Below are 72,089 nucleotides of genomic sequence, written 5' to 3'. Positions count from 1 at the left end.
CTTCTCCGCTTTACTCTGCTGCTTTTATCGTCCCCCTAACTCAAACGTATCATTTTGGAATGACCTCGAAACTAATATTGACAAAGCCTTGGATATGAACCAAAATGTTATCATGCTTGGCGATATAAACGAAGACCAACTCAAAAACTATACACGTCTTAAACAGTCATTGGCAATATTTAATTTAAGGAACGTTATAACTGAAGCAACAAGAGTCACTTCCAATACTTCTACATCAATTGACCCCATACTTGTCTCAGACAATTTAATTGTATTGAACAGTGAGGTTATACCAATTGATAGTTCTGTAAGTGATCACCATGCCACGGCTGCGCACATTAAAGTCCCATCAGTCATAAGTAAACCAATGCAGAGGCATGTTTGGTTGTACAAACGAGCTGATTTTCAACGTCTCAACAATTTAATTAACACCGAAAATTGGAATTTTATAACAATGATGAGTGTAGAAGATGCTACCACTTTATTTACTGCCAAACTTTTAGAACTTATGAAAGTATGTATTCCATTTAAATTAGTTACAGTCCGTCCTTATGATAAACCTTGGTACGACTCTATGATACGTACATTTGCCCGTAAACGCGACCGACTTAAAGTTACCGCGATAAAACAACCTTCTGAAAACAACTGGGCTAAATTTAAACGCGCTCGTAACAAAGTCAATAATATGATTAAACATGCAAAGGAACAATTTTACTCCAATATTGAAACTACACTTACTGATTTAAAATCAAGCAATTCCAGGCAATACTGGAAGATGTTAAAACATCTCATTAACTCACATTCACATTCTGATGTGATACCACCCCTAAAATCGGTCGATATACATGGCCATGTAACTATATATACTTCTGAAGAAGAAAAGGCAACGTGCTTAAACAATTATTTTGTTTCCATTTCAACTTTAGATTCATCTTCGGGAGTTCTTCCCGTCCCTACTCAGTTTCCATTTGCCAGTTTGCAAAATGTGTCCATAACAGAAACTGAAATTATCGATTTAATCAAAATTTTAATAACTAACAAAGCTGTTGGGGAAGATTTAATAAGTCATCTTGTTCTTAAGCGTACTAGCGAGTCAATTTCAAAACCGCTATGCCTTTTGTTTAATAAATCACTACAAGAATGCACATTTCCTTCATCATGGAAAAATGCAATTGTGATGCCCTTATTCAAAAAGGGTGACTCGAACATACCTTCAAACTATCGCCCAATCTCTCTTTTAAGCTGCATAGGAAAACTTATGGAGCGTGCAGTTTATAAACACTTATATAACCATTTTATTGCACACAATTTAATTTACTGCAAACAATCAGGATTTCTTAGAGGACACTCAACAGTTTATCAACTCATTGATATATTTGATCAAATAGCTCGATCTATTGACGACAAGAAACTTAATTGCATGATATTCTGTGATATATCCAAGGCGTTCGACCGTGTTTGGCACCGAGGTCTTTTATTTAAACTTAAACAAAATGGCATAAGTGGAAATATATTACAATGGATAGAGAGTTACTTGTCTAACCGTACCCAAAAAGTTTTTGTCGGCTCAGCAAAGTCGCAGTCATTAGAAGTAAATGCCGGTGTCCCCCAGGGCTCAGTATTAGGGCCGTTGTTTTTCTTGATTTACGTTAATGATATTGTAGAAAACCTTTTAAGTATTACCCGACTGTTTGCTGATGATACTTCATTATCATGTACCACATCTGTATTAGCCGATCTCGAGGGTATTTTAAACCATGACCTATGCCTAATTAACGTATGGGCAAAGCGTTGGCTTGTTGATTTTAATCCCCAAAAAACTGAAGCTATTCTATTCACAACACAAAAGAATATTCCTTTTCCCAAGTTAATGTTTGGTAATGTACCCGTAACATTTGTTGATGAACACAAACATCTCGGTCTTACGCTTAGCAGCGATGGTAAATGGAACAACCACATCAATAATATTATGACTTCCGCGTCGAAAATCCTTGGCGTTATGCGAAAAGTTAAGTACAAACTATCAAGAAAATGTCTAAACCAAATATATTTCACACATTTGCGACCATTATTAGAATACGCGTGTGTTGTATGGGACGGTTGTACATTGTACGACAAAGAATTACTTGAAAAAATCCAAAATGAAGCCGCGCGTATTGTCTCAGGCCTAACCAGATCCGTCTCACTTAGAAACCTTTACACTGAAGTTAAATGGCCAAGTCTAGAAAAACGACGAAGTTATCTAAAACTAATTAATATCTACAAAATGCATAACGGTCAGTGCCCCAATTACCTTAATAATCTTCTCCCACCAACAGTTCATGAACAATCTTCTCGTAATCTTAGAAACGCGGAAGACTATACTATTTTATCAAGACGAACTTCACTTTATTCACGCTCGTTTTTACCATCTGCCATTAATCTATGGAATTCGTTACCTATTGAAATAAGAAACATTGACACTATTTCGAAATTTAAAACTTCATTGAAACAATTATATAATTTATGCGAAGATAATCCCCCATACTTTTACATTGGGGATAGACACTCATCAATTCTACACGCGCGCTTAAGAAATAATTGCAGCAACCTAAACTCAGACTTATTCATTAATCATTTAAAAAACACTCCCCTGTGTGCGTGCGGAAATGATGCTGAAAATGCGGAGCATTACTTCTTTCATTGCCATACATACCATTTGCAGCGAATAGCTCTATTCACTGCGCTAAGATCGTTTCATCCGCTTAATTGTGAGGTGCTCCTCTATGGTAAGCCTTCACTAAATAATGAAAACAACACCATCATTTTTAACGAAGTTAAAAAATATATTATTACGACAAAGCGATTCATTGCTTAGCTACTTTTTTCCATTTTGCTGGACAGGACTTATTACTATCTTTATTAATATCTTTATTACTATATGTATTATTATCATTATTAATATCCTTTTTTGTATAAGTTATATGTATATTTTCTTAACACTCATTATTATATTTTTGATTAATTATTATTATTACTATTTGTATTACTATTTTTGGTAACAACTGTTATTATTAGTAGTACTGATGTCATCATATAATAAATATAATTATTGAGATTTATGTTCCCAAGTGTATATACTGTGTAAATGACATGATTAATATTTTATGTAAATTTGTCACCATTTCAACATGTTAAAACTATCGCAAGGGAAGGACCCCCGATAATGTTGAAGAACTTCAGGTCTAACCCTTTTTCCATTTTGTATGTATGGACCAATGTATATATTTGTATAATGTCATTATCTGGAAATAAAATATGTTTAAAGTAAAGTAAAGTAAAGTAAAGTAGGTTCCTGAGTTTGTCAATAGTCTCATAATAATTTCCTAGCTCGAGCACGTTCTGCGCGTACGGGAGACCACTCTTCTTTTTCCTTTTTTGGTAGGCCGGGTCTTCAGTAACACTAAGGTTTGACCAGTCGCCAACTCCGCCCACATTTTGTCGATCAGCCAATCAGATATCGATTTTTTCACACACCCCTCAGCAACGCTTATCTGGCCGCCATTTTGTCCGACAAACAAAGCGTGTTGTACATATGGAATGGACGCAATTTTTAAGAGTTTACACAGATTTTATATCAAATGCATGATCATTACTGTTCGATCATTATTCAAAATTGTAGGTGCTATACATACTTTATAAAAGGTTATTATTTTATCTTTATTTCTTGAACATATGAACGAGTAATGAGAAAACAAACACAATAAATAGTTTAACCACACCAGGTGTGTGTTCTATAAAACGTGTTATACCGTTTGATGCACAATATTATAAAGCAGTTTGGGCAACATAATAATTGCCACACGTGCTTATTAATCTCAGCGTAATTGTCGATGATTAATAAATAACAGTATGTTGCGTGGATCTCAGAATGAAGGAACATTAAGGCATTGTTAGGTACTGTACACAAGAAAAGGAAACTATTTAATTACTTAAATGATTTCCAATTATATATTTATTTTCTGTGGATCATAAACAAGGGAAATCATTATAAATTGTTAACTTAAATATTGTTTTAACTAAAGTAAAAACAACAAAAAGGTGATTTCAACGCGGCTTAGCCAGCTTAAAGCGACTTCAAGTGTAAAATGTACGGCTTATATTACAACAAAAACATTTCTAATACAACATATATTGATACGGGGAGAAATGTGAAAATTACAATTAACATATAAGGGCCATCTTTTTATAAATAAGCAAATGCAAATGTAACAGGTTCGCATTAAACATAAATGTAATAAAATGCATATTAGACTATCTGTTAATGAAACCACGAAATCAGGCCTGTAATAAATTATGGTTACAATAAAAATTTAATTTATATCTAAATAAAAAAAAATCGGTGTCTTTTTAAAAATAACACAATAAAACAAAGATCTAAACATTTTTAATAAACAAAAAACCCATCATGATATGGATATGTCATTTGAATTTAATTAAAAAAAATCAAAATTATATATGAATAGCCACCGGGTTCATTGTCAGACGGTTGAATACAAGTTCAAAATCAATATGAAATAAATGCTCATTTTGACAACGGATTTTTCATCACCTCCCTATATAATATGTATAAGAAACGTTTCTGATAGTCTGTCTGCCGTTAACTCATTTATTTTGATTACGCCATTTCTCTCTAAAGTTTTTATGATTGTATTAACGTTTTACAAAGCAGTTTAGTTTAGTGTGCGGCTTTAATAATTTATTTTTTAGAAAAGAGCATAATACATCATTACAAATATAGAATCTCCCTCGCGTAATCCGCTATAATTGCGATCTGCTTGTCGGAGTTTTCTAATCACTAGGCCACGTGACTATGTGGGCGGAGCGATAGATAATTTGGCGACTGGTCAATTGGGAGGTGTGGTCCCATAGATAGCGTGCGCGCGCGGTATTTTAGTTGGTTAATTTGCCTTTGTTGACCCAGTTCTATCATTCCACATTCAGCGTGCAGCAGAACGGTGCTTGTAGATTTACGTGTACCAGTTATAATTTTAAGTGCCGTATTTTGGATTACTTGTAATTTATTGAGTAATGTTTCACTGGCTGAATTGTACGCAATGCTTCCGTAGTTTATTTTTGCCCAGATAGTGGCTTTATAGATACGCATAAGGGCTTTTTTTCCGTACCCCAGTTGTTTCTTTGGATGCATTTTAGAAAGTTGAGGTCCTTTTGGCAGCGTACAACTAGTTTAAGGATGTGGTCTTTCCATGTTAAATATTTGTCAAATGTCATACCCAAAAAAGTAATGTTGTCAAGAAGCGGAAGAGGAGCACCACATAGAGTAAGTTGTGGGGGGTTAGGGGTTTTCTTAGATCGAGTTGCTTTACGTGCATTGGCCGCTACTTTTTGTGCACTGGCAGGGAATAAGATTGCTTGGGTTTTTGTGGGATTTATTTGGAAGCCATACGATGCGCTCCAGTTTTCTATTGCAGTTAGGGCTTTTTGGATTTTAGTAATTGCTAGATTCGGTGATTTAGATGTGGTCCATATTGCACTATCGTCTACAAAAAGTGATAAATTGATTAGATCAGTGTTATTTTGTGAATTATGTGCCTTAATTTCTCTGTCTAGGGTGTTCATAGTCACGGAAAATAATATTGGAGATAGGACACTACCTTGGGGACAGCCGTTTATAGTCTCAACTGATTCTGATGTCTCGTCATGCAGTCTCACTTTAATTTTACGCGTTGTAAGAAAAGCTGCAAGCCAGTTGAGCATTTTACCCTCTATTCCTAACGTATTAAGTGTTTTAATGGCGTTTTCGTTCCATAGTTTATCGAATGCGGCTGTGAGGTCTAAAAATACGGCTGCTACGGTTTGACCAAGATTTTGGGCTCTTTTAATATCAGCTTCAAGGCGTACTAAATGATCTTAGCAAGAGTGGTTAGATCTACAGCCCGATTGGACTTCTGAAATTTTGTTATGTTTTTCTAGATACGCGCAGAGTCTCGGTTTTATCATTTTCTGCATTAGTTTGGTGAACGTAGAGGTTGAAGAGATCGGCCGATATGAGGCTGGAGAGTCTTTAGGCTTATTGATTTTAAGGATCGGAATTATTGTGGCCTCGTGCCATTCATCAGGAAGAGTACCTTCAGACCATGATTTATTATAAAGGGCAAGTAATTCTTGTTTCCCCGAGAGTGGAAGTTGTTTAAGTATCTTATAATGGATGTAATCGTCGCCCGGCGCGCCGTTTTTGCATGTAAGGAAAGCTGATTCGAGCTCGAACAGGCTAAAAGGAGCATTGTACTTGTGAGTTTTTAACTCGGTAAGAGATTGTAACCAGACAGGAAATTCATTTTTTGTTTTTATTTTCTTTGCAATAAACGTTTCAGAGTATCCTTCGTCACTGCTTACTTTTTGATAATGTTGTACCAGGGCAGAAGCTTTATCAGCGTTAGATACAAGAACTTCGTTGTTAACCCGAAAGATAGGTGTATTAGTAGGGGGTCTGCCTTGCATGCGCTTAACTTGATCCCATAGTTCTTTGCTAGTTGTTTTATGTGAGAGATTATTACAGAATTCGTTCCAGCTTTCTAATTTTGCCTTTTTTAATACTTGTTTAGCACTTTTGCGGGCTTCCCTATATTTGTCATACTTAGGTCCGGTTCTGATTCGGATACATTTTCTCCTACATTTTTCACGATATTTAATGGCGTCTGTGCATTCTTGATTCCACCATGGTACAGACCGTGTGAGTTTTTTAGGTGTTTTGCTTACAGGGATTGAGTTATCAAGCGCAGTTTTAAGTTTTGTTATATAGGATTTAAAGTAAGAGTTGGTGTCAGTATTATCTACATTAGGAAGGAACTCATTATTACACTGAGTTTTAAAGTTGTTCCATTGTTCAGGTGTGGCTTTGTGTATTTTCCATTTGTGTTGTGTGGACGGAAGGGTATTCTCTATTCTTGTCTTAATGTTTATTATGATTGGAAGATGGTCACTTCCAAACGAGTCGTCAATGACATTAAAATCGCTTATAGCTTGAAGATGGGCTGAGGTAAGAGCTAGATCGATCGCGCTGTCGGGTTGGTCTTCGCGATCAGACAATCTCGTTATTTGACCGTCGTTAAGGAAGTTTATGCTGTTATTGTTAATTAATTTTAGGAGATTTTCAGAGTTATCGTCGCATCGTGGATCACCCTCGGGGTTCCAGCAGGGGTGTTTTAGATAGAAATCGCCAACAATAATATTATTCTTTCTATGTTCAACTGAATGGAATATTTTTGCATAATTTTTACACGTATTATCTTTAGTTTGAGCATATACGCATTGAATGCGGAATGATTGGTGCTTAGTCAAGTACAGTGTGAGGGCACACGATTCAATAGGGCAATCTTGATCAATGTTTATTTTAGTAAATGAAATGCCCGATTTTACATATATTGCTACCCCAGTGCCTATAAGTTTTTCTCTTTGTTCACCTCTTACAGGTTCTTGATATCCTTTTAAATGAACTTGTCTGTGATTACTTTTGTAGTTCGTTTCCTGGAGACATACTACATGCACTTCGTTGTTATTAACATAATTTTGAAGCTCGTACATTTTTGCATTTGAGTTATGAGTAACCCCTCGGGCGTTCCACGACATAATTGTGAGACTGTTTATATTATGAGTATGAACTGTCGCAGACATTTGGGGTTTGGTGTGTTAAATTGACCTAACGTACGGGCTTAAGGCTACTGGATTAACTTAATGTATTCCGTACGCGTGGCGAAAGAAGACCGGAAACGGCGGTGCAATCGCGTGTCCTTTGCGGAGGCTATGGCGCATGATCGGGGTCGAGCTGTTACGGGCCATGCGTAGCCGGTTTCTATGTATAATGAAGGGAGAATACGCGGGGTGGTCTGATATCCTGTGTCGTTGTTGATGATGGCGTTGTTGCCTAGGTTGTTGTTGTTGCCTTGTTTGTTGCGGTGATGGTATAGGATTGAGCATTTTTTTAGGGTGATCTGAAGTTTGTGAGCTGGAGGGTAGCTTATGCTGTTGTTGTTGCTGATGGCGGAATGTATGTTCAACATTGTTTGTGGCTACATTATTTGTGGTTGATGTTGATGCCGGTTGTTCGGGCGGAGTAGGAGTGGTATGCTCAATATTATATTGCGCCTCATTTTCGGGGAATTTGTTTTTGAGTATGGACAAAATTTCTGTTTCAGATTTACCAACTAACTGTTTAGCTATTTGGGCAAGATTGGGTCGCTTATTTATAGCTTGACGGTTATTGATGTATTGATTGGTAACCTTTAAGTTTTTGCTGTTGATAGTAGATTGGTATTTGAGATAGATCGGACACCCCTTATACGCCGCGCTGTGCCCGCCGCCACAGTTTGCGCATTTCCTAGCGTGCCTGGTAGTGCACGACGCGTGCGAATGATTCCCCGCGCAATGTGGGCACTTCGCGTTATTGTTACAAACATTGGACGCATGGCCGAACATCTGGCATTTAAAGCATCGAAGAGTTGCTAGGAGCGCGGGCGTAACATTGTGGCCTAGTATATTTGTTGGGGCGTTTTCCGTCTTGAACGTGACCGTAATGACATTGTTTTTAAGACCACTATGGACTGCTTCTACATTGGATTTGTTTTTTAGAACGTTTTTTAATTTGTCTATATCCGCGTTTTTGGGAACCTGGATGACACCCCTTGCAAGTTTAGTTTGAGCAATTAGCTTGAAGTCAAATCTATCAAAGGAGAAATGTTTAGCTTGGTTGAGTGCGTCGTCCCTAATTTTGAAGAGGAGACCAGCTTTGGACTCTTTTAGGGGTCTTACTCTCTCAGAGCCTAGCAGTTTTATAAAGGCTTCCCCTATTGCCTTAGCCTTTTCTCGCGGGAAGATCACCGCGACAGTGGTAAGGCAAAAGGTAAGCCATATTGCCGGGGCATGTTTATGGGTTTGGGAGCATGATGGCCCGTTGGCAGGGGGAGTAGTCTGCTTCGTGGTCGATGGGGTTTTGGTCATATTGTCATTAATTGTCTGGGGAGTCACGGTTACAGGGACGACTGGGGTTATTGAGGTGTCATCGGTAATACGCGTCGCTGAATACGGAGCGCCAGACTCGGAGTCAATTGAGATGTCCCCGGGGCGGAACATTGCGCGCTTGATTTTAGGGGTTTCCGTCATTGAGGTTTCCTTACTGGAGAACGACCTCTTCATTTTCCTGAGAACTTTCTTAAATGGCCCGGACATAGTAATGATAGGAAGTGCGGTAAGGTTTGATTTAGAATAATACGTGTACGGTAGTCGTTTTTCTTAAGTTTATCTTAATTATTATTTCCCTTGTAAAATCTCAGTCTTGTTTTCCTTAAGCTGTTTGTATGTAATGGAAAGAAGCAATTGGGTACTTATGTTTGCGATTTCGCCGCTCGCGCAGTGTTTGGATTTAAGTTGATTGAGGGAAATTCTTTGGTCTTTACTTGCGAGTAGTTAATTATCTATCAATTATTTGCGGTTCGATAGGGACTTCGCGAGTAGTCTAATAGGTCTTAATTGAGAACTAAATAGGGCCCTTTTGATCTGTTACTTAGTACAGCGGTAATTAGTAGTAAACAGATGGTCCCTGTTTTCGCGTTCTAGTTAGTTTATTTTCAGTTATTAGCGGTTTGATGAATGATTCGCGAGTAGTCGAATAGTAAATGGTATCTACTTCTAATTGGTCTTAGCCTAATAGGAGTCTTTGGGCGCTTAATTGGTAGTCCGATAATTGGTAGTAAACAGAGGGTCCCTGTTTTCGCGACAATTGCAAATTGCAAGTGCTAATTGTTACGCGATCTCTAATCTTAATGAGCGTAGGTTTTTATACTGTAAAGGGTCTTTTTGCATTACACTTAAAGCGCTTATTCTGTATCTTATTTTCTTATCAAATAGCTTTTCTTGGAAAAATATTGTATGTTGATTAACTGAAAACAATATTGAATTGATATAAAACCATGTATTATACTGTTTTCTTTTGTTTAAACTTTAAAAGCACACTCTAATGAAAAACTATTGAAATTGGCGTTATTATCTTTTAAATGTTAAATTGGCTAGATTCTTTTAGAAAAGGTTGGCGTACTACGCTATAGACTTACTACTTTTCCGTAGCCCTTCTTTTTCCCTGATTCTACCGATTTTATCCACACAATTATCACTTAAATATCACCTTTCCTTCTAACACTGGAGCACTTGCTTTTAAATTAAACACTTAGATTTACATGTAATTATATCCCATTAATTAATTAGATAATTTTCCTTCTTGCACTGAAACACTTTAACGCTAATTACGTTTTTATTTAACTCCACTATTCGCCTTCAAATAGAAGATCTTATTAGACCCTAAATTTGATTTATTATTTCCAAATTAATTTTACTATTAATCCAATTTTATTATTTAATCCAATATTTCCAAGATAATCCGCTTAATTTCACGACCTAACCTAACGCAACGAAAATGCCGAGGTGCGAAGAATACGTCCGAACACCGCGAGATGAGCGACACGAATCTTTTGGAATGAATCCGCCGTGTGTGTGTGTTTTTCGTTTTTTATCGAGTGCACCGGGATTGTCTCCCATATGGCCATCGCCCCAGAAAGACGTGTTAGTTGGTTACGGGGGATAGTGCAAGATACAGGAGACACCCCGTTCCAGGGGTGACCCTGGGTCTTTTAGTGCCCGGTGTATAGCACCTAGTACACTGCACCTCGGTTTAACGTCTCATGCGAAAGACGAGTTAGTAGGTTAGGTGCAGCGGGGGATCGAACCAGCGATCTCTGGATTGTGAAGCCAGTGTGTTACCACTAGACCACGGATCCGCTACATGAATCCGCCGTGTGACGCTCGCCTTTATATAGGTTGTATCAGCCAATGGGGCAGCACGTTATACAATACCGACCAATTAAAACAATAGTTACAAAAATGACCTTGTCGTTCTAAAAATGAAATTTCAGAAAAAAAGTAGGTTCTGATACAAAAATACAATAAATCACAATTTATAATGTGGCGTTTACTTGATAGTTAGAAAAAACAATGTTTCATGAATAAAATGACACCACATATAGAGTCCTCAGAAAAAACATATTGTATTAAACACCGGTTTTAAAAAAGACACTGTCAGCTTCCAGACATGATGGCGGATAGGAATGACATTTGACAAGTAAGTTACATAAAAAACTGCTATAAATTATCTTACATACATTTACATTAACAATCTCATTAGCCATTAGGCTATAAGGAAAACATTTAATTTATAAAGGGTGGCCTTTTCAGAATCATGCTTATCTAAAGGATAAGCAAAAACTTCAGAATAACAATATATTAATAATAAAAAAACTACTCATCAGGCTGTAACAATGACATTATATATATATATATATATATATATATATATATATATATTTATAATATATATATATAGGGAGAAAGGTGTGTGAACAACCAGGTACACAGACATACAAACAGACATACATATTCCCATTTGAGACTTCGGCGTGTGCGCCTAGCTATGGTGCCGAACGAGACATACATACTTTGCAATCCCCATCCCCCAAAAAGGATGGTTCATTCACAGTTATATATCTCGCACTTACACCGCAACACATCTCGACGTGGGAACAAGTTTTACATGCACAGAATGGACAATTTTACATACATAGACACTTATTTACAAACATGAAACCATAGTTGTATTAGGGCAAGATCCGATAAGGATTCTAAACTACCCTCACACTATGTTAGAGACACCGCGGAAATCCGTTGGATCAAGAAGATACAGTGAAATCATGAATATATTTGTGTATTAACAGGGAGATAATTAAATATTATTATACATTTACGTAAAAATCACATGTATGTGCCAGTTAAATATTTCAATCACTTAAAAAATGCAATTTAAAAGAGACGATTAGATGATTTGTAGATTGATTCACCTTAATTATATATATATATCGTTTCGCGTTGCAACGCTTAATCATTTTTAGGTTTTTAAATCATCAAATGATGCATACAATGGATATTTTAGAGCATGTTAAATGTTCAATATTACTGTTTCCTCACACATTTCATAACTACAACGAAAATTTGCGAATCTGAAACATTTTTTCAATTTACCAAAACGTAAAAAGGTCCCTTAAAGAACACTTAAATGTCATAGTGCTGTCATAGTGCTGGTGGATGTACTCTCTTTAAAACGAAACTAATTTAAGATCTCTTTTGTTGGTTACATACGCGACCAAATGAGTTTCTGGATAATATACAAATGTGTTTTGATATTCAATTTATATGTTTGATTTGGCATTTATGTTTCCTGTGTAAAAGAAAATTGCTAAGAACTTTGAAGAACGACACCAATTAACTGTGTTCCTTTTCAGGTAGAATTAGTTTATATTTGGTGGCGTCGATAACTTTCGCTTCAAATCGCTTACAAAAATAGCCAGTTTCTGTTTACATTCCGTTTAAATTCTCTAAAAAATGGATATTGGTAAACAAAAATAAAAATAAGCGGACCAAAGTCTCAAGTGATTGATTTCTATCCCTAGTAACATAAACGTGTAAATTTCGTCTTAGCAAATGGCCCCCACTCCCAATATTATATGATAATTTTAGAAAATCACGTATACATTATATTTGCAGAAGAAGACCAAGTATGTTTAAATTTTTACAAATATTGAATGATACCAGATAATGCGTACTGATACTTCTTTCTTATTTCTTAATTAAAGCATTTAAACTAAGAGCAGAAAATATAAAGAGAATATGATTTCCCAGAATTGACATTTTGTTTATGGTATTTAACTGCATATTTTTTTCTCAATCAGGTACGGATTTTGAACGTCCACTTCACTTTGTTCAAAAAATAAAGAGCATTATCTTACAATTTACATTCTAACATATATTATTAAAATTGCATAAACAAAATTGTTGTTATTTTAGCGCACGTGTATCTATTATTGCCTCATTGTTGTTTTGACGATGAGGTGTATATGCTCAAGTCGTAAATAATTTATCTGTTCTGTTCATATTTCAAAAGTTAAATGTTCATATTTCACAAGTTAAATGTTCGCGAGTTATACAAGAAAAAGGTGCTAATTATAAATGAAAACACTCTTTATGAGTTCAGAGGTACTGTGCTGTTGCTTTATCACTGTGTATATTTACACGTTATTGATTCATATTAGGCACTAGCATTAAAAGGCATAATGCCGAGTGCAAAAATAAAAATCGTATTTTCAATTTCATGAAAAAAGCTTTTTTTCAGGATAACCTTAACAATCAATGTAACCGGTTAACTGATCGTTCAAGTAAGTTACCGGTTAACCGATTAACTTGTTGCAACCCTAACTTTACATTTTTAACCCTTACTCACTGATTTTTAGCTCACCTGAGCCGAAAGTGATCTTGGTGGACCGATTGTGGTCACCCAATGCCCGGCGCTAAACGTCGTTCGTCATGTACAGTCCGTCGTCAACTTTAAGTTTGTTATCACTCTACTCTACAGGTAACATTTTTCATCCAGGACAAATCTTAGGAAAACCTAATTACTCAATATTGATAAAATACAATCACAATGTTTATCTGGACAATGTATATGTCGAGGTAAAACGACAAGGTCACCAGGTCAAATCTTAGTTACTAGTATATAAGTTCAAAATTCATTGATACCACTTCGAGGTCAATAGTCAAATTTGGCCTTCAAAAGCGGAGTTTTGAGACAAAAGAGGAATGTAGAGGCATCCCAGCCATATCAGGGTACAGGATCACATGACTTTGTGGGGTTCCCAATTAAACGTTAAAGGATGTAAACATCCCGATTAGTGGTGCTTTTTTCCAAACAATTTTTCTTAAGAATTTTAACTAGTGCATAAAACACAGTTTTTTATTCTGCGTATGGCAAATGTGAAATACATCACAATAATTTATTTAATAAACATGTGTTCTTGGGCAAAGATACACTCTTGAAAATTTCCCAAAATGGGTTTTACGACGTTAAATTCCCCTTACTTGGGGACCTTTCACCAAATTCAGAAAATTGTTAGTAGTTTACAATTTGTGTGTGTGTGTGGGGGTAAATTAGTTTAGAGAAATATCATATTTTCATATTTAAAAAGTGTGTGTGTGTGTGTGTGTGTGTGTGTGTGTGTGTGTGTGTGTGCGTGCGTGCGTGCGTGCGTGCGTGCGTGCGTGCGTGCGTGCGTGTGTGTGTGTGTTTTCACGTGCAAGTCGCATATTCACCGCATGAAATGTGTGTTATTATAGTCAAACCACACATTAGTGTTAGTAGATACAAATTATACTTCGGGAGTTCACATCTTGTGTCCTCATATGGCTTATTATGAGTTTATTTCTACGCCATCGAAATATATCGTATGTTAATATTTAACACGCAGTTTTCTTTCGAATCATTTAAATCACACATCCATAGCCACTTCATGCGAAAATGGGTCTTATGGCGTTTCGGCCAGCGAAGCTCAAGCCACGCCTGTGCATTTGCGTAGTCTGGTCAGAGGCGATGCTTTCCGCTATAAAATCACTCAGTGTTTTATGGTCTCATTATGTATCTCCTGACCAGACTGAGAGATGCGCAGATTGTGTGGGCTAAAGCTATGATGGGCGCATACGGCATAAGACCCATTTTCGCATGACGCGGGTCTTTTTAAATCTCATTGCGAGTTGTAAATGGGACATTTTAGCAAAATTCATTTCGATATAAAATTGAATTCACAAAATAATGTATAGCAAACTGGCAAATAATGGTAGCATATTCAGGCGTCCAGGAACGATTTCCAGACGTGCTGACCGAGTACGCAAACATTTGTGGTTAGATAAATAAACGATTTTCCCTCGACATGACATTATACTATTTCGGTAGTGTTTTTTAAATTCTGATTTCTGTACAGGTGGTCGTCCTATGTCTGCACAGGCTTTGCCCGATACCTCAATGATAACTGAACATTGCTCATTGCTTTTTCTGGCACTATATAATTACGCAACACGATCGTATTCGAAATCGGACGATGTTTTTACCGCATAAAACCTTCTTTCGGTTTTCCCTTTCCCACTCAAAAGCAAATTAAAAATGTCTTTGTGCAAACAGCATAAAACCAGAACAGCCTGCGAATAACTCGCATTCTGTTCAGGTTTTATGCTGTTTTCTGCTCATCAGTATCTAAGGGTTAGAGATGAAGCCTTTAAATTTGAATTTAGTAAAAAGGTCCTAAATTTAATTTAACTTTATATGAGACTACACATGCGTCACAATACGTTCCTAAGTGGTAAAGGGTTAAATAATTACCACCACTTCATCTGTTGAGTGGTTTAATGGCGTATAGCACCTTTCTGAGATACGATCATATGATATGGTAAGGTGTGAAACTTGATTGTTTAGACCATTGGTTGTCGAGATATTGAATCGGATGGATGTGTAGTTCATCTAATTAGGTAAATATGAAGTTGTGTTACGCATGATGTATCGGTGTGTGCTTTGCAATTGGTGTTTGTGAGAAAGATACGTTTTTTGACCGTGTTTTAGTTAATTGAAAATAATTAATAATGGAAATATAAAACTTGTTGGAAGTAATTCATAATGGAGATGTAAAACTTGTCGAAACAAAATGGTTTTAGGTGACTTATTTACCGCTTGAAGTATTAAAAAACATGATGATATTAATGAAAAGGAGCATAACCTAAAAACAAATTTATATGTGTTTTACATTCCCCATGAAAAATATAGGTATTAAACAATTCACACGTGCGCCTAAATGTATAAGTGTACTTAAACGGATCGTTAACACTGTCAATTATCGTAAATGGAAGGTTTTCACGCTGCAACTAATTTGGAATAAATATAGCACATTGTCAGTTGGAACTTTTTAAAACTTAAATCAATAGATTTGGACAAAAAATATCGGGGACAAATTCTTTGTCTGTATCCAATATACGTCGTGGGTGGTATCTCTAACATATTTTTGTTCAACAGCTGATACACCATGGCCAACCGCTGACGGTCACATATACATGCCTGAATTGTGGATCTTCATCTCTGCCATTGCTGTTAATAAAAAAGATAAGCGGTATCATTTTAAAGGTCAAAGATGACGTTAGACAGGCATGCTTAAAGAGATAATTGTGATGTGCGATTGTTGTTGACTTCCTTTGGTAAGCATTACTGCTGTTGGTATACAGACAGACAACACTGTCCATTCGACTTGATTTATAGAGCTAGGTCGTTTAAACATTGTTGGCACTCAAACTTGGGCAAGGCTCCTCAGTTTACAGCGAGGGACACACTTTTTTGCCCGCAAGCGTAAACACACTGACGTGGGTCAATGGTGCGAAAGCGAGTCCGAGTCAGCGTAAACATTGTTAAAACGCATTAGCTCTGAAAATCAAGTTTAATCGATAGCGGGTTCGTTCTGTTTTCCAACAGCAGTACTGTTTACCAAAGGCAGAAAGTAAGGTCTTGCATCATCTTATCTTTTTTTTCAGTGCTGCAGTATAACGTAAACTCTGACATTTTGTTGCATATGGACGTATTCTAATTTACCTATATATGCTAATACGTGTTTACGTTATTTATCTTCAACTAAATTGGAAAACAATATAGCACATGGTTATTTGGAACACTTTACAATTTAATCAATTTATTTGGACACAAAATATTGGCGATGTATTCTTTGTCTGTATTCAATAAATGTCGTGGTGGTATCTCTAACATATGTTTGTTCAACAGCTGTCCGTGCATTGGGATAAGGGCAAGAACTCTACATGGGCTCCGAGAAACCATGACCAACCGCTGAATGTCACCTATGCCAGACTGAAGTATGGACCGTCATCTCTGCCATTGTTGTGAATAAAAAGATAAGTGATATCATTTTTAAATGTCAAAGATGACGTTAGACAGTTTTGCTTAAAGTGATAATTGTGATGTGCGATTGTTGTTGACTTGCTTTGGTAATCATTACTGCTGTTGGTATGCAGACAGACAACACTGTCCATTCGACTTGATTAATAGAGCTAGGACGTTTTAACATCGTTGAAGCTCAAACTCGGGCAAGGCTCCTCAGTTTACAGCGAGGGACACACTTTTTTGCCCGCAAGCGTAAACGCACTGACGTGGGTCGATGGTTCGAAAGCGAGTCCGAGTCAGCGTAAACATTGTTTAAACGCCTAAGCTCTGAAAATCAAGTCTAATCGATAGCGGGTTCGTTCTGTTTTCCAACAGCAATACTGTTTACCAAAGGCAGTAAGCAAGGTCTTACATAATCTTATCTCTTTTTTCAGTGCGGCAGTATAACGTAAACTCTGACCTTTGTTACAAATGGACGTATTCTAATTTGCCTATATTTGCTTATACGTGCTTATGTTATTTATCAGCAACTAATTTGGAAAAAAATATAGCAAATGGTTATTTGGAACACTTTACAATTTAATCAATATATTTGGTCAAAAAATATTGGCGACGCACTCTTTGTCCGTATCTCATAAACGTCGTGGTGGTATCTCTAACATATCTTTGTTCAACAGCTGTTCGTGCATTGGGATAAGGGCAGGAACTTTACATGGGTTCCGATACACCCTGGCCAACCGCTGAATGTCACCTAGTAGGTATACCAGACTGAAGTATGGGCCGTCATCTTTGCCATTGCTGTGAATACAAAGATATGCGATATCATGTTTAAAGGTCAAAGATGACGTTAGACAGGCATGCTTAAAGAGATAATTGTGATGTGCGATTGTTGTTGACTTCCTTTGGTAAGCATTACTGCTGTTGGTATGCAGACAGACAACACTGTCCATTCGACTTGATTTATGCTGATTGTTTTTGCATTTATATGCGGTGTAAATACATTGATCTGCTTTTCAATGTGTGTATTCGGCGGGGGTAAGATCTGGAGAAGGAGAAAAAAGAGCTATTAGTTGATTTTCAATAAAGTAGCGTTTTTTTTAGGTCAGTTTCCAGTTCGTGTCAGATGGGACATTAACACGATCCGGTTCCACTGCTGAAGAAGTATGGAGCAACGTTTACGGATGCCACGAAGATTCCTCAATTTAGACGTTCCGTGCAGGCTGAACATCGTTGTATATTGAAGAAATTAGAGCGACTAAATAATATTTTTTTATATTTATGTGTAAAAAAACCCGTAAAATACAAACACACATGCCTAATTTGTCCATGTATAATTGATATTTATATGAAAATATATTGTGTTAGATTAACAAGGAAAATAATTATGATTTGCAAGATGATGATGGTGATGGTGATTGTGGAAATGGTGATAGTGCTGGTGATTGTGGTTATTGTGGTGGTGGTGATTGTTGTGATGATGGTGTTGGCGATGGTGATGATGGCGGTGATGATGGTGGTGAATGTTATGGTGGTGGCGATGCTGTTGTTGATGGTGTTTGTGGTGGTGGTGGTGGTAGTGATGGTTAAGGTAATAGTTGTGACGGTTGTGGTGATGGTTGTGACGTTAGTTGTAATAGTAATTACGGTGGTGGTTTTGATTGTGGTGTTGGTGATGGTGTTGATGGTGGTGGTGGTGATGTTTGTGATGATGGTGGTGATGGTGAAGGCGATAGTTGTGGTGTCATAATGGAGATGGTTATGATGGTGTTTGTGATGACGGTTGTGATGTTGGTAGTGATTGTGATGGAGGTGGTGCTGTTGGTGGTGAAAGTGATGGCGGTGGTGAATGTCATGATGGTGGTGATTGTGGTGATAATGGGGAAGATGGTGATGGTGGTGGTGATGATGATGGTGTTGGTGATGGTAGAGATTGTTAAAGGGATTGTGGTCGTGATAATTATGGTAATGATGGTGATGGTGTTGAAGGGGGCGATGGTGGTAGTGATGGTGATGGAAGTGGTGAGAGGTGGTAGGGATCAAGGTAATGTTGGTGTTGGTGGTAGTGCTTGTGATGGTGGTGGTGATGTTGGTGGTAGAAATGGTAATGTTGGTGATGATGGAGGTAATTGGTCATGTTGTTGCAGATTGTTGGCGTGGCTCTGGTAGTGGTGGTGATGATGATTGTGGTGGAATTGGTGGTGGTGATGTTGATGAAGATAAAGGTGGTGATGGTGGTGATTGTGATTGTGAAGGTGGCGATGGTGGTGGTGGAAATGGTAATGGTGGTGATGACGGAGGTAATTTGTCATATTGTTGCTGATTGTTGGTGTGGCTCTGGTGGTGGTGGTGATGGTGATTGTGGTGGAATTGGTGGTGGTGATGGTGGTGTTGATAGAGATATAGGTGGTGATGGTGGTGATTGTGATGGTGGTGGAGATTGTGATGGAAAATTTTGGGGTGATGACGGTTATGATGGTGGTTGTGATGGTGGTGATGATGATTGGAATGGTGGTGGTGATGGTGGTGTTGTGGGCGATGACGACGATGATGGTGATGGAAATGATGGTTGTTATGGTTGTGTTGGTAATTATTGTGATGGTGATGGTGTTGTTGACGGTGATGGTGATGGAAATGGTTGTGATGGCCGTGTTAGTGGGGATAGTTAGGAAAGTGATGGTGGTGATGGTGATGTTGGTGATTGTGGGCGATGGAGATTATGGTGTGATGGGGGTGATAGTGGGGGTGATGATGGTGATTCTGATAGTGGTGGTGATAGTGAGTTTGTTGATGATTGTGATGATGGTTATGGTGATTGTGGTATTGGTGATGGTGGTATTGGTGGGGATGGTCCTTGTGATGGTGGTGGTGGTGATGATGGTGAAAATGATGGTGGTGGTGGTGATTGTAGTGACGATGATGGTGGTAATGGTGATATTGGTGTTGATGGTGGTTGTCGTGATGGCGATTAATTGGTGACGGTGGTGGTGATTGTGATGTTGATGATTTGGTGACGGTTGTGATGATTGTGATGCTGATGATGGTGCTGATGAAGTTATAGTTATGTTGATGATGGTCATCGTGGTAGTGATGGTGGCGGTGATGGTCGTTGTGATGGTGGTGATGATTGTGGTCGTTTTGATGGTAGTGGTGGTGGTTGTTGTTATTGTGGTGATGATGGTGATTATAATGGTGGTTGTTGTAGTGATGATGGTGGTGATGGTGGTGGTTTTGGTGGTGGTGATGGTATTGGTGACGTAGATGGTGGTTATGGTGGTGGTGACAATTGTGGTCGTTTTGATGGGAGCGGTGGTAGTGATAGTGGTCGTGATGGTGGCTGTGGAGATGGTGATGATGATGTTGGTGATGTTTGGGTGGTGGTGATGGTGGTGGGGAAGGTGACAGAAGTCGTGGTGGTGGTGGTGGTGATTGTGGTGTTGATGGTGTTGATAATGGTGTTGTGGAGATGGTGGTTGTGATGGTGGTGGTGGTATTTGTGATGTTTGTGGTGATATGGGTTTTGTTGATTGTGGTATTGATGGTGATGGTCCTTGTGATGGTGGTGGTGATGGTGATGATGATGGTGGTGGTAATGGTGGTGGGGATGGTAGTCGTGATGATGGTGGTGATGGTCGTGGTGGAGTTTGTTTGGTGACGGTTGTGATGATTGTGGTGCTGATGTCGGTGGTGTACGCTGTAGTGATGTTTCAGGTTACTCTCTTGTCGCCAAACTGTTATTGTCGCCGTCCAATCGGTTCCGAGAATGTTTATGAGGGCGGGGTTTTCTGGCGACTATTATTTTAGATTGACGGTCATTAAAGTCAGCGTTTACAGGAGATTGTTTAACAAATAATTACAGTTTTACCATTTACGTAATATAAAAAGGTAATTTCCACAATACATTAAAGATAATGTCGGGCATCATCCTCACATCTTTTAACTGAAGTTACTAATGAACAGTTAAAAACAAATGGTGAGCAATTGAATCCTTATGGCGAGTAAGTTTTGAAAACAACAATCTTTAAAGAATCTGCGTACAACCTTTAAAGAATCTTCGTGGTAGCAATTTAATGTCAGTTCATGTATATTTTGATTTCCTATAGCCACGTGATGTTATTTGCTGATTCAAGTCCCTTCGTACGCATCTAAAAAATCTCGTGTTTTTATAAGAATGCGACATTGTTACTATCGTCTGTCAAGTTCCGCGCATGAAAAGCATGCGTGTTGCAACAGACCAGGTGCTATAATTAAATATAGACGTGCAATTCAGTATGTAGTATTTTATGATGAAAAATGTAAATCGGAATAAATGCGCACGTGAGTAAGTATTGACCCATTTAAACTATAGAAAAAATATGTTGATTTACAACTAAAACATTGCAGTAGATGGTACGTTCATAAAAATATTTGTGATGGGTGGGCGAATAGAGGAGCTACACGTTAATATCAGTACATAAAAAAGAATAAACAATGAAATGGAAATACATTAAATGAAGCATTAAATTTCAGGCGAAAAATATTAAATATTTTTCAATGCGGTTTGATTAAGAATTTAATGGTCGTTGAAACCAATACATTTATTTTTATAATTATGTTGTAATTCATTCTTTGTTATACTCACTGACTTTTCTTTAGCGCCAACTTAGATATACGTTGACTTTTTTCATCTTTGTAATCATAAATGGAGTTTGTGTGAATACTGTATAAAATTGTGAGAGATTGTTAATCAATGTCATTTTCCTCTTTGATGTTTTTTTAATCTCACCATTGTAGACAATTAAAGGTAAACTACATAGGTGTTTGCAAATTTGATGGCCGGTCGATTGGCCTACGTTAAAAAGTCGAACTTAATGTCCTTTGGCTGTACATAATATTAAAAACGTTCAAAGGGCTTACAACTAAAGTGCCTTCAACGCTTTGATTATAGTTGATGTTCTTTTATTACAACCACCAAAGCAATACGCAGCAAAGAGACGACAAATTAGGACCACCAAAGTGATACGCAGCAAAGAGACGTACAATTAAAACCACCAAAGCGATACGCAGCCAAGAGACGGCAAATTAAGACCACAAGGAGACGAACAATTAATACCACCAGAGCGATACGCAGCAAAGAGACGGCAAATTAAGACCACCAAACTGAAACGCAGCAAAGAGATGGCAAATAAAAACACCAAAGCGATACGCAGCAAAGAGACGACAAATAAGGACCACCAAAGTGATACGCATTAAAGAGACGGCAAATAAAGACAACCAAAGGGATACGCAGCAAAAAGACGGAAAATTCATACCACCAAAGTGATTCGCAGCAAAGAGACGGCAAATTAGGACCATCAAAGCGATACGCAGCAAAGAGACGGCAAATTAGGACCACGAAAGCGATAAGCAGGAATATAAAGACGGCAAATTAGGACCACCCAACCGATACGCGCAAAGAGACGGCAAATTAAGATCATGTTCAATTAAGACCAAAGCGATACGAAGGAATAAGACGGCAAATTAGGACCACCAAAGCGATAGGCAGCAAAGAGACGGCAAATTAGGACCACCAAAGCGATACGCAGCAAAGAGACGGCAAATAAAGAAGCGATACGCAGGAATATTAAGACGGCAAATTAGGACCACCAAAGCGAAAGGCAGCAAAGAGACGGCATATTAAAACCACCAAAGTCACACGCAGCAAAGAGACGGCAAATTAAGACCACCAAAGCGATACGCAGCAAAGAGACGCCAAATTATTACCACCAACGCGATACGCAGCAAAGAGACGGAAAATAAAGACCACTTAAAGCGATACGCAGCAAAGAGACGGCAAATTATTACCACCAAAGCGATACGCAGCAAAGAGATGGCAAATTAAGACCACCAAACCGATGCGCAGCAAAGAGACGGCAAATTAAAACCACCAGAGCGATACGCAGCAAAGAGATTGCATATTTCAGAGGCGTATCCAGAAAATGTTCAGAGGGGGGGCTAAACAAGGGAGGGTGCGGGAGGGGTGTGCCCTTCCGTCGTTGATTTTTTTTTTAATTGCACCTTGAAATGATGCGATTTCCTGCTATCTAATCAGCATTTTGCATGATAAAAGTGCATGTGAAACAAATAAGAACTTGAGTTCACACATCAAGTGTGACAGACACACGGACAGACAGACACACAGGGGTAAATCAAATGTCTCTCAAACCACTAAATTGGTGGGAGACATTATCTTTATCCATAACTTTTTTAACGGTGTAAGATGGGTGGACCTCCTATTTAACCTTGTTGGATGTCCTACTACGTCAACTTAGGTTCAACATTAAAATGTTTATGTCCATGTCCCTATGAAGGAAAGCAGGCACACAGCGGAAAACCTGTCCTGACCCATTGATGATCTTAGTTTTGTCTTAACAAGTCCTTGGGCACTGATACTCCTTTCACACTCGCATGATGTGACAGGGAACACACATGATATGGACAAAACAGTGTAAATGGTGGGGTACAGCTGGGAATCACAATGTGCATCAGAGCCCTGAAGGGAAGTAGGTGGGTTGGGTACACCTTTCCACCTAGCCTGCCATATAAAGTGCAACTCGGCAGGGAGGGACTGAGGGGAAGGGAGATCATCATTGAACCATTCAAGGTCACTAGCACTGACAGGAGAGGAGCATATTTGTTCAGGTATAAACTTCAATCCCATGGCTGCCTTAGTCTGCAAATAACTGAATCGGGTGTCCATTTCGTTCACAAAAGTGTCAACAAAGGGAGTCGTTAGGTGTTTTGTGTAGTTTAATTCGGGTGTTGCTGCCTCGATGTTGTCACGCTTTAAGAAAATGATTTAGTTTCATATAGCAAAGTAATTCATTTTTTAGTCTTTTTTCGGCGTAAGCTGTATTAAGCCAGCTTTTCACCCTGACTTGACCTTTGTAAGTGTCCAATAATATTCAAATAAAATTTCCCGCGGCTAGGTACGAATGAATACACTTCATATATTCCATTGGCTGATTTGAGTATAACACCAGAACATTGGAAACATGTCCGCGTCTTTGTAACACTGTTTTACTGCATGAAACAATTTTATCTCTAATGAAAAGGCTCAACAGAAAGAACAGTTTTACAATCAATTTTCGACATAAATACAGTTTGTGCGTTCACCTTTTATTTTCAGAGAATTACCAGCGCAAAAGCGTTTATACTAAAGACTATATTCTCATATTTAGTACTTACTTGCATTGCATTTCAACCCGCGAGGTTTCGGGTCAATTCGCGGCCAGTGTGTGAAAGTCAGAGTTTATATACAGTTCATCACCGGAGTTCGCAGAAGGGGTTGCGATCTTTTCATAGAAGGAAAAAATAGGAATCTATGCTATTTTTGTCTGATGGAGTAAATAGTTCGTTTAGTCGCTTTGTCGATATATCAATATTTTAGGCACAGCTATTGCCTTGGTCGTGTACAGTTGGCGTAAACAAGCCGTCGTTTCAGCAGCAGAATTGTTTCCTAACTTTAATGCAATGCATTCCAATCCGCAAGGTATCAAGGTCAGTTTGCGGTCAGTTGCAGAAATCTTTATATAAACGCCGTCTCGTAAACTTTGTGCACTTGAAGTCTGTTTTGATCAGAAAGATACTAAATAAAGATATTCGCCGATATTATTGTGGTATGTCAATCATCAATTTTTAATATGTTTTCAACATTTGCATGATAAGGACCAATTTTGATAAAATTAATTAGAAATATTTATCCATTTAGACCAGTTTATTAAGCATGAGCACAATAATTCACTATACTATAATTATGCAATTAAATAAGATTCGAGTATTGCCGGCTGACCTATATGCACTCGTTTATTTTCATGTTTCTTGTGTTTTTCTATTCTGTAAATATACATATCTGAGTAATAATATCACATAAAGCAAAATAAGCCACGAAATGTGGCGCAACACCCCGTAATTGATTTGCTTGTGATGTAGCTAAGAACTGCGCAGAAAAAAGGCATCCGCTACTTTTTATCTCATAGATATAACTTTTGATCGTTCATAAACATCGACCACAATCAACGCCGTATATCTTTTTTAAAGATATTTCTTGTTAATTTTAAAAACTACGGATGAACATCAAAGCAGTTAGCCCGATTTGTAAAAAAAACAAATAACAAAAAATAAAAAATAATTGCCATTCATTAAGTGTGCAGTTGAATTTCACTGGCAATAACTTGTTACTCAAAAGGATTATCACTCTAAAGAGCTAATACCAATTAAATTCATCAAAGAAATTACCGAAAAAATAATAATGATTGTCCATTGCGTTCGTCTAAACTCTTTAATTGCTACAAATTGAAAGATTGTTTTTCACAAGTCTCATGCGGCAGCCATTTGTAAACATTTATCTATAGCTAAATGTATGGATGAATTTCATTAGTTGAATGTATCTTCTTCAGCCAATCAAATAGCGCAGTGTATTACTTACAGTCAATGAAGCGTGCACTTAAGCTGACGAAGGTTAGATCGTCTGTAAATATGTCTGGGGGCTAATCACACAAATCGACAGCTGTTTATGGCTTAATTAGGGACATATGACAGGAAATACACAAGTAAATTGAAACTGTAAGGGGCTCTTTTTTATTAAAAATCGTGTCTAGCCACCCAGCTGGGGGGGGGGGGCTTTAGCCCCCTAGCCCCCCACCTAAATACGCCTCTGTATTTAAACCACCAAAGCGATACGCAGCAAAGACATGGCAAATTTAAAACACCAAACCGATGTGCAGCAAAGAGATGGCAAATTAAGACCACCAAACCGATGCGCAGCAAAGAGATGGCAAATTAAAACTACCAAAGCGATATGCAGCAAAGAGATGGAAAATTAAGAACACCAAATCCATTCGCAGCAAAGAGATGGCAAATTAAAACCACAAAAGCGATACGCAGCAAAGAGATGGCAAATTAAAACCACCAAAGCGATATTCAGCAAAGAGATGGCAAATTAAAACCACCAAATCGATGCGCAGCAAAGAGATGGCAAATTAGGGCCACCAAAGTGATACGCAGCAAAGGAAGGCAAATAAAGAAGCGATATGCAGGAATATTAAGACGGCAAATTAGGACCACCCAACCGATACGCGCAAAGAGACGGAAAATTAAGATCACGACACGGAGCAAAGAGAAGGCAAATTAGGACTACAACAGCGATACGCACCAAAGAGACGGCAAATTAGGACCACCAAAGCGATACGCAGCAAAGAGACGGCAAATTAAGACCACCAAATCGATACGCAGTCTTAAATAAGACGGCAAATTAGGGCCACCAAAGCAATACGCAGCAAAGAGACGAAAAATTAAAACCACCAAACTGATACGCGGATAAGGGATGGAAAATTAAAACCACCAAACCTATATGCAGCAAAGAAACGGAACATTATGACCACCAAAGCGATACGCAGCAAAGAGACGGCCAAAGCGATACGCGCAAAGAGACGGCAAATTAAAACTACCGAAGCGATACGCAGCAAAGAGACGAACAATTAATACCACGAAAAGCGATACGCAGCAACGAGACGGAAAATAAGACAACCCAAGCGATACGCGGCAAAACGATGGCAAATTAAAACCACCAACGCGATACGCAGCAAACGGAAAATAAAGACCATCAAAGGCGATACGCAGCAAAGAGAAGGCAAATTAAGACCACCAAAGCGATACGCAGCAAAGAGATGGCAAATTAAGACCACCAAACCGATGCGCAGCAAAGAGACGGCAAATTAAGACCACCAAAGCGATACGCAGCAAAGAGATGGTAAATTTAAAACACCAAAGCGATACGCAGCAAAGACATGGAAAATTAAAACCACCAAACCGATGCGCAGCAAAGAGATGGCAAATTAAAACCATTAAAGCGATACGCAGCAAAGAGATGGCAAATTAAGACCACCAAACCGATGCGCAGCAAAGAAATGGCAAATTCAAACCACTAAAGCGATATGCAGCAAAGAGATGGAAAATTAAGACCACCAAACCGATGCGCAGCAAAGAGATTGCTAATTAAAACCACCAAAGCGATACGCAGCAAAGAGATGGCAAATTATTACCACCAAACCGATGCGCAGTAAAGAGATGGCAAATTAAAACCACCAAAGCGAGTCGCAGCAAAGAGATGGCAAATTAAAACCTTCAAAGTGATACCCAGCAAAGAGACAAAAAAAATATGGCAACCAAAGCGATACGCAGCAAAGAGATGGCAAATTATGACCACCAAACCGATGCGCAGCAAAGAGATGGCAAATTAAAACCACCAAACCGATGCGCAGCAAAGAGATGGCAAATTAAAACCACCAAAGCGATACGCAGCAAAGAGATGACAAATTAAAACCACCAAAGTGATACGCATCAAAGCGATAGGCAGCAAAGAGATGGCAAATTAAAACCACCAAAGCGATACGATACAATGAAACTGCAAATTAAAACCATCAAAGCGATACGCAGCAAAGAGACGGAAAATTAGGACCATGAAAGCGATACGCGAAAAAAGACGGCACATTAGGACAACCAAAAGCGATAGGCAGGAATAGGACGGCAAATTAAAATCACCAAAGCGGTACGCAGGAATAAGACGGCAAATTAGGATACTTCATTTATTCCTGATTTGAGCAAAATCCCCAGAAGATTGGCGACATCACCGCGTCTTAGTGGTTAAGAATGTAACACTGCTCAGTGTAGGGAGAGGCGGACACACATTTTGGCCCAGTTACATTTATGGATTACCGGTATATTCCATCCACAAGATTTTCAGGGTCAGAGCTGTGTCAGTAGATCGTAAGTGGAAGACGGAATGTACTATAAGTACACGCCTAATGTCAAAATTTCAAATATCACGGGAAAGAAATGCATGCAAATATATCGGTTAATGCCATTTGTCTTTTTTTGTGAAACAAAACTACCGAAAAAGTATAGTGTCTATGATAGAAGGGAAATCGTTTAATTATCTAGCCACTCATGTGCCACGTATACACGCCAGAATTGGCTACCCACAGTTACCAGTTGCTTTAAATAACGCATTGTTACTTCAATTTTCTATCGCAAAGTTTCGTGGTTTGATGTTCAATATACAAGACGAAATAAGATTTTTAAAGACCCGCGTCATGCGAAAATGGGTCTAATGCAATATGCAGTCAGCGTAGCTTCAGTCCAGCCTGCACATTCGCGCAGTTTTGTCAGAATATATATATATATATATATATATTGAATATTCTAAGCTTAAGATACCACGAAACCGTGCGTGCTTTTTAAAAGCGGAAAGCCTAGCTCCTGACCAGACTGCGCAAGTGCATATGCCATAAGACCAATTTTCGCATGATGCGGATATGACAGTTTTATTTGAATGTGTGGAAAGAAAAATGCGTCTTAATCAAATTCAATATACAATATGTTCGATGACGAAGAAATAATGTAATAATAAACCATGTAAGGCCACTTATGATGTGATCTCACGTAGTAAAATTTGTATCTACGAACACCATAATGTGGTTTAATATACGTGCACTTCATAACGCACAATTCACGCGGTGTCTATACGGCTATCAAGTCATAAAAAAATAACACAACAAGACTTTTAAAACCCTTTGTTTTATAGAGAGGCAGTTTTGCAGGTCAGTCTGCTTTACCTACGCTAGGAACGATCACCACTGCCTGTTTACTACGCTAGGAACGATGACCACTGCCTGATTATAAATACCTCACTGGTACACTGCAGCAGACAGCCTGCATGTAAACAATAGGTTTAAGAGCTTGTGCGATGATTTTGGCCAGCCAAGTGCTTATAACAGCCTATGTCGACATTGGCAAGTTTATCATTGAAATATGTACATATTGGCTGCTTTCAGGGAAAAAGGGGCTTAATGCTGCATTAAAAGTCTGTCATGTGGGCAAAATTGTTGCTCAATAATTTAAAGAAAATAGATAGTATTAGATACACATAACACATCATGAACATGATTATAGGCTTGTTATTCTTTAGCAAGGCAACCAAAATTGTAAGATGGTTGCCAGTGCAGCAACCAATTGTGAAAAAATAGACAATTTTAGTGTGAGCGTTAGCTCACACTAAAGTAGAGAGGCAGTTTTGCAAATCAGTCTGCTTCAACTACGCTAGGGACGACAACTGCAGCTAGTAACGATAACCGCTGCCTGTTTATACTTTACCACTGGTACACTGTAACAGACAGCATGAATAAGGTTTAAAAACTGTTCAACGATATTGGCCAGTCTAGTGTTTATAACAGCTTGTGCGTCGACATTTGCCAGTTTATCATTGAAATATGTACATATTGGCTGCTTTCGGGGAAAACGGGGCTTAATGCTGCATTAAAAGTATGTCATGTTGGCAAAATTGTTGCTAAATAATTTAAAGAAAATAGATACAGTATTAGATACACATAACACAACATGTACATGATTATATGCTTGTTATTTTTAGCAAGGAAACAAAATTCTAAAGATGGTTGCCAGTGCAGCAACCAATTGTGAAAAAAGAGACATATTGTTGTTACTTTGTCTAAGTTATCTCTATAACTTAAATATGAGGATAAACAGTGCATACACATCTCGACCTGTGCTTTAAGACACACTCTTTATAAATTTGAGTGGGTTGAGTTCATTTCAAACTTGCGATATAAATAGCTATAACATAATTTTGTAAACTGAAGTGCGTCTAAGATTATGCAATAGCGAACAACTTCAGTGCCTTCAGCCCTTTGATTTTTTTATTTTGTTTAAGTTATCTATATCATAAATATGAGGATAAACAGTGCACACACATCTCGACCTGTGCTTTAAGACACACTCTTTATAAATTTGAATGGGTCGTGTTCATTTAAAACTTGCGATATAAAAAGCTATAACATAATTTTGAAAACTGAGTTGCGTCTAAGATTATGCAATAGCGAACAACTTCCGTGCCTTGAGCGCTTCGATTAATTTAGTAACTTTGAAACTTCAATTGTCTACCTTCCTCTAAAAATCAGAATATAGGCCGAATATCTGTTCTTGTTTGCTATATTTGGGGATAAAATTCGATACTATTCTCAAGCTAAACAAGTATATTAATCCTAATATATATATATATATATATATATATATATATATATATATATATATATATATATATATATATATATATATATATATATATATATATATATATATAATTCGATACTATTCTCAAGCTAAACAAGTATATTAATCCTAATATTTATATATATATATATATATATATATATATATATATATATATATAGTTTATATTTCATATAAAATGTCGTGATCTTCACCAGTCCAAAATGAGAGAGACATGGTGAATCCAGGGACCTAAATGCATGACCTAAATGTCTGTATAGGTCCCTGATGAAACGCATCAATTTTTACAAGCGATCTAAAGATCTACCGGTAATCTGCGTCCGTTCATGTCAGTGCAAATCAATCCGATAACTGTCAAATATGTGACCGCTGCACTGATCGGCCTTAAAATCAATCCGGCTGTTTTACCATCGTGTCAGCCACCAAAATAAGACTGTCAAAAATCAAACGGCGTTCACTGATTGTACACTATTTACCAATTATCGACCGGATTTCTTTTCGCATGTATTTGATTTTAAGAATATTGTTTGTCAAAAAAATGAAATTGTATTCAGGTGAAGTGACAGTGCTGACGTATTTAATCGGCAAGTATACAAAATAAACGTGAATGCACACTCGGTCATTGTACACTTTAAATGTTAAAAAATACATCAACATCACGCTGACTCAGACTCAAAAATTTCTATATAACGTCATTCTTTTCAGCGATGTAAAGAAATAACAATTACATGTTTCCAGAGGCGTAGATCTACGTCTCTGATGTTTCTTCTGAATTACGACGGATTTATATGAATACATGTATTTGAATATCAAATGTTGAATACATGTATATTAATTGAAGTACGCTTAAAGTGCTTGGAGGCAGTCGTGCGTTTCACGACCAGCATATCAGTATAATTACACGCCTATAAACAGATGTCAGTTTACAGATTTCCTGTACACGCGTGTGTTAAGACATTGACAAATAACCAGTAACGCAGAACGTACAGACCGCACCGGCTTTATCGTTGTCAATCAAAAGGTCGATGTATGCCTTTGTGTTGAAAGAGCATAAACACACTAGGTCGAGACGGCGCTAAGACGCGTTGTAAGGGAGGGGAAATTAATGTGGTAATTTATAAATATGTGTATGTTGAACGTGTTTGAATTATAAAAAAGAATTATATTGTTGTATATATTTTGGTTCGAATTTAAAGGATTTGTAATTAGAACAATGGCCAGTGCTACAAGTTCGGCTAAAGGTGAATTCCACATAGGTGGCAAATACAGACTTGTGAGAAAAATTGGAAGTGGATCTTTTGGAGACATTTATTTGGCAATAAACATTGCTAACGGGGAGGTGAGTTGTTTTAAACTTTGTATGTATTGTGGGCAATGGAAAAATACGTTTCGGGTGTTAAATTTGTATAGATTAATTAAGTTTCTATCGCACGTTAATTGATAGATCTTTGTGTATGTTAGAAACACTTAACACTGAAGTGTGAAGTTTAAAAATGACCAATTAAATTATAAACTACATATTGAAATGAATATCGAGTGAAAATAACTGGATAATATTGACTATTTCTTTAGAAAATACAATGAAAACCTGACAATGGTAAACAAAAGTAATACACAGCCGTTGTGACGTCACACACTATCCGTGTGTACATGTACTTATTTTATTGAACGTGACTCCCCTGGTTACCACTCAAGCACCGCCTATTCACCCACAATGCATCGCGTGTGTCTTTGTATTTGTGACCCAAACAGCTGACTCATGTTTACGAACATTTTCAATAAGCATGCTATGTAGTTTTCAAATCACTGATTCTATCTCTATTGCCATATTCCATCCGATCTTGTTATGGCCACCTCTGTCGCTTCGTCCAAAACATCGGGAAAGCTAGAATTTACAATAAATGGAAACAAAGATCATGAATATCGTCTGGTTCGAAAAATCGGAAGTGGGTCGTTCGGCGATATTTATCTAGCTGTTAATGTCCACACGGGCGAGGTTCGTTATGCATGATAACTGTCTTAGTTGTTCAGCTTCATTGGCCTCATAATTGTGCTAATGTACGAAAATGAACGAAAAGAGTTACCCGAAATTCGTACCAGACATGTTCGTCCCATTTTTTATTCAAGCCTTACATTAAAGGTTATATTGTGATTATTGATCTTAATGGCCCTATTAATATTATTAAATTAAATGTTAATTGATGTTATTTATTTGATATACAGATGCAATTAAAGAACGTGTGTTTAATGTTTTGTCAATGGTAGATTTTTCTCAAATTTTACTCGCTGACGACATCATATTTCACAGTCATCTCCTGTGATAGAAAAGTGCTGAAAGTGAACAGAGGCCCCAAAAACCCTAATGTAAATCATTAAACCCTTTGGCATATTAACTGAATAGCATCATATCATACCCGGGCTGTTATTTTTTCAGGAAACTGCAGTAAAACTTGAATCACAGAAAGCCAGACATCCACAGCTGTTGTATGAAAGCAAGTTGTACAAAATCCTTCAGGGAGGTGTTGGAATACCTCACATAAGGTACTAACAAATATTGGTGTTTGTCAGCAGCGAAAAAACACTTATTGATTTCCATTTCTTTCATAGAGTGATACCGGTATTGTTATTGTTATTCACACTGGAAGACTGATGCAAAATTTTGTGAAAATTGATGCTAACTCAACTTTTGTTATGTTATCAATGACATGTGTGAAACGCTAGACTAGAGAGCTGTGACTAGTTAATTTAATTAGGTTGACTTGATGTTGGCTTGTCATTTAGATACAGAGCAGAATGGACATTTTCTTATAGACATTTATTTTAGTACACATAAATGATAGTAATTTGATCATATCCGAATTTGTGTTGCCTGACCTCACAAAGTTTAGAAATTTAAAATATCGATGTCAGATTGAATCTGATACGAGATTGATTTCTTCTTACTATAAGTTATCAAAACTTTATATATTTAATCCCAACTTTAAAACTCGGAATATTATTTAATTAAAAAAGTTCTTTTGATCTAATATACTGGTACTATAGAATGGTATTTAACTGTTTTTCTTAGTCTATGAAACATATTTCTACAACATACTGGTAGCTTACTAGCAGTCATTTGTATCATATACTATTATTGATGCATTGAAATTAATCAATATTTATTCCATAGAAGTCTGTCTGAAGCCTTCCAATACTGGATATTGATTTTTATTAATAATTTTTCCCCTAATTGTCTGCTTTTATGACCTTCTGTCACTGTGTACAACAAGTTGAGAACATTATGTTTTGTCAGAGAGAATGCCGTCTGTACCATATGCAATTATGTGTATTGAAAGTTGGATTTCCTGTAACACCGTATAACAATAATCAATGTATGTATCTCACGTATAAGAGGTCATTCCAATAGTATTCTGTGGATTTGTGAAATGGCTTTTAAAATAATTGCGGTTTGTCTGCATGTGTGTCTGCGTGCAAGTGATGTATCATGGCTGTAAAAAGATAATTTTGCAACCACATCTGCTGGATTTGTGAAATACTAAGTTTAACACATTCTTCACTCCTTGACTATTAATGAACTATCTTGTGGCAACATTAAGCAATGAAATGGCCTTAGGCTTAGCGTTAACTGAATACATCTGGCTTTTTCCGCTCCATTTTGGGAAAACGCCACACTGGAATTTTGGGAATTTCGCGTCGTGAAAACCCCCATTTTGGGAAAAAAATTAATCGCAAAATTGGCTCAATTGGGAAAAATTATCGCATGTAAATTATTTAAAACAGTGTTTCTTATATTTCAAAGAAGCCGTTAACTGGTAAATAACGACTATTTTGATAACTTATTATTAAAATTTTACAAAATATGTGTGATTAGTGCAGGTTTTTATACGCCCGTCTATGACGGGACGTATTATGGTATACCCCGCGTCCGTCTGTCCGTCCGTCCGTCTGTCCGTCCGTATGTCTGTTAATGTCGTACGCTACGTCAAATATCCTTTGACAGATTTTCTTCAAATTTTAACACAATCTTAATATTGATAAACCCTGATCCCCTTTCGTTTTTGACGGAATTCTGAATTGTCGTTCCAGAGTTATGGGACTTTGTTCGTCAAAATTTCGTGATTTCATTGAATGTCCTACTGTAGCTATATAAAAATGTTAAAGTTGTTATAACTTTGGTATGCTTGGACCTAGAGTCTTGAAACTTGACATGAAGGTTGGCCAGAACTAGTAAGTAACCACTGGACATTTCAAGGTCATTCATTTGAAGGTCAAGGTCACTGTGACCTTGAATGTAAAAATGTTAAAGTTGTTATAACTTTGGTATGCTTGGACCTAGAGTCTTGAAACTTGACATGAAGGTTGGCCAGAACTAGTAAGTAACCCCTGGACATTTCAAGGTCATTCATTTGAAGGTCAAGGTCACTGTGACCTTGAATGTAAAAATGTTAAAGTTCTTATTTCATGTTATAACTTTGGTATGCTTGTACCTAGAGTCTTCAAACTTGAAATAAAGATTGGCCAGTACTAGAAGATGACCACTGGTCATTTCAATGTCATTCATTTGAAGGTCAAGGTCACTGTGACCTTAAATGTTAAAATGTTAATGTCGTACGCTACGTCAAATATCCTTTGACAGATTTTCTTCAAATTTTAACACAATCTTAATATTGATAAACCCTGATCCCCTTTCGTTTTTGACGGAATTCTGAATTGTCGTTCCAGAGTTATGGGACTTTGTTCGTCAAAATTTCGTGATTTCATTGAATGTCCTACTGTAGCTATATAAAAATGTTAAAGTTGTTATAACTTTGGTATGCTTGGACCTAGAGTCTTGAAACTTGACATGAAGGTTGGCCAGAACTAGTAAGTAACCACTGGACATTTCAAGGTCATTCATTTGAAGGTCAAGGTCACTGTGACCTTGAATGTAAAAATGTTAAAGTTGTTATAACTTTGGTATGCTTGGACCTAGAGTCTTGAAACTTGACATGAAGGTTGGCCAGAACTAGTAAGTAACCCCTGGACATTTCAAGGTCATTCATTTGAAGGTCAAGGTCACTGTGACCTTGAATGTAAAAATGTTAAAGTTCTTATTTCATGTTATAACTTTGGTATGCTTGTACCTAGAGTCTTCAAACTTGAAATAAAGATTGGCCAGTACTAGAAGATGACCACTGGTCATTTCAATGTCATTCATTTGAAGGTCAAGGTCACTGTGACCTTAAATGTTAAAATGTTAAAATTGTTATAACTTTGGTATGCTTGGACATAGAGTCTTCAAACTTGACATGAAGGTTTGCAAGCACACTTAGATGACCACTGGTCATTATAAGGTCATTCATTCTAAGGTCAAGGTCACACAAGGTCACTGTGACCTTAAATGTTAAAATGTTAAAATTGTTATAACTTTGGTATGCTTGGACATAGAGTCTTCAAACTTGACATGAAGGTTTGCAAGCACACTTAGATGACCACTGGTCATTTCAAGGTCATTCATTCTAAGGTCAAGGTCACTGTGACCTTAAATGTTATTGTTGTTCATGTATCCTACCGTAGCTCAAATATCCCCCGATGGATTTTTTATACGCCCGTCTATGACGGGACGTATTATGGTATACCCCGCGTCCGTCTGTCCGTCCGTCCGTCCGTCCGTCCGTCTGTTAATGTCGTACACTACGTCAAATATCCTTTGACAGATTTTCTTCAAATTTTAACACAATCTTAATATTGATAAACCCTGATCCCCTTTCGTTTTTGACGGAATTCTGAATTGTCGTTCCAGAGTTATGGGACTTTGTTCGTCAAAATTTCGTGATTTCATTGAATGTCCTACTGTAGCTCAAATATCCTTCGATGGATTTTTTTCAAATTTCAACACAATCTTAATATTGATAAACCCTGATCCCCTTTCGTTTTTGACGGAATTCTGAATTGTCGTTCCAGAGTTATGGGACTTTGTTCGTCAAAATTTCGTGATTTCCATGCTCATGTACTTATAAAATAAACCATGTATTCAAATACAAATAAACTGAAGTAAAAAAATTATTCAAAGGGTTATTTATTACCTTACTACTTCATTGGCGAACGACGGGCGTATCATGCGCTCATGGCGCAGCTTTTATTTAATCTGAATTTGGGGAAAAGGCTTGGCCTTTTTGAGGTGAAAAAAATCGCGGGAAGCGCCGGATTTTGAGGAAAAAAAGGAAAGTCTTAAATAATCATTAACATATTTTACAGTTCTTAAAACAAATTCAAGGCAACAGATAATTTTATTATGCAATACTTTCTATTTTCTACACCAGATCAGGTCAACTTAGATATTTAAAGGGTAAAAAAAAAAAAAAAAAAAAAAAAAAAATTTTTTTTTTTTTTTAATTGGGAATTTTTTTTTCAATTGGGAAAAAAACAACCAGATTTGCATTGGGAATGGGGCCGAATTTCGGACCCGTGGCATAGGGCGGAAAAAGCCTGTACATGTACTAGCCAAATAAAAAGTACCACAATATTTTACCAGTGCCTTAAAAGTTATGCTTCAATGGCCTCAATATTTACGAAGCTAAAAGTAATTTGTTCTACCCAAAGCAAATCAAGTTGCCTTTTTACACACATTTACACTGACTGATAATATCAGAAGCTTGACTCAAGATCATACTGATCATTGCTTTGTGTTCACCAGTATTTTTACCTAAAATGGTCTCATAGGCATGTAATGTAAACAGAAATTTAATGCAAAGTAAACTGATATTTTTTGTCAGTGTTAAAGAAAAAAAGTTTTTGTTAATGGCAGATTGTAAATCCAGATTAGAAATCACAGGGAACATTGTGTTTGCTTAATGAAGACATTTTGATTGTAAATGGGAACAGTACTGTTTTAACCCTTACAATAGCTCACAGATACACATCTATTTATATCAATTGAAGAATGGTGTTTTATTTTTTAGGGTTCCATTAAAAACTGTCAGTGTGGCAGGGCCTTGAATCTATCAAATCTGCCGCCGAATTTCGGCGGCAGTCCCCCACCTGAAAAGTATACTTTTTTCCCCTTTTGGAGGGAAAATTCCCCCTAAAAAAAAAAAAAAAATTTTTTTTTTTTTTAAATAGAAAGATGTGTCTCATGATTATTATTTCTCAATTCTATTTCAATTTAATCTTTTCAAACATACTAAATTATGAAAAATGCAATGAATATAGTGCAAACATGTACAAATGAAATAATGAGAGAGTAAGTAAAAAAATACCCCAAAAAGGGAAATGCCACGAAAATTACCCCGCCTAAGGGCTGCGGACCCCTTCCCCCAAAGTAGTGTGAGGGCCCTGTGTGGTCTTTCATGCCTTGACTTCATTTCCAGTAATATGACTGTGATTTATTTTGCCATTGGGACAAGTTATGGTACCAAACCAATAATTGGGAAAAATTTGCATGAAAAACCCTGAAATTGGGGAAATTCTCGTTGTTATTAATACAGTGTACATATTGGGAAATTAGTGTATACTTGAAATACTTCATAAAACATTGTTTTCATGATCAAAATTTTCTCAATCTTATAATTTTTTCCTTTAGAACTGCTTCCTAAATCTGAACACTATCTTTAAAATAACTTGACATTTTGTCATGATCATTCAATTAATAGGCAACCTATGTGTCCCAACCTATGTGTCCATATTTTATAACTTGTCATTATTTGTTTCCCCTCAGGCTGGCTGTTTGTTTATGATAAAATCTAGACATTTAACCCTTTGCATGCTGGGAAATTTGTTGTCTGCTAAAATGTCATCTGCTGAATTTCTAAAATTAGCATTTTCTTCGATTTTGTTCAAAGAATACTATCAGAATAGCAAACAGTTTGGATCCTGATGAGACGCCACGTTGTGTGGCGTCTCATCTGGATCCAAACTGTTTCCAAAAGCCTTCAAAATTTGGTTCTAGCACTGAAAGAGTTAAGAGGTGAAAATCATGTGCATTCTCATAAAGCAGGTTTTTTTGTCCACTTTTTTGGAAGATAGCCCATGGCTTTGGAATTGGGACTTTTATCGGCATTTTCATGAAATTGGGAAAATAAATTAATTAGCCTTTTTTTCCACATGAAAAGTCCACTTATACACTGATTAGGGAAATACTAAATTTATATAACTCTTTATAATCATTCATATTAAAAGAACAAAATCAGGTAATAGTTTGTTAGATGTAATTATATTGAAATTGAGATAAAATACGCATTAGACTTCTTTCTAAAAAAAAAACAACATTTTTTGGGGGGGGGAAATTGGGAATTTTTTGCCACATTTTGGGAAAAAAGTATACGTTTTGGGATTGGGAACAAAGCCGAATTTCGGCTATTAAATCGGGCCAAAAATACCCTGTAAAGTTGATTTAAAATACAATTGTATGCTACAGCAGCTTTGTTTTGCAACACTGTTTTTTTGTTCATTGTCAAGTGAATAATATAGTGGCACATTAAAATTGTTATCTGAAATTATGTATATTTATATACATTCAGTTATTTCTAAGAGCTGACAAAAACAGTAAATTGATTATGATAGACAACTTAGGAGTGTTCGATGTTAACTTTTTATGTACCCCACCAATATGGTGTTGGTTTGTGTGTTTGTTTGTTTGCGTAAAACTTAAACATTTGCCATAACTTTTGCAATATTGAAGCTAGCAACTTGATATTTGGCATACATGTGTATCTCAATCATGGAGTTGCACATTTTGAGTGGTGAAAGGTCAAGGTCATCCTTCAAGGTCAGAGGTCAAATATATGTGGCCAAAATCGCTCATTTTATAAATACTTTGGCAATATTGAAGATACCAACTTGATATTTGGCATGCATGTGTATCTCATAGAGCTGCACATTTTGAGTGGTGAACGGTCAAGGTCATCCTTCAAGGTCAAAGGTCAAATATATGGTTTCAAAGTGGCGCAGTAGGGGACCTTGTGTTTCTGACAAACACATCTCTTGTTTTTACTTATTTTTATTATTCATTTTCAAATGTCAAGAAATCACTCAATTTGTATTTACACTATTTATACTTTTTGAAACTCATTTTTATGTCCCCCACCCACTATAGTGGGGGACATATTGTTTTTGCCCTGTCTGTTGGTCTGTACGTTGTCTGTTTGCTCAAACTTTAACATTTGCAATAACTTTTTCAATATTCAAGATAGCAACTTGATATCTGGCATGCATGTGTATCTCATGGAGCTGCACATTTTGAGTGGTGAAAGGTCAAGGTCATCCTTCAAGGTCAGAGGTCAAATATATGTGGCCAAAATCGCTCATTTGATAAATACTTTGGCAATATTGAAGATACCAACTTGATATTTGGCATGCATGTGCATCTCATAGAGCTGCACATTTTGAGTGGTGAAAGGTCAAGGTCATCCTTCAAGGTCAGAGGTCAAGTATATGTGGCCAAAATCGCTCATTTTATGAATACTTTGGCAATGTTGAAGATAGCAACTTGATATTTGGTATGCATGTGTATCTCATGGAGCGGCACATTTTGAGTCGTGAAAGGTCAAGGTCATCCTTCAAGGTCAAAGGTCAAGCAAACAAACAAAAAATCGACGCGGCGCAGAAGGGGACATAGTGTTTCTTACAAACACATTTTTCTTGTTGTTCAAATGTAGCACAATTAATTGACTAAATACCACTATTTTTACAATGTTATACATAATGGCATATGTTTTATTGAAACACTGAACAAATTACATCAGGGATCAAGAACATGTACACAATATATGTCAAATATAATATTTCCCACAACTTTTCAGATGGTATGGCCAGGAGAAGGAATACAATGCATTGGTCATGGATCTGCTGGGACCAAGTCTCGAAGATCTCTTCAATTTCTGTTCGCGGAGATTCTCCATGAAAACAGTGCTTATGTTGGCTGATCAGGTAAAAAAATCAATGTGCATCATTAAATTGTGTGTGTCAGTGCTCCAGCTAGGATTTGAAAAGAGCAGGGGGGCTTTTTGTCAAAAGGGCACTTTCGACGCGCAGTATATTGTCAAAAGGGCACTTTCGACGCGCAGTATTTTGTGAGAAGGGCACGTTCAAGTGTGCAGGTGTTTCTGGAATGCTTCCTATTGCATGTTAATTTATATGTTATAAATAATTGTATTATTCCCATTATTATTAAACCATTCAAATATAATGTCTACAATGAGGATTAAAATACTTACAATGAAATAAGAGATTTATGAATTATCATATGTTTTTTGTTTTTAACCAGGTTTTCCGAAGGAAAAAACTGGTTATTAGATTGGCGAATGCGGGCGGGCTGGCTGGCTGGCTGGCGGGCTGGCGGAATAAGCTTGTCCGGGCCATAACTATGTCGTTCATTGTCAGATTTTAAAATCATTTGGCACATTTGTTCACCATCATTGGACGGTGTGTCGCGCGAAATAATTACGTCGATATCTCCAAGGTCAAGGTCACACTTTGAGTTCAAAGGTCAAAAATGGCCATAAATGAGCTTGTCCGAGCCATAACTATGTCGTTCATCGTCAGATTTTAAAATCATTTGGCACATTTGTTCACCATCATTGGACGGTGTGTCGCGCGAAATAATTACGTCGATATCTCCAAGGTCAAGGTCACACTTTGAGTTCAAAGGTCAAAAATGGCAATAAATGAGCTTGTCCTGGCCATAACTATGTCATTCATTGTGAGATTTTAAAATCATTTGGCACATTTGTTCACCATCATGGGACGGTGTGTCCCACGAAAGAATCACGTCAATATCTCCAATGTCAAGGTCGCCACGACTAAAAATAGATTTAAAAAAAAAAAAATACAAAGGGGGTTAATTTTTTTTGGTCATTTCAAAAGTTCAGTTTGAGTTTTCTCCCTTTATCAGATTTTTTTGTCACAATGAAAACCTGGTTTTGTGACAATTTTGTCCCTTGTTTTTTTTTAGGGGGGGGGGTGGCAGGGGGGGGGGGTGGCAGGGGGGAGGGCAGGGCGCGGCGCCTTTCGATTTAGGCCTAGCTGGAGCACTGGTGTGTCTTAAAAGGAATTAAAAAAATGCTATTGAGGCCTTTCCTGGGTGGCTTTAACTGTAGGCTGGCACTTGCACCTTTGTGCCAAACTAGGTTATGTTGTTGGAAAGTCTGAAATTTCTCAGCTGTGTACTAGTAATAGTTACATGTTCATAAAACCTTATGATAAAAATAGAGAGTTACTCAATCATAAGCCTTTTGTATTTAGAAATTAGATGCGTTTTACAATACTAGTTATTGCCTTTATGCTTTATTTATAAGAGCAGGGGTGGCGAAATCTCAAAAAACTATACTTGTCCATGGACAACCATTTAGGAAATTTAACTTGTCCGTTGCTGAACTACACTTGTCCGTTAATGTTTATATAAATTATAAACGCATTTATTGATTAATGTTAAATAATGTGGAATATATCAAAATGAGTATGATTTGCTTGTTTTGTTTATAATTGTATTTCAATGGTACATTCATTATAGCAGTATATTATAAACAATATAAAGACTTTCTCAAACTTTAAATCTTGGGAAGCTAGTGTAATTAAAACATGTGCTGAACATAAATAAGTACATTGTAATCTTAACAAATTAAACTCGTCCAATATGTTGACCTCATAGCAATTTGATTATATAAACTGGTAACCATTGAAAATCTGTTAGCCAAGTTTCTTAAAAAGTTCTGGTGCGTTTACTTACATCATATTTTTTATCATAATCTTTCTTAGTTTTTTGGGAGGTGGGCTGCTCAAAGCTTCGGGTTTCTGCTCCGTTGTTGAAGATTTAAAAAAAAAAGTTTTATCTTTACCATTTAAGTCGTCTGAAATAACAAGGTGGACCATGTTTTGATTATCGTAGATTGATACTTTTCATTTCCGTCTGATTGTAAAAATAAAGAAACCAGTCTGTACACTGTCTAACAGTCGGGCCGAATGTTGAAAATGCGGCATGCTCCCGGTCTCTTACAGAAAAAGGGAGATCACTGCGCAGGGAAGTGCACGTATTTTAGCTTGATTGCTCCTCAAATAGCACTGAAAATGTAATCGCTTGTCAACATCCGGTTTTGTAAAACTTAATTACAGCTTTAATACAATGTATTTTTGTATACCTGGACGCGACTTTTAAAAAACTAGTTGTCCACGGACAACTTAATTGAAAAATATCAGTTGCCCAGACAAGCAAATGTACGACTCGGGCAACTCGGACATTTTATTTCGCCACCCCTGAAGAGGAATTAAGTTGTTCATTACTAAAAGTCAAAATAGTGTCAAATAGTGACCAATATAAATCTGAGCTGTCTTATAACCCAAGAAGTTGTCATTAGGGCTGCAACGAATCCAAAAAATTTGTTCGGATCCAAATCCGAATCCAAATATGGTTTCCTACAGTTTTTCGGATCCGGATACATCAGATAAGAGAAAATGAGAATTGTATGTCTTAATTAAAGAAATGAATGTTTTAGAAGTATAATTTGACTACAAAGCATTAAACATTTATTAACAAAAAACATAACAAAGTTCTCGTTTAGAATTGTAGCCATGTCAAAACAAGACGAAACCTTAATGTTTATTCACTTAATAGTTTGCTTGTTTACATACACTTTTCACTGTTCATACAGTTTGATGTTTATTTTCACAAAAATTAACATACATGTATCAACATTGTCCGGGTCCAGGAAAGCCCTATGAGCACTGACGAGGTCTCCTGCTGTGGAGAAGATTCTCCCACTTGGCACTGAGGTTCCTTGCATTACAAGATAGCATTTAAACTTTGTATATGACGAAAGATGCTTTCAAGACATAACATGATGCAGGAACACAATTTGACAGGTTGCGAAATTATGCAAAATTTACCTGAATAACCTTCCAGCCACACTAGATCCACTGTTGTTTTTAATACAACTCAGAAAGACAATAAGGATTGAAAACTTACTTATTGCCATTAGGAATTGCATTTGTAATGTGTAAATCCTCCATGATTTTCGAATTAGTTTTGCTTTCGGGGCTCATTATGGAATGTCCTATGACACTCTTATACAATAAAAGTCGAAGGATCTCGAACGATCTGCTATTTGACTGTCACTCGTCAATAAATATCAACTATTACACGTATGATTTATCTTTTGAACAGAGCAAGTCTGTATAAAAAACAATACATGTACTTGTGAAAACAGCGCTAGGTTACATACAACTAGGAAAATAAATCTCCGGAACCGAAGTTTCCAGGGGTGGATCCGTACCTGCGAATCTGAAGTTGGATCCGATATCATCGGATATTTCGGGTACCCGTTGCAGCCCTAGTTGTCATTGACCCAGTATTCGGATATCAAAATAAAATATAATAAATGATTTATAATTTTGATTTATAATTAATTATTATAATTGATTTAAGGGTCTCTTTCTCCCAAAATATGTTGAGAACAAATACTTATAAATATGCAAAACCAAAAACAAACATGTACACTTAAACTGGCAACACTTGTAAACTTTTGTTTAAAATAAAAAGATTTTCTATATTAAACTATTATAAAAGTACCCATACAGTTGATTGATGACTAGCTTGTTTATCATCCTTTAAAATTTATTTTTGTGGGAGCATATAGTCGCCTCTTCGTTTGTCCGTCAATGTGTCCGTCCGTCCATGCACAATTTTTGTCCGGGCTATTTCTCAGCAACTAATGAGTGGAATTCAATGAAACTTTATGGGAAGCTTCACTACCAAGAGGAGATGTGCATATTATCAGCGGGTTCTGGTCGGATGATTTTTCACAGAGTTATGGCCCTTTGAAAATTTCTATAAAAAAATTCTTGTCCCCCCAACTACTGTGCCCTCAAGACGTTTCCTTTTATCTGAATATATAGCAGGGGTTTTCCTCGCTTTATTTAGAAAAGCCCCTAGCCTATGGATTTTCGGAAGAAAATGCTCATTTTGGGAAAAATTCTTGCTAAAATTACTGCTTTGGGAAATGAAAAAGCTGGTGTAAGTTATGATTTTGCTGAAAATCGCATGATTTTAAAGAAAGTTTCAATTGGGAAGGGGCCTTTAATAGGCCCCTGTTATATAAGGCTTTAAACCCCTGTATAGTGCAATATTGTGACAAAAAAACAACTTTGGGGAGCATCACCCGTCTCCGATGGTTTCTTGTTTATTTAGTGACACTATACCCTCACAGGCTTAAATGACATGTAAACAATGTGAACTGGTTTTAAGCGGTACATTGTTTATCTTTCTAAACAATAGTTTGAGCATTTTGTATGAAATGAAACCACACCCTTATGGGCTTTAATGACATGTATGGTTACATTATACATGATGAACTGGTTTTAAGCTTTAAACGGATGTTTATCATGTTGAATTATTCATTAATGACACACCTAATGTAATCGTAACCAACCAACCACTTCCTTGCTTCAATACTGAGCCATATTGTATGTTTAAATGAAAGTAACTGAACACAATTACAGCTTGTCATACAACTACTAGAGCGAAATAAGAGATTTGCAAATACGCCCACTTCTTTTACCTAGTGATGATAATAAGTCATGATTTGGGTTATAATTATCACTTTACCACTTAGATACGTATTTTAACACATTTGTAGTCCCTCAGAAAGTTACATCTTATTAAAGACTTTCTTACTAAATCCAAGTTTCAAAGGTTTCAGTTCCAACCCTTAGATACTGATGAGCAGCAAACAGCATAAAACCTGAACAGACTGCCATTTTCACTTTGCTTCTTATGGGGTAAAGGGATAAATGAGCAATATTAATGTGAAATCCAATGAAGTATTGATTGATTAACAGCTAGAACTGGTATCATGTACTTTTAGTTTTACTTGTAGGTTTATGTATAGAGATAACACATTTTAAGGGAAACACAGTACAGTATTTACATAATTATCATGTTTGACGGGCCCGTTAATGTCTCTGTCTTTGTTCTGTTTTCATGAAGATGGTTATCTCTCAACTGTTAAGTATGTAGAATGAATCATACCTACATGTAGATACTAGATAATAATACCATGATTTGATGTTACAAGTTATGGTATAAATTAAGATACAATTGAACTGACAAAACAATATTAAACATTCCATTCTTCTTGTAACATTCATTACTAGTATGAACATAATACAGGTACATGTACTTACAAAAGTAAATGTTTGTGAAGTCATTATAGATGCTTCATATTGGTTCAGTGTCTTTCAAGATTGTCCTTTCTTGAAACAAAACATTCACAACAGAGACATTATTTGCACAAAGCTTATTGTGTATGTGGTAACCCATTTTAACCCATTCATGCCTAGCGTCCTGAAAAAAGGACATTGCAAACAGCGTAAACCCAGATTAGACGCCGCATGATGCAGCGTCTCATCTGGGTCAACGCTGTTTGCTTAAATGAATTTCTGTAAGAATTGTTCTAAATATAGAAATAAATATAATAGACATCCCTAATTTTGGAAATACGTGGATCCAACTTGGAACGGCGGGAGAGTCCACTGGGCATAAATGGGTTAATGAAGCAGAAAGGTGCTTTGAAAGACATTACCCATTTAATAGTTTTAAACAAAGAACACTTTTGCGGATACACTTGCCGATACACTTGGTGTTCTTTACAGCTCTTTATCTCGACAAAAAAGCCTTAGAGGATTTGCAATTACAAGTAGATTGTTCCTGTGTTTTATGAATGAATGAATAAAGTTGACGAGCCAAATTATGACTTGTTTATCAATTGTGCATGTCAAATGGGACTTTCACTAGCTGAGATTTTTAAGTGTGCTTAAATACTGTAAACAGACTGCCCTCCCCCCCCCCCCACCAGGTTTTTTTTCCACTTTTTGGGAAGATAGCCCATGGCTTTGGAATTGGGAATTTTATCGGCAATTTCATGAAATTGGGAAAATTAATTTATTAGCCTTTTTATTCCAAACGAAAAGTCCTTTGATTAGGAAAATACTAAATTTGAAATAACTCTTTATAGTCATTCAAATGAAAAGAACAAAATCATTTACTACTTTGTTATATGTAATTGCATTAAAATTGTGATAAAATACACATTAGACACTTCTTTCTAAAAAAAAAAAAAAAAAAAAAAAATTTTTTTTTTGAAAATTGGGAATTTTTTGCCACATTTTGGGAAAAAAGTATACTTTTTGGGATTGGGAACATAGCTGAATTTCGGCTATAAAATCGGGCCAAAAAAACCCTGCCCACTGTATTAAAACCCATCTATCAGGGCAATATATAGATTTGTTACCAGTGTGGATCCATAGATTATCACTATTAAAGATTTCTGTGACATGTTATTTTTACTGTGCAGAAATCATATACCTGTATATGTGTAGACATTGCTTTGAAATTCTATAAAAATAAGGTCTCTTGATGACTGTGCAGGCGGCCCGGAGTTCAATGTTCTACACCACCACCCACATCCTTTCTTTCCTCATTGTTCATTGAAATGCCCCCCCCCCCTCCACACCCTATTGGTTATTTTAGGCTGAGGTAAGCGACCACCTAAGTAACCAGTTTTCATTGTTACTGCTTAATCAGCTTTATTATTAAATTTAATATGTATTATATGTAGCAGGGGAAGTCAGTCTTTTACCTTGTAGTTTAAGTAAACTGTTTCAAGACATCAACCTGATTAAGTTGACTGTATACCTTATTCTACAGAACATTTTAACCTGTCCAGTGATGGGTGACTGACACATACAGTAACTTAAGTGCACAATAATTGCACTCAAGGTTGACATGAAAGCTTAAATGGCTGCACAATCTTTGCACATCTTTGAATATTACAGGGCTCCCTCTGGCTCAAAATTTCTTAATCCAAATTTACAGTTTAACAGATAAATCTTTTTACATTTTATCAGTCTTTATATGGGGTTTTATGAAAAAAAGTTATAGCCAAATGGAAATTTCTTGAGTCAAATTTTCTCATTTGTATGCATTTGCTAATGTTGCAATTGGCAATATTAATTGCACTGACTTTGTAATCAATTGAAGTGTTCCTCACTAAGTAAACTGTTATGGCCTTGTTAAACTTGAGCAAAATGTGCTGGAACACAACTGAATGCAAATATAGGAATTTACTTATCCAAGCGTGTTATTTATGCTACTTGAGTTGACGAGTGCCAGTTCAATCTTGTCGGGCAATATTGCTCAGTGTAATAAATAGTTATGGAGTGGTATAATTCTGTCAGAGATAGTGAACATGTGTCAAATTTACCCTCCCTTTATTTCACACACATGCAAACAGGTGTATCTACTACTTGCTGTCTATCTAGGTGACTAGGTCATATAGAGGGACCATTTATGGATAGTAATTGGTGGTTTCAATGCAGAGGTTAAACACATTTATGCAACGGATAGTTAACTAAATTGAGTTACTCACTATATGACCCAAGTGAATAGTGAACCTTTGAAGTCCACCATACTTGAATGTTAATCTGTCCTAGAAATTTATTGATCTGAAAATATTGTACTTTATTGATCAGAGACGTGCGCATGGTTTTCTTTGTACAAAGTCAGATATATGCTTGGAGGTTCCAGTTTGTGTGAAATTGCAACAGGCAATGTGTCAACACAGTCATATTCGAGCAGAAAAATACCCCAATGTTGTTATGAACTGCAGTGCATTTTTACCATTTTGGGAATGAGAGCAGGTCCCTTTTGATTGGGAAATATCTCAATGACATACTTTTGACTAAAATTGGGAAATTAATGCTGGTGATTTTCTGCTTACAAATACCTAGATTTTCAATCTCCCTTACATGAAAATTGTGCCCCCCAAATGCATACATTAACGTTATTTTTCCTCAAATGTGGTTGAAGCTTCCCATCCCCCTGTAGTTGCATTAAACACTGGTATCACAAGTTCCTGTTTCATTTCAGATGATCAACAGGATAGAATATGTACATAACAAGAACTTCATCCACAGAGATATAAAACCTGACAACTTCCTCATGGGTATTGGCCGACACTGCAATAAAGTAAGTCCTACCACATCTTATCAATGAGCCAACCCACTCTTTAGTCGAGAGTTATTATCAGCCCAAACAGTTGTTCTGTAATCAATTTTGTTTTATGTATTGAGTTATTCAATTTAACATGGCTGTAGTTTTTTTGTGTACTTTCGGCATATTTCATTGTGAAGTTATATTTTCTGTTGTAATTCGAATTTATATTAAGACTTAATAAAGCATCCCAATTTGACATGAAGAAGCCCTCCGGTAACCAATTAGGTGTTTGAAATTTTAATTTAGGATTTAATATTCCTTATAATGACAAAATATGGACACATGTTACAAAATTGAGTGTTGTCGTTATCACAATACTGTTTTTCATGTATCGAGTTTTCGATCTTGCTTAGTTTGTCTCATTTTAATCTCATCATTGTGAACATTATCTGAACAAATGCTGAATACATTGATTAAAGACTGTCTCATTATTTTGACCTTTATTAACCTTATATTCCTAGTTGATTGATCACATCTGTCTGTACATCCCCCAGTTTAACAGAAATTGCTGAGTTCAAGCTTTTGATATTGTTTAAAACTTTTTCTTAAGTGACTGTTTTACGATCTTCAAATCGAAAGAATTGACAAATTGTTTTACCTTAAGATTTAATTAAATAAGCTCATCAGATATTCGTATGAAGATCTCCATTTTATCAAATTTAAATGACATTTAGATAATTGCATTGCATTGATAAATTTCTACTGGAGATCAATCTAGACAAGCTTCAAAGCAATGATTAAACATCTCATCCAATTAATGTGACGACCTAGCTTACCCTCCCTGTATACCAAAATCTGTTGCAAATATGAAACATCTATCAAATTTCTTTGTGTTCTAGGTATTTTTGATAGACTTTGGCCTAGCCAAGAAATACCGGGACAGTCGCACACGACAGCACATCCCGTATCGTGAAGACAAGAACCTCACTGGTACCGCAAGATATGCCAGTATTAACGCTCATCTTGGTGAGATTTTGCGCTCCATTCTTTGGGTACCTTTGCATGTAGATTTATCATAACATACTTTTTGTGCAAACTAATGGTAGACTATTTCAAAGAGCGCTTGTATTAATTAATATTATTGATGATCATATACTAGGTCAATGGTCAAGGTCACTGTGACCTCTAAAAAAAATATACAAAAAATCTGACAAGCTTTCATTTATTAAAAAATGCACCCCCAGCTGAGCGCTGGCACCTGTTATGCGGTGCTCTTGTTTAACATTCTGGTATAATTTTAAACTTAATATTTTATGATTGAAGAAATGTAATGTTGACATTAATATCACGTTAATACGTGGAATACAAGAGCTTGTTGAAATGGTCTATGACTTGTATAAAATATTAAAGATCGGTCTGAGAAATCTACATTTACAAATTTGAATTAATGAAGTATTGAATTAACGAATATGAATTATTGAAGTATTTAATAAAAGCAATGTTGTGAATTTGAAATATTCACCTGTATATGTTACAAAGATAACATTGAGAGAACTGATCGGATTACATGTTGAAAAATAAAAATCCATTAACAAGATATTCAATAGCTTCATTCAACTTCAAAAAAATTGTTTAAAGTCCATGAAATGCTATGACTTATTTGTTATGAGCATAATATAATGATAAAAACACTTATGGCACTTTGGCAAGTACTTCTCAAATTAGTAATCTTAAAAAATAAAAGAGCAAATAAGCAGCTTTTTAGAAGAAATTTAATTCAATTAGATTATTTCACCTAAATAGGATTAAGGAAGACCTGCAGTACTTTCTGTCCTTCCATTCTTCCTTCCGTCAGTCATTATGTCCCCCTTCTTATGCAGACCATAACTCGGGAAGTATTTAAAGAGATTCTTATCAAAGTTATATACATATAGATAGAGGGCTTTAATGGGAAGAGCAAATTACAAAAACCATAACTCTCGTGTCTGAATTTACCAAATTACTGCTCTTTAGTGAATTCCTCTTGTGCATTGCATAATCGCCTTAGTACTAAAGGTATTTAAATAAAACTTTGATAGATGGCATTTAGAGGAAGTGCAGAGAACATGAAGAAACCTCGGCCCTCTCATCAGTATTTTGGGCGTTATTGCACTTGACTTAGTTTTCAACAATAACAGTGAAAGATATCGATATTTTTTACCGTTTTACTGTGAAATTACGTCATTTTATCGACAAAATGACATCATAAATCCTGCCAAATTATTCAGTTAAACTTTTTTACAATGTATATAAAACGGTGAAAACACCTCAAATAAAAAGAAAATTTGTCGGATTTGATGGAATATCAATTTAAATTCACTCGTACTCATAAAAAATACATATTTTATATGATCACTCGTGAAATAAAATCGATTGATGTGTCTGTTTTCCCTGACTTGTCAATATCACACTTTTGGGTCAAAACAACACTTTAGGGGATTTGGCTTTACAGTGACAGCCCTTGTTTTTAGCTCACCTGAGCACAACGTGCTCATGGTGAGCTTTTGTGATCGCCTTTTGTCCATCGTCCGTTGTCCGTCGTGCAACGTCAACATTTGCCTTGTTCACTCTCTAGAGGCCACATTTATTTCCAATCTTCATGAAATTTGGTCAGTAGATTGGTTTGAATGATAATCTTGGATGAGTTCGAAAATGGTGACGTTTGCTAAGAAAACATGGCTGCCAAGGGGCGGGGCATTTTTCCTTATATGGCTATAGCAAAATCTTGTTAACACTCTAGAGGCCGCATTTATTGTCCGATCATCATAAAACTTGGTCAGAAGATTCATCCCAATAATATCTTGACGAGTTTGAAAATGATGTTGATTGGTTGAAAAACATGGCCGCCAGGGGGCGGGGCATTTTTCCTTATATGGCTATAGTAAAACCTTGTTAACACTCTAGAGGCCACATTTATTTTCCGATCTTAATGAAACTTGCTCAGAAGATTTGTCCCACTGATATCTTGGATGAGTTCAAAAATGGTAACCTTTGCTTGAAAAACATGGCTGCCAAGGGGCGAGGCATTTTTCCTCATATAGCTATATATGACTATAGTTAAATCTTGTTAACACTCTAGAGGCCACATTTATTGTCCAATCTTTATGAAACTTGGTCAGAAGATTTATCCCTATAATATCTTGGAAGAGTTCGAAAATGATGCCAATTGGTTGAAAAATATGGCCGCCAGGGGCCGGGCATTTTTTCTTATATGGCTTTAGTAAAACCTAATTGTTAACACTCTAGAGGCCACATTTATTGTCCAATCTTGATGAAATTTGGTCAGAGTATTTATCTTAATGATATCTTGGATAAGTTCGAAAATGGTTACGTTTGCATAAAAAACATGGCCGCCAAGGGGCGAGGCATTTTTCCTTGTATGGCTATATATACATTGTAAGGCTAAAGTAAAATCTTGTTAATACTCTAAAGGCCACATATATAGTCCGATCTTCATGAAACTCGGTCAGAAGATTCATCCCAATAATATCTTGGAAGAGTTAAAAAATGATGCCGGTTGGTTGAAAAACATGGCAACCAAGGGGGCGGGGCTATTTTCCTTATATGGCTATAGTAAAATCTTGTTAACACTCTAGAGGCCACATTTACTGTCCGATCTTCATGAAACTTGGTCAGAAGATTCATCCCGATAATATCTTAGACGAGTTCAAAAATGATGCCGGTTGGTTGAAAAACATGGCTGCCAGGGGGCAGGGACATTTTTCCTTATATGGCTATAGTAAAACCTTGTTAACACTCTAGAGACCACATTTATTTTCCAATCTTCGTGAAACTTGGTCAGAAGATTTATCCCAATAATATCTTGTTATCTCAGGTGAGCGACTTAGAGCCTTTCAGGCCCTCTTGTTTATGTCTTTTTAAGATATAAAAAAAAAATTATGCAAAACAATAACTTTATCATGAGCAAAATTAAACATTAATTGCGAGTCATTGGTAACTTTTAATAGAAAGTTATTTATTATGATTAAATCGCAACTTAGTACGACCTACAGAAAGTTACTTGTTAATAAGGATTATGAATGCTTTTGTGCTTGGCATTTTCCTGACCTTTTTGCAAGGATTACAGTATGTCTCTGAGGTTGTGAACAGTGAACAACCTGTTTTTCTATGGACTGCATTTCAATATTTCATTTACCTTTTGCCCTGCTGGTTTTGATTTAATTCAGCTTACATTCACTTTGGGTTATCGACCATTTCTGTGTAGGAAAGAGTACATAAGTATATGATTTTGTAAAGACCATGGTTTCAAAACATGGATATAACTTTTGTTAATTTGAATTTAAGAAGAAATGCAAATTAAAAAAAAGTCTTAGTAAACACTTAAATTAGACACAGTCCTAGTTTTGTTATGCACTTGCTGTAATTGATCTTTACATGCCTACCTTTTATTGACGTACATGCATTTGTTTAATTTTATAATGAGTTTAAAATCAATACATAGGGAAGTTATGTTTAAAGAACTTCCATCTTTCCCCTTAATTTATCTATTGCTGTCATGAACATAATGTTATGAGTCTGAGTGACTGAAATGCAAATTATTTTCATCTCAATATGATTGTATTGAAAAATGAGCAATTCAGTGTTTACTATTCACATATAAACAGCCTTTAAATAAATAGTTTTAAAAGGATCAGTATTGTTGTTTAACGAATGCTACAAGCTAATAAATTCATATTTTTTGTTCATGCTTTCTAATGAAAACATAATTGATTGTGCAATCATGGCTATATTAATACTTCGATGAACATGAACTGAATATATGAATACAGTCAATCTTGTGCTTGCGACCACTTGAATTAAGCGACCTTTGTCTTATGCGACCACTTTGAATACCGCCCGAGCGTTTTTACTACATTTTCATATTGTATTAAGCGACTTTTGTCTTACGCGACCAGCGACCGCTAATTTACGTGTATTTTGATGTCCAAGTCTTGAATGAACGACCGCTTTGCGGTAAAAGTGGTAAATCTGTTGACCATTCAGGTACAAATCAGTGTTAGTTGTTTATCTAAGCCGATAAGATGATCGATTACATCTTTGTTTTGATTTCACACATCTGACCGGTGATAATGCTGACTGGGTTATCAATGTGTGGTGTTGAATAATACAGTGATGTATTGCCAACAGTCTACGGATTAACAGGGCTCCCCCTGGCCCAAAAATTTCTGTAGCCAACATTTTAGCCAAAAGGGATTTTTTTGTAGCCAAATTTTAGAAACTGTAGCCAAAGTTTTAGCAAAGCATTCGGAACCGCCAGTTGTAAGTATAGGCTACAGTAGTGTAAAGAAAAAAAAACAAAATCAAATATGTTAAATTTCAAAACAAAAAGCTCATTTTGAAAAGTGTCAATAAATATTTATTATGAACATAAATTATTATTGTTATTTTTAATATATTATTAATAATATAAAAAATATTCATGTATATACATTTTAATATTAATAATTGTCATTCATTTTTATTACCTTTTGATTTTTCGTGTTTTGAAAAGTTGTCTTTTTTCAACATACTACATCCAGATGTGAATGAATTTGATTTTTGAAACTGTATGCATATTTTGCAATACATCGTTTTTGATTTTGCATTATAATCTAACCACATGAATTCCGAAAGCCAAACATCTTTGAATGATCTATTATCAGATTTGATTTTTTTTTAGACTGGGTCATTAGATTCGTCAGAGTCCAAAGGACGCTTATTGTCTATGGTCGCCATTATGGCAGTCACAATTTCCGACACTTTCGCCGTAAATGTCAAGGGTTTTATACCCCTTCATCTTTCGTCATTCACAATTGTAACGCATTTAGCCTTTAATCATTACAAACATTACGAACTTCTCGAAATTAAAATCAATTATCAACTTCTTTACTTAAGTTAATTGTGTGACTAAGTTGATAATTCACTAAAGGCTCTTACTCAAATTGATTGAAATCGGCAGCAATCTTTAATCAGATGTAATTGTTTATTTAAGCCGATAAGATCAACGGTTACATCAATGTTTTGTTTTCACACCAGTCAGTTTCCTTTGTCTCGATATCCGGTTCTGACAGGTGTTAATGCAGACTGCGTATCAATTTTGCGGGTCAGTAACACGGAGATGTATTGAAGCACAGTCTACAGCTGAAAGAGTTGACTATCTGGGATGGCAATTGTCAGGAAAATAATCGTTTGGCGAAAACGTCCGGCGAATGATTTTTTTCCTAACAAAAATCGTTCGCCGGACTGATTTCGCCACACGATTATTTTATTCGCCGAATTTGCTCAATTTTCGCCATTAGCGAAATCTGGCGAACGGCAGCGGGAGCTCTGGATTAAAGAGTTTATTATCTGGGACGTTAAGTGACAAATTTGATCGCCGATTTTATTGCAGAAACAATGCGCCGACGCGTCAAACATTTTAACAGTGTTCTCGAGAGGTGTAAAAAATAAACTAATAAACTATTAATCTGTAATATGTGTCGAAATCCAATCATTAAAAAATTGTAATTGTTATAATGCTAATAAGTTTGTGTAAGTAAATTTTCCAATCAGGTCTGTTTATTTAGTTTTCAATCGAGGTGTTTTATTTATTTCCCTATGTACCATAATCGAGTAAGATATATACATATATATAAGCTTAAATGCAGAAATTAAAATGTCAAAACAGAAAGTGTTAACGTTAAATGAGAAAATTCGGGTATTGGAAGTGTCGAAGAGTAAAAGTGCATGTAAATTTATCGCGAATGAGTTTTGGAGTCGGAAAAACCCATTCTCTGCAGTGCAAACCAATTTACATTGTATTTAGAATTAGAGAGAACAAATAAAACTAATTTTAAGTAAAACTTTCTTTTATTCATTTATTTATATTTAGATTCATTTGATTACACAAGCTGACATCATTGTGTCAAAAGGAGATAATCCTGCATCTGTATTTAAAATAAAAGGTCCGCATTTATCCTAAATGGCCTTTTTAATTTAGAGACCATTTTATTAAGAGACCACTTTTGGTTACTCCCTTTAGTGGTCTCTAAATACAAGATTGACTGTAGTTAAATGAAAGTGCATTCATAGCTATAGTAAAGCTTCAACGAACATGCATGTATGTCTACATTAATACTTCAATGAACATGATTGCATGGTTTGAGTAAAATCTCAAAGAACATTTGTGGATGGGTATAAACAAACTCGATTGATTGTACATGTGTGGGCAGAAATTAGGCAGCATCTTGTGTTCTGTAAAGGAAAGCACTTTTAATTAAAAAAAAGTTATGAATAAATACCGGTAGATGTTTCATGGATTTTGATGTTGATGTGGTTCTAGTATTCTTTTAAATGTTACCAACTTCCACAATAGAATAATTGGCTACTTAGATTGACATTGCAGTGAAAATTTGAAAGTTATTGTAACGATCGTGTTACTTAAGCCCAACATTAAAATAAGGAAAAGCTCCTGCCATTCAGTAAGCTACTGATACTACTGCAAAACAACTAAAATGTAAGCCTGAAACTATTTTGTTTACTTTTCATGCTATTATAAGATAAACAGTTACATGTACATGTACACGCTTAGGTCTCCTCATTTAGGATAATTTTCCTTTGTATTTTCTATTCCTTTATCTGTCACCACTCATGATTAATCAGGGGTGTGATTTCTTCTCTTTTCAGCTGATTTCCTCTCTTTCAATGTCAAAATAATTTTACAACAAGTAATAAACTTTGCGGGATCTATATAGAAATGAAGAGTTTAGTTGAACTGTGTAGGCATATCCTTCCCCTGTGGTAGTTCTTAAATCACACCCCTGATTAATGATCCCGGTTGCTACTGTCTTTCAGGCATTGAACAGAGTCGCCGTGACGACATGGAATCTCTTGGTTACGTGCTCATGTACTTCAACAGGGGCACACTACCCTGGCAAGGACTAAAGGTAGATATAGAACTTGTGTTCATCTTACAGATAGCAAGCAAGGCTTTATTCTAAGTTTAGTTAATACATGTAGTAGTTCACGTGATATTTGTAAAACCTCAGACACGTGCTAGTGAAACTGTATGAGGTTGAGCTACTGACCCTACTGTCACATGCAAAGATGTGGATTTACACCTACCGTGCATGTGTTTGACAGGTCCCACTGCGTCTTTAAGATGTGTGGACCTGTCATTATCACCTTCTTGTTAACCAGTTGTTTTTGAGTAGCCAGTCATAAGCAAGAGTTTGAGAGACACTGAGGACACTTGTAGCTTATTGATTTTTAAGACACTGCTTACATGTATTAGTATTTGTCTTGCTCTTCTACATGGTACTTCCTATTCGTCACCAGTTGAATCTATGGTCCATTTAAGTGTGCTTTTTTAAGCTCTTTCAATTCCTTAAATGCACAGTGTTTTGATTTTTGTTTGGTTTTATTAAATAAAAAATCCTCAACTTAATTTTTAATTTTTTACTGGCTCTTTTTTTATGCCCCCGGTAGGGTGGCATATAGCAGTTGAACTGTCCGTCAGTCAGTATGTCAGTCTGTCCGTCCGTCCGAACACTTTAATGGTCATAATTTTTTCAATATTTAACATAGCAACTTGATATTTGGCATGCATGTGCATCTCATGGAGCTGCACATTTTGAGTGGTGAAAGGTGAAGGTCAAGGTCATCCTTCAAGGTCAAATATCTAATATATGGCGTCTGTCTGTCCGTCCGAAAACTTTGACATTGGCCATAACTTTTTCCCTATCAATGATAGCAACTTGATATTTGGCATGCACGTGTATCTCTTTGAGCTGAACATTTTGAGTGGTGAAAGGTGAAGGTCATCCTTCAAGGTCAAATGTCTAATATATGGTGTCTGTCCGTCCGTCCGAAAACTTTAACATTGGCCATAACTTGTTTACTATTGATGATAGCAACTTGATATTTGGCATGCATGTGTATCTCCTGGAGCTGAACATTATGAGTGGTGAAAGGTGAAGGTCATCTTTCAAGGTCAAATGTCAAATATTTCATCTGTCCGAAAACTTTAACATTGGCCATAACTTTTTAAATATTGAAGAAAGCAACTTTGATATTAGTCAATGCATGTGTATCTCCTGGAGCTGAACATTTTGAGTGGTGAAAGGTGAAAATCAAAGTCATTTTTCAATGTCAAATGTCAAATATTCCGTCTGTCCGAAAACTTTAATTTTTTAAATATTGAAGATAGCAACTTGATATTTGGCATGCATGTGTATCTCATGGAGCTGCACATTTTGAGTGGTGAAAGGTCAAGGACATCCTTCAAGGTAAAAGGTCAAATTTTGCAATATTGAAGATAGCAACTAGATATTTAAAATGCATGCGTATCTCATGGAGCTGCACATTTTTGAGTGGCAAAAGTTCAAGGTCATCCTGCAAGGTCAAAGGTTGAATAGACGGCTTCAAAGCGGCGCAATAGGGGGCATTGTGTTTCTGACAAACACATCTCTTGTTGATTTTTGTATTGGATATTTGTTTGTACAAGTTAAACCATGTCTGAGGTAAAAACGTGCCTGTATTTACTTTCTTTAATACTGTTTATGTTTGCTGCAGGCTGCTACCAAGAAGCAGAAATATGAGAAAATTAGCGAAAAGAAAATGTCAACACCAGTGGAGGTTTTGTGTAAGGTAAGACCACCTTGAAGCATGCCACATTGTTCTATAAAAAATTAGTAACTGTAGCTTAGTGTGTGATTGGAAGCTTTGCTTTGTTTTCATTACATTATTGGTATATTCAAATACATTTCTATTTTGTGTCAAAATCAATACACCTATACTATTCCACTTCCTGTTTTCTATCCTTACAAGTTACAACCATTCCGGTGTTTGTTTGCTTTCTTTGTGAACAAAATGTATCCATAATGTATTTGCTTTAAAGGGACTCATGAACATTATTTTAATACAAAGATTTGCTTACAGAAATTAGCATCTGACTATCGAACATGTTGCCTAATTTATATTGTATTTAAAAAAGAGCATTGGCGATAATGTTTACAATATAATGAGCATAACTAAACTATAGAATACTGCAGTAATTATTTTTTAAGATCGGAATATCTTCCACTTTTATCATTATTATTTCATCAACATCATCATTTTAGCCTCGTTCTGGGGTTTAATGCGTTTGCAAAAGTGTCGTCCCTAGATTAGCCTTTGCCGTCCACTTTAACTTAGGCTTATCAGTTACGACACTTTCCACCTTCTCTTGATTTTCATTAAGAAGATACAATTTAAATTAAAGATACCTTAAAAGCAGACAGTGTCATTGCTGATGATCCGGGACGATACTTAACCCTTTCAGTGCGGGAACCGAATTTTGAAGGCCTGTGCAAACAGTCTGGATCCAGATGAGACCCCACAGAACGTGGCGTCTCATCAGGATCCAAACTGTTTGTTATTCTGATAGTATTATTTGAAAAAAATCGAAGAAAATGCTCATTTTAGAAATTTAGCAGACGTCATTTTAGCAGATGACAAATTTCCCAGCATGCGAAGGGTTAAAGCGCATTTATTAAGACGGGATTTCCAGGAGCCTGGCTCCAATAATCATCATCATTACCCTTTCCCCATAAGAAGCAAAGTGAAAATGGCTTTTGCAAACAGCATAAAACCAGAACAGCCTGTGAGTAACTCGCAGAATGTTTAGGTTTTATGCTGTTTGCTGCTCAACACTATCTAAGGGTTGGAAATGAAGCCTAAAAACTTTAATCTAGTAAGGAAGGTCATTAATAAAATTTAACTTTCTGAGGGACTAAACATGCTCAAAATACATATCTAACTAGTTAAGGGTTTTATAACTACCGCTAACTCCAACCTCTCACAACCAGGGCTACCCAGCTGAGTTTGCAATGTACCTGAACTACTGCCGGGGTCTGAGGTTCGAGGAGGCACCAGACTATATGTACCTCAGGCAGCTCTTCAGAATCCTGTTCAGGACCCTCAACTATCAGTATGACTACGTTTTCGATTGGACCATGCTGAAACAGAAGGCTGCAGGAAGTTCCTCCGCTGCTCACGGTTCTCAGGCGCTTGCCACAGCTGGTGGCGGGGTTTTATAAGGTATGGATCTTTTTTTCTTCTCTGTAAAATGCCTTCATCTACTGGATCGTGTACGGTCATCGGTCTTGATTAAGTGTGTGTAAAAGCATGTGGCTTGTAATAATGTATTAAATGATATATTTAACAAATGAACACAATACTTCAATGTGATCATGTATCAACATTCATGTACATTTGTTTGTAAAGTTAAACTAGGATTAATCAAAATTTTATATAGCAGATTCGTTACAAATAGATTGCATTATTAAGTATCCAAGCATCGTAAATCTATTTGACCAACAGGAATGGTATAAAAAAAAGACAGAAAACATGGTTTCTCATTCTTGGTCTTTTAAGAGCCTGATTATAATAAATGTTAGAAACAGATTAATAGAGGATTAACATGTATTGTACCATAATTATTAAGACTCTGTCTCCATAGGCTAAATTAAGGTGAATAAGGTGATACAATAATGTAGTCAGTGCTGCTTATGTGAATATACTTGTAGTCTAAAAGATTATGAAATCTCATAATGTGACAGAAATATGTGTAGTCATTCAAATGTATTGTGAGGGATAAGGAGTATAACAGAAAAGAACAGAAACAGAACAGAAAGTTTACTTGTGACTACAGCATATACTGCATATAAAGCAATAATGCCAGCATAAATACACATGGGTCAAAATAACAGCAGCAACAAATGATCAGAAAAAGAAATTTTGAAAGTAAAGACAAACACTTAATTTGTTTATGCATTGTATGCAAGTATATGAATTTTCATTAAAATTTTGGATGTGGACGGTTTGTTCTTAAACCTATAGGCAATCTCAACAATGTTAACACTCGTACCTGTTTTTGTAAATGCATTTATTAACAAGTACGTGTTTTTATACTTTCAGGTCGATTATAAGAATTGGTTCAGGGATCTCCAAACTTTAGCTGTGATCACTCATGAGTGATTGACTGGTGATTGATAAGCGATTGACAGGGCCTTCTGATATTGGCCAAAAATGTTTGAATTTGTAAAAAGAGGAAGGTTTTTAATTTTCAAGTGTCTAAGAGTAAGGAATGACATGTTATTAGGTATTGGATGTATGTATCATTCACATTTATTTTCACATGTGTTGTTCAAACAATTATCTAAAAATGTATATGTCTGCATTATTTATTGATGTTTTACAATGTATAATTTTTGTTATTGTGTATGGCATATAACCGTATGTTTTTAAATCACACAGGACTTTTAAAATGTTTAAGCATCTGATAAAGTGCATTTTATGATGGCTTGATGATTTTGTTGCAAATATATTGTCAGTAGAAACACAAAAAAAGGTTTATTAAATCAGTTATTATTACATCAAGGGGAAGGAGTTATAAACTTTCACTAAATTGTGTTGTTTTTCTTAAAAGCTAGTTGTTTATGTTCATGTTAAATATATAAGCTTAAAGATGAATAGTATTTTGTTATTTTCAAACGCTTTATTGGAGGTAAGAACTTGTATATATTTAAATATGTGACATTCAGTCAAAAAGAACAGTGTTGTTTTGTGTTGATATTCCTCAGTAAACATATCAAATATTTGCTTTCAAAATTAACAAGTCATATTTTATGTTATGATCTGTGCTTCACATTTGTTTTTATTTTATTTTTATTTCTTTATTTCACGAATCATTTTAATCATTTTAACGTTGTATTATTAATTTCTTTATTTCTATAGCATAGACTGCGTAAGGACATTGATGATTTACAGTTCTTTTGCATTTTATTTGTTTTGTGGCACCAGCTTTGCTTTGTGCTTGCAATGTTCTGTAAGTTAATTTTTATTTTTATTTTCAGAGCTTAGCTATGATTATTAAAATCTCTTATCTGAAAATGTGTGACGATTTATTTCAAATAACTACAAATGATATGTTAAAAGTTACTATATGTTCTGTTAAAAATAACCTATTTGTTTTAATAGATTATCAATAAAGATAAGTTCTCATACATTATAAATAAAGATAGTCAACTGTTTGTGCTAAGATAAGCACTTGATGTGCACTTAAAATATTGAATCTTTATTTTATTGTCTTGGAACCTTTTTCCAGAAGCTGCCTTAGTTGAACTTAAGTTAATAAAATCTCAATTTCGATTTTTTTTTACATTTAACTATTGTATGAACTAGATTATAAGAACATTTGTGAATCAAAGTACTGCAAAATGTCTTTTACATTTTAATTAAATATAATTTTTCAAGAATATGACAACGAGATAGTAATGAATCTGGAAAATGACACCTGAACATAAGCAAAGAAGAAATGTTTCATTCAAGTATTATGTAAATAGTATTCTGTTAAATCTGATTTTGAAGAATTAATGCACCTATGTTGCATCGAATAGTTTTGAAATGTTAAGTCAATAAATAATAATATTTTATTGCTATTTTTAGAGGAGCATTACAAACAAGATTCAGAATTCTGTTTTGTCGTTCCACAATCTATTACTACATGCAAATGCTTGTTTATTTCTCTTGAAAATGGTTATTGTCTTTAGAGAACATTTAATATTATTTTTAATGTTTAAAATGGACCAACCTTGACAAACAAAAATGAATTGTTAGAAAATAACCCAACATTCATTTAAGTAATGCATGCTCTTCAACATTCATTCAAGTAATACATGCTCTTTTACTGTGAAGTACTGATTGTGTAGTAATAATTTGGTATGAATGGACCATTATTTAAAGTTACTGGTTTTATAATGCAGAAGAAACCTGTTAATAAATAGACTTTAAAGTTTTATCAGGTCAGCAGATTTGTTTGTACTTAAGAAGAGTGCACATCTGAATCATGTTTCGTTTAAAGGCTTTAGTATTTGTTGATTGATTGATTTGGTGGGTCACGACTGTTACAAGACGATGTTAGGTCATACATGTTCATTACAGAGAGAATGTCTGTCTGAAAGTACAAACAAAGCATCACTGCATCCGTTGCAGTTGGTTTGCTTTGATGAATATTTATGAGTTCAGGGAGGAAGATGTCTTTGAATCATGACGTACTCTGTGTTGGTCACCTGATTGTATTTTATCAGAATTTTGAATGTTGTTTTGTGCACTTTTATTGTGTAAATAGTTTGTACATTGTATAAATTGCTGTCAGCCCTAAATTTAAAACAACAAATATATAAAATGTGAATATGAAAGCTTTTGTGGTTTGATTTAACCCGTTGTTCATTATTTATTACCTTTGAACAGGTAGTTTGTATTTTTATTGGCCCAAAAAGAGGCTGAGCATATATATGATGAATGTCCATTCGTTTGAATACTTATTTTGATGGAATTGAGTTAGATTTCTAATTGTTTCTTCCATATTTTACTCTATGTCCATTCTTCTGTCTTTCCGTTCTTCCATCACACTGCATTTCCACAAAAGAATCTCAGAAACTAAGAAACATCCGAAAATGGTGAATTATTATATACAGCATCCATATAAGGAGGACCATGACATCTTTATCAGGTCATTCTGGTCTGATGAATTTTCATGCAATTTTTGTCCTTTGATAATTAATATTGTCACTGTTCGTTTCTGCATGAGAAAATCTCAGACACATGATGTGGATTTTATAAAACTTGAAAGGCAGGGTCCCTGCAGGGTGGACTAATGATCTGAATTTTAGTCGCATTTATGTCAGGTTGATCCGGTCCAATGAATCTTCAGGGAGTTATTGCCCTTTGGTGAAAAATGTCATTTTTCATGCAAAATCTCCACGTAAATTATAAGGATTCAAATTAAATTGTTATGCAGCCTTTTTAGCTCACCTGAGCACAACGTGCTCATGGTGAGCTTTTGGGATCGCCTTTTGTGCGTCCGTCGTTCGTCATCAACATTTTGCCTTGTGAACTCTCTAGAGGCCACATTTCTTGTCCGATCTTTATGTAACTTGGTCAGGTCATTTGTCCCAAATTTTAATGATACCTCGAATGAGTTCGAAACTGGGTCATGCTGGGTCAAGAAAGGAAAAACCTTGTGAAGTCTGTAGAAGTCACATTTGATGCCCAATCTTCATGACACTTTGTCAAAATGTTTGTCTAAATGATATGTTTGTTGAGTTCAAAAAGGGTTCCGGTCCGGTGAAAAACATGGCCTCCAGGGGGCGGGGCAGTTTTCCTTATATGGCGTTAGAGAAACCTTGTGAACACTCTAGAAGTCACAATTTTTGCCCAATCATCATGAAACTTGGTCAATACATTGGTTTCATTGATATCTTGGACGAGTTCGAAAATGGTCCAGATCGGTGAAAAAACATGGCTGCCAGGGTGTGGGGCAGTTTTCTTTCTCTATATATATAGTGAACACTCTAGAAGTCACATTTTTGTTCCAATCTTCATGAAATTTGGTCAGAACATTTGTTTCCTGGATACAACATTTGAGTTCGAAAATGGATCGGTAAAAAAACATGGCCACCATGGGGAGGGAGGGGGGTCATTTTCCTTATATTTATATAGTAAAAAAAGCTTGTGAACACTCTAGAAGTCACATTTTTTGGCTTATCATCTTGAAATTTTGTCTAAACATTGATTTTAGATATATCTTGGACGAGTTCCAAAATGGTCATGATCGATAGAAAAAACATGGCCGCAAGGGGGGGGGGGGGGGCAGTTTTCTCTATATGTATACATGTATAGTGAAAACATGTGAAGAGTCTAGAAGATTTTTTTTGCCCAATCTTCATGAAATTTGGTAAGAACATTGGTTTTCTGGATACGATGGTTGAGTTCGAATATGGTTCGGATCGGTAAAAAAACATGGCCAACAGGGGGAGGCATTTTCCTTATACTTATATTGTAAAGAAAGCTTGTGAACACTCTAGAAGTCACATTTTTTGCCTAATCATCATGAAATTTGGTCAAAACATTGGGTATGTGGATAACTTGGACGAGTTTGAAAATGGTTGTGATCAGTGGACAAACATGGCCGCCAGGGGGTGGGGAAGTTTTCTCTATATGAATATACGGAAAACATGTGAACAGTCTAGTAGACACATTTTTTGTCCAATCTTCATGAAATTTGGTCAGAACACTTGTTTCCTGAATACGACGGTCGAGTTCGAAAATGGTTCGGATCGGTAAAAAAACATAGCCACCAAGGGGGGGGGTCTTTTTCCTTATAAAAAAGCTTGTGAACCCTCTAGAAGTCACATTTGTTGTCCAATCATCATGAAACTGGGAACTTGGTCAAACATAGGTTTTATGAATATCTTGTTATGATATCTAGGCCGAGTTCCTTTATGGTTACGGTCTGTTGAAAAACATGGCTTTATAGTGTAACCTTGTTTACACTCTACTAAGAAATTACCAATGTACATGTTGAATGAAATTTGCATATTATGAAATTCATGATCACCATGCAATCATCTGAATATTAATTTTGCCGATAAGATATACAGTTAAATTGCCAAAGTTTTTGTATTTATTTTTGTTCCTTTCTGAAGAGGATTATCATGAATATTGGTTGGGGATTTAGTGCAACAAACATATTTATGCCATCTGAAAACCCTTTATTAAATATTCACTAAATTTTAAGAAGTAATGTTGATTTCACAGAAAATTTCTTAGGGGAGAAACAACTGTAAATAACTTGATTTCTCTTTGACCTCCAATCATAAATGCATGGCTTGTCAGGAATGCACTCTTATTTCTCCAATGATCCCATTCATTCACCTGCTTACCAGTAACTAATTAATTCTCTATTGACTGTGCCTGAATTGTTCTGGTACAGTAGTATTCATTGATGCCTTTTGAAAAAATGGTAATGTGATGTAACAGGCTTGCAGCTTAAATGCCCTTAGTCCCTAGAAATTGGCCCCAGCTGGGAACTCACATCAAAGACCTTCAGACTGATAAGAGCGGAAAACAATTTATGGATGAGGTCAGTAGTTTTGGTGTGATTATCAAAGATTTGTGTTTAAAATAGGGTTGATTGTTGTTTTAATTGGAAATATCATTGCAAGGTGAGTCTGAAAATAGTTCCAGTTTGTTTAAAAGCAAGGCCCTGAGGTAGATGGCAGATTTCTTTTTATTGCTACATTTATAGTGAAACATTGTGAACTCTATAAGTCACATTTTAGTTCAATCTTAATGAAACATGCTGAGAACATATGTTCCTATAATATATTGATTTACTTTAAAAATGGCTTGGGTGCTCTGGAGAGCATGGTTTCCAGGGGCGAGCGAATTTCTTCTTGTGAACCTTATGATAATATTTATGTTTCATGAACTACTTTTATTATTTTTAACTCCACCTTCCCAGAATAGTTAGTTCCTTCGGGTCTCAGGTGAGCGCCTTAGGGCCCATGGTCCTCTTGTTAAGGATGGGCGTGTGAATTATTGACAGGTGTTTCCAGTCTTATGATTTTTCAGGAGTCATTTTCCTTTGATTATAACTACGTAACTTTCAAATGGATTTTTCATTGCATACTTTGAGAAGAAATGATCTGATTTTAATGAAATTTTACATGCGCTTCCATTTAGATTGGACACGAGCCGATTGTAAGCACCTTCTGCCCATTTGATTTTACAGAGATATATTGCATTTTGAATAATTCCATTCCCTGATACAATCTAATGATCCAAATTGTATGAAAGTTCATATGCAGCATCCCTATTTGTTGGAAGTGCATATATTTTCAGATTGTTATGTTCCTTTAATTTTTCAAGCAGTTATTGCCTTTTTATTAGCTCACATGATTGCTCAGGTGAGCTTTTATGACCGGTCTTTGTCCGTCGTCCGTCTGTCCACATTTGTTCGTAAACACTCTAGAGGCCACATTTATTGTCCGATCTTCATGAAACTTGGTCAAAAGATTTGTCCCAATGATATCTCGATCGAGTTCGAAAATAGGTCATGCTGGGTCAAAAACTAGGTTACTAGGTCAAAAAATAAGAAAAACCTTGTAAACACTGTAGAAGTCACATTTTATGCCCAATCTTCATGTAACTTTGTCAAAATGTCTGCCTTAATTATATGTTGGTTGAGTTCAAAAGTGTTTCCGGTCCGTTGAAAAACATGGCCGCCAGTGGGCGGGGCAGTTTTCCTTATTTGGCTAAAGAGAAACCCTGTAAACACTCTAGAAGTCACAATTTTTGCCCAATCATCATGAAAGTTGGTCAAAACATTGGTTTTATTGATATCGCGGATGAGAATGAAAATGGTCCAGATCCGTGTAAAAACATGGACGCCAGTGGGCGGGGCATTTTTCATTATATGTATATAGTGAAAACATGTGAACACTCTAGAAGTCACATTTTTTGCCCAATTTTCATGAAATTTGGTCAGAACATTTGTTTCTTTGATACAAGAGTTGAGTTTGAAAATGGTTCTGGTCAGTTGAATAACATGGCTGCCGGGGGGGGGGGGCAGTTTTCTTATATTTATATAGTAAAAAAAGCTTGTGAACACTCTAGAAGTCACATTATTTGTCCAATCATCATGAAACTTGGTGAAAAGATTGGTTTTATATATACCTCAGATGAGTTCGCAAATGGTTCCGATCGGTAAAAAAATGGCCACCAGGGGGGTAGGGCAGCTTTCCTTATGTGACTAGAGAGAAACCTTGTGATTGGACACTATTGATCGGACATTATAGAAGTCACATTTTTTGCCTAATCATCGTGAAACTTAGTCAATACATTGGTTTTATTGATTTCTTTAACAATTTGAAAAATGGCTCAGATCGGTGAAACACACTTTTTAGCTCACCTGATTGCTCAGGTGAGGTTTTAGGATTGGTCTTTTTCCGCCGTCCGTCCGTCCACATTTGGTTTGTAAACACTCTAGCATTCACATTTCTCAAGCATTCTTGATCAAAGTTGCTGAAAGATCTCGGTCAAGTTTGATAATGAGCAAAATCACATAATAAATGCCATAATTATTGCCCCTATATTGTCCAAATTTTCATTATATTATACAAAATCCTTGTAAACACTCTAGAGGTCACAATTTTGTTTCAGATTTTATGAATCTTGGTCATATTTATTTTTGTAAGCAAAGTTTGATGTTTGGTTAGGGGGGTCAACTCAAAATATAGGTAACCAGGTCAAATCTTACAAAAATAAAAACACTCCATGCGCCGGAGTTTTGGTTCAATAATGATGAAACTTGACTAGGATGTTTGTCTGGACAATATCTAGGTAAAGTTTGACATTTGGTAAAGATTGAATGAACTGACTCCTCTCAGGTGAGCGAACTAGGGCCATCTTGGCCCTCTTGTTTGTAATATGACATTTTCTAAAGAATTTTACGTTTTCAGGAAGTTATTGCCCTTTGGAAAATAAATTGCATCCACACATTAACCAATTATAAGTGCATCATAGGGGAGCATGCATCCGTTTCACTGATAATTTTATATAAATATATACATGTAATATACTCAGTAGTATATAGTGTCTATTCTACAATACTATCCAAGTGTTGAGTAGTTTCTTTTGTATTTTTTTGCGTAATTTTCAGTTCTTGTTATGCAAAAAAAGTACATGCAATATAAAACTAACTGCAGCTAATCAACTAAATACATGTAGTATTGAACAAACTTTAAATGCCTCAAGTTAAAGTGCTGTTTAATAAAATGTTTAAGAATCGTTTACATTGATTTTTAAAGTTGTCCCGTCATCGAGTGTTCATTCAACAAAGACCCTAACAAGTTAAGTGTTAAGGCGTCTTGGTTACTTGTAATCCGTTTAAATCTATGGATTTAGTTGGTATTGAAAGACTACCACAAGTTGGTAAATGAAAATGTTCATTAGTAAAAGATTATGAGCATTTAAGTGCAATATCAAAATGTCAACAAATCCATACAATAATAGTGTATGGTATATTAAAAAAAATATCAATTATCTTACAGGTAATACTTCAATTCCTTTTAAACCTTGACTGAATGTTTTAAACAAATAATATTGTGTTCTTGCAAGGCGTTTGTTCAAACAAATTTGTTTATGTATTTAAGATGTTTGAGTGAATCTTAAAATGCTTATAAGTAAAACAAGAAACATGGGTACACCAAAAATCTAGGTTCTTGAAGCTCAAATGTAAATTTAACTACCGGGGTATGCTCCCCTTTGAAGAGGCGGGGCAATTGAATATAAGCCGCTTAGTTAACCTGCCAGAACTAAAACTATGGTTTCTTGTTAAAAACAAAACAACCAACAATTGAATAATAGCGAGTCAAGCATGTCACAGATATGATTAACTGTATATAAAATACATGGTGAAGATTATGATGGATATTACATTACAACAAGTTGGCGAATGATCAAGTTTTTCGACAGATTATGTGTGTTCAATTTTGCACAGATGTGGGATCTGCTCTGTACCCAATTAAAGGGGCATAATCAGAGCTGAAAATATTCATACTTGCTTAACTGTTTGTCATAGATTTGTGTAGGTTGCGAATCCTGTGCAAATGAATCTTATATTTTATATACTAATTGTACGCAATGTTGAGATTAATTTATCATATAGAGTGCCACATTGACCCTATATTGCTCAACAGGTTTGAGTTTATATGGATACAACAGTTTGCTGTTTTTGATAGTATGAAGTATCAAAACAGAAACAATTCATTTTCCATCATATGTTTCATTACTGACGATGATGATCAATGAATTTCTCTAATGCATACTAAGCTAAAATAAGCATTTATATTACTAATACATGTCCAATTTTGGCTGGATGCTGTCATTTTTGGTTGGATGTTAACGATACAGAGCGCAGTTCATAAGTACCTACGTATCATGTTGTCAATATAGTCAACTGGTTTGAAATAGATCTAAATAGTTTAACTATGGCTCTGATACCTGTAAATGCAAGAAAACCTTAATCATTGAAATATAAAATTACTGCTTATTATCATAGTTTGATATGTTTTATTAATGAAGGTCAAACCAAACAAGGTAGGATTTCAATGTTTACTACCTACATATTTCTTCAATATATCCATAATATGAGCCATGTTCTGAGAAAACTGGGCATAATGCATGTGCGTAAAGTGTCGTCCCAGAATAGCCTGTGCGGACTGCAGGGACGACACTTTCCGCTTTTATGGTATTTTTAGTTTCAAGGAAGTCCCTCCTTACCGAAAATCAAGTTTAGGCGGAAAGTGTCGTTGCTGATTAGCCTGTGCGGACTGCAGGGGCTAATCTGGGATGACACTTTATGCACATGCATTAAGCCCAGGTTTCCCAGAACACGACTCACATGCACAGGTTTATTTATTATTTACCAAAATCAACATCAGAATATGGATACAGCTGTCACAAAGAAGAATTCCTATACCACTAATTAACTTACTTGTGATGTAAACTATCTTTACAACTTAATACATTGATCTTGTTATGTCTGCCATATACGAACATATTTTGGAAGCCACACACAAGATGTTGTACAGATGAAACACAAGAGATTGTTTTTCAGTTCAGAAACAGTTGGAAATTGAGAGGAAACAGAAACAAGAGGGCCATGATGGCCCTAAATCTATCACCTGACTAACCAAATACAATCTCCACCCAGTTTTCATCTAGATAAACATTCTGACCAAAATTCATAAAGATTGGATGAAAACTGTGACCTCTATTGTCTACACAAGGTTTTTCTAATATTTGACCTATTGACCTAGTTTTTGACCCCAGGTGACCCAAATACAATCCCACAATCTTGTCTACACAAGGTTTTTCTATTATTTGACCTATTATGTGACCTATTTTTGACCTAGTGACCGAGTTTTTGACCCCAGATGACCCTAAGACAATCCCAACCCAGATTTCATCAAGATAAACATTCTGACCAAATTTCATAAAGATTGGATGAAAACTGTGACCTCTACACAAACAAATTGTTGACGGACGCACGCATACACGCACACACAACGGACGCCGAACATCACACGGTCACATAAGCTCACCATTTCACTTCGTGACAGGTGAGCTAAAAAAAGGCCCATTTATGAGAGAGTGCTAGTACTTCTGTTGTTCCTGACGCAGTAATATTGATGATTTCAGTTTGATAAATTGTGCTTTAAAGGGATCTTTTCACGCTTTGGTAAATTGACAAAATTGAAAAAAGTTGTTTCAAATTCGCAAATTTTCGTTTTAGTTATGATAATTGTGAGGAAACAGTAATACTGAACATTTACCATGGTCTAATATAGCCATTATATGCATCTTTTGACGATTTTAAAACCTAAAAATTATAAAGCGTTGCAACGCGAAACGATTGAATAATTTGGAGAGTTCTGTTTTTGTCGTTAAATTTTGTGAAACTACGAAGATTGCTTATATAAGGTATAAAATACGTCTAGTACGTGTTCTCGGCGGAATAGCTCAGTAGGCTAGAGCGTTTTTGCTTCAGGACTCTCGCAGGACTCCAGGGGTCACTGGTTCGAAACCTGTTCCGGGCAATGTTCTTTTCCTTTTTTTAATTTTATTCTTGATTTTTTACTGGAGCTTTTACGATCCAATGTTTACATTTATCGATATAAAGCATTTAATGAACAAGTTAAAAAATGCCAAAATCTGTGAAAAGGCCCCTTTAAAACATTTACAGCTGGCAGGCCATTTTAATTTTTTTTAATGTAAGGCATAGAGGGAATAACAATACATAATGACATATGACCAGAATTTAAGGGCCACATTTAACCCTTTCTCAATCAGAAGCAAAGTAACAATGGCTATGTGCAAAAAGCATAAAACCAGAACAGCATAGGAGTTACTCGCAGTCTGTTCAGGTTTTATGCTGTTTGCTGCTCATCCGAATCTAAGTGTTGGAAATGAAGCCTTTACAATTTGAATCTAGTAAGAAAGGTCTTTAATGAAATTTAACTTTCTGAGGGACTACAAATGCGTAAAGGGTTAAAACAATTTATTTTAAACTTATAAGGGCAATTTTGTTTATGAACAATGTGGTTATGAAGTTTGGTTAGAAGGATATAACCTAAGTTGCATTGCAAGGGGCACAAAGAGGCAGTTATGGGGTCTTGGCACGTGCCCCAAATGATTGTTTTCAACTAGACTTTTATTTGAAGTTAAAAATGCTAGTGATTAGATTGTGGTATGGCCGACCTGAAGGCAGCTCAAAACATGTGGATTCCAGTCAATAATTTAGTTAAATTGACTGATCTCAATAAAACGTAGGATATAGCAAGTGTGCATAGAGACGTAGCTTGGGATTGTATTTGGGGTGTGTCAGGTCAAGGTCACTTTTACTTAAAGTAGATAAACAGTTTCCGCTCAAAAACTTCTGTAAGGATGGAGTTATTACACTAAAATTTCTAGCTAGCTTAATATTGCATTTCGGCTGGGCTTTTGAACGTCACTGTTACAAAAAATAGAAAAACAGCAAATAAGTGTTTTCAGGTCATCAACTTTACTTTGAACTGCCCAATTTGGATCTTGCAAGCTTTCATGCAGATCTAGCTTGGGACTGCTATTTGGGCATGTCGCTTAAAGGTCAAAAGCACTGATTCTAAAAATATAAGTATGTCATATTCTGAATGATTCAAGTTGAATGAAGGTAGATTACTTTTTTGCTTGTACGTAGAATACACAGGAACCTAGCATGTGATTGAATGTGGGAAAAGTCATGTCAACCAAGGCAACTTACGGTATTTTAAGAACATAGAAATTGTTTTTCAGTAAAAAATCAAGTTTTTGACCCCAGATGACCCAAATACAATACCAACACAGATTTCATCAAGATAAACAGTCTGATCAAATTTCATAAAGATTGGATGAAAACTGCGACCTCTATTGTCTACACAAGGTTTTTCTATTATTTGACCTATTATGTGACCTAGTTTTTGACCTTGTGACCTAGTTTTTGACCCCAGATGACCCTAAGACAATCTTAACCCAGATTTCATCAAGATAAACATTCTGACCAAATTTCATAAAGATTGGATGAAAACTGTGACCTCTACTGTCTACACAAACAAATTGTTGACGGACGCACGCACACACAACGGACGCCGGACATCACACGGTCACATAAGCTCACCATGTCACTTCATGACAGGTGAGCTAAAAAGGCCCATTTATGAGAGAGTGCTAGTACTTCTGTTGTTCCTG

The 72,089-nt window shown here is 36.0% G+C and overlaps 1 protein-coding gene and 2 long non-coding RNA genes across 5 annotated transcripts; all 3 read left to right on the top strand.

The window, feature by feature from the left end:
• The first annotated feature begins 15,373 nt into the window (after window positions 1-15,373).
• On the top strand, window positions 15,374-18,167 carry LOC127858720 (uncharacterized). Of its 2 annotated transcripts, XR_008039029.1 has the most exons (4): window positions 15,374-15,447; window positions 15,986-16,079; window positions 16,739-17,609; window positions 17,957-18,167. It is a non-coding gene; the product is annotated as an uncharacterized LOC127858720 (long non-coding RNA). The 2 variants fall into 2 exon arrangements; XR_008039028.1 differs by having other exon boundaries at window positions 15,986-17,609.
• Window positions 18,168-30,709: 12,542 nt separating this feature from the next.
• LOC127858827 (casein kinase I) lies at window positions 30,710-62,176 on the top strand. 2 transcript variants are annotated; one of them, XM_052396121.1, is made up of 9 exons: window positions 30,710-31,295; window positions 32,391-32,497; window positions 39,736-39,862; window positions 47,853-47,951; window positions 48,818-48,944; window positions 55,791-55,882; window positions 57,510-57,584; window positions 58,784-59,015; window positions 59,895-62,176. In XM_052396121.1, the coding sequence occupies exons 1-8, from the start codon at window positions 31,170-31,172 to the stop codon at window positions 59,012-59,014; spliced, it is 984 nt and encodes a 327-aa protein (XP_052252081.1). In that variant the 5' UTR covers window positions 30,710-31,169; the 3' UTR covers window position 59,015; window positions 59,895-62,176. The 2 variants fall into 2 exon arrangements, with proteins under 2 accessions (XP_052252081.1, XP_052252080.1); XM_052396120.1 differs by lacking the exon at window positions 30,710-31,295 and adding an exon at window positions 31,664-31,952.
• LOC127858829 (uncharacterized) lies at window positions 34,170-36,001 on the top strand. The gene is made up of 2 exons (XR_008039074.1): window positions 34,170-34,314; window positions 34,806-36,001. It is a non-coding gene; the product is annotated as an uncharacterized LOC127858829 (long non-coding RNA).
• Window positions 62,177-72,089: the final 9,913 nt, after the last annotated feature.

The sequence above is a fragment of the Dreissena polymorpha genome, chromosome 14 (genome assembly GCF_020536995.1).
Source record: "Dreissena polymorpha isolate Duluth1 chromosome 14, UMN_Dpol_1.0, whole genome shotgun sequence".
NCBI lineage: Eukaryota > Metazoa > Mollusca > Bivalvia > Myida > Dreissenidae > Dreissena > Dreissena polymorpha.
The sequence above is the reverse complement of the archived record's forward strand: the minus strand, read 5'-3'. Positions and strand labels throughout refer to the sequence as shown.

What these genes read in the sequence shown, in the direction of transcription:
- LOC127858827 (XM_052396120.1), top strand. Translation starts at nt 31,803, where the DNA reads ATGGCCACCTCTGTCGCTTCGTCCAAAACATCGGGAAAGCTAGAATTT. An exon ending in TTAATGTCCACACGGGCGAG is followed by an intron (nt 31,953 to 32,390) that starts GTTCGTTATGCA and finishes TTATTTTTTCAG; the next exon opens with GAAACTGCAGTAAAACTTGA. An exon ending in CAGTATTAACGCTCATCTTG is followed by an intron (nt 48,945 to 55,790) that starts GTGAGATTTTGC and finishes ACTGTCTTTCAG; the next exon opens with GCATTGAACAGAGTCGCCGT.